Source organism: Miscanthus floridulus, chromosome 18 (assembly GCF_019320115.1).
Source record: "Miscanthus floridulus cultivar M001 chromosome 18, ASM1932011v1, whole genome shotgun sequence".
Lineage (NCBI taxonomy): Eukaryota > Viridiplantae > Streptophyta > Magnoliopsida > Poales > Poaceae > Miscanthus > Miscanthus floridulus.
The window spans coordinates 11581212-11653300 of record NC_089597.1 but is presented as its reverse complement, the minus strand read 5'-3'; the positions used below and the strand labels follow the sequence as shown (position 1 = coordinate 11653300).

At 45.4% G+C, this 72089-nt stretch overlaps 3 protein-coding genes and 1 pseudogene across 6 annotated transcripts; 2 read left to right on the top strand and 2 right to left on the bottom strand.

The window, feature by feature from the left end:
* Nucleotides 1-23578: 23578 nt before the first annotated feature.
* Nucleotides 23579-62910, bottom strand: LOC136522506 (aspartyl protease family protein At5g10770-like). Of its 4 annotated transcripts, XR_010775919.1 has the most exons (13): nt 62891-62910; nt 41554-41744; nt 41158-41450; nt 40855-41045; nt 28758-28848; nt 28544-28591; nt 26635-28101; nt 26330-26543; nt 26042-26240; nt 25781-25954; nt 25321-25707; nt 24986-25240; nt 23579-23791 (listed from the first exon to the last, which is right to left on the bottom strand). XR_010775919.1 is itself a non-coding variant. In XM_066516317.1 (5 exons), exons 1-5 carry the CDS (start codon nt 62902-62904, stop codon nt 39520-39522), a joined length of 1530 nt encoding a protein of 509 aa, XP_066372414.1. In that variant the 5' UTR covers nt 62905-62910; the 3' UTR covers nt 39336-39519. The 4 variants fall into 4 exon arrangements, 3 of the variants coding, with proteins under 3 accessions (XP_066372414.1, XP_066372412.1, XP_066372413.1); XM_066516317.1 differs by lacking the exons at nt 23579-23791; nt 24986-25240; nt 25321-25707; ... (4 more) ...; nt 28544-28591; nt 28758-28848 and adding an exon at nt 39336-40385 and having other exon boundaries at nt 40880-41045; XM_066516315.1 differs by lacking the exons at nt 23579-23791; nt 24986-25240; nt 25321-25707; ... (4 more) ...; nt 28544-28591; nt 28758-28848 and adding an exon at nt 39640-40442.
* LOC136520030 (F-box/FBD/LRR-repeat protein At5g22660-like) lies at nt 29662-30714 on the top strand (annotated as a pseudogene).
* Nucleotides 56563-57628, top strand: LOC136522480 (uncharacterized). Its single transcript, XM_066516294.1, has 2 exons — nt 56563-56639; nt 56728-57628. The coding sequence occupies exon 2, from the start codon at nt 56794-56796 to the stop codon at nt 57445-57447; it is 654 nt and encodes a 217-aa protein (XP_066372391.1). The 5' UTR covers nt 56563-56639; nt 56728-56793; the 3' UTR covers nt 57448-57628.
* LOC136521084 (aspartyl protease family protein At5g10770-like) lies at nt 61087-62605 on the bottom strand. Its single transcript, XM_066514800.1, has 3 exons — nt 62344-62605; nt 61211-62239; nt 61087-61104 (listed from the first exon to the last, which is right to left on the bottom strand). Exons 2-3 carry the CDS (start codon nt 61733-61735, stop codon nt 61087-61089), a joined length of 543 nt encoding a protein of 180 aa, XP_066370897.1. The 5' UTR covers nt 61736-62239; nt 62344-62605.
* Nucleotides 62911-72089: the final 9179 nt, after the last annotated feature.

The following is a 72089-nucleotide window of genomic DNA, read 5'->3' as shown; positions in this document are numbered from 1 at the left end:
TTAGGTAAACTATCTTCTTGGATGCATCCAGGAACACCCATGTAGTACCATCCAAGCAAACCAAGCATGTTGTCTTCCCTTTGATCTGTCTAAACAAAGCAAACAGCACGGGGTAATCATTGGTCGTAACAAATATTATTGCTCTACATATGAAGTCCTCCTTTTGGAACGCATCGTACATCGGCTCCCCATGCCTCCATAGCCTCTCCATTTCTTGCATCACAGTCTCAAGGAACACATCTATATCAATGTCTGGTTGTTTAGGGTCAGAAATAAGAATAGTGAGAAGAAGGTACTTTCTCTTCTGACACAACCACGTTGGGATGTTGTACATGATCAAGATCACTGGCTAAGTGATGTGGTCGCTCATCCTCTCATTGAAGGGATTCATTCCATCGGTGCTCAAGCCAAACCATACATTCCTAAGGTCATCGCTGAATTCTTTGTGCTTCTCATCGATCCTTTGCCACTGACTACAATCAGCCGGGTGTGCAATCGTATCATCATCCACCTTACGCTCATCATCCCACCATGTCATGAGTGCAGCTTCTTTAGGGTTTAGGAAGATACGTCTCAAGCGGTCGTTCACTGACAGGTACCACATTACCAAGGTAGGAATTCTTTTCTGCTTTGCATCGTTGCCTAATGGAGTGTCCTCTGGGGGTTGAGATTCTTGCACCACCTTTTTTATACCGTTCTTATTCCTCTTTTTCCCCATGGAGGCTATGTCCCCACCATAAAGGTCATTGTTCTTGTACCGGCTGGCCCCACACTAGGGACATTTTTCTAGTGACTTGAACGTTTCGCCACGAAAAAGTATACAGTGGTTGGGGCATGCATGGATTTTTTCAACCCCCATTGTCAATGGACTTATGACCTTCGCTTGGTATGTGTTGGCGGAAACTGAGTTTGGTTGTGGCAACACCCGTGACAGGAGACGCAATAGATCATTGAAACTATAGTCTGACCAACCATACTTAGCCTTCTGGATGAGTAGCTCAAGCACAAAACATAGCAATGTCCAATATGTCGGACAGCCCTTTTCAACATTATACAGCCCTTTTCAACACCATACACAGTCTCCTTCGATGCTTTTGTCACCCTTTCCAAATTTTCTAGACCTTTCGGGCTCTTTAGTAAAATCTCTAGTCCAAGGGCTTGAATCATGTCCTCCAAATCATCTTCATCCCTGACACGTGCTCCACCATCATTATTGGCACCACCTTTGTCGTTACCATCCCAACCACCAGCATCACCACCTTGTTCATTGCCAAACTCGGGATCCATTCGTGCATCAAGCTCTGCTGAATATTGGGATAGAGATTCTAGGGTTTTATCATCGTATTCCTCCTCATCATCATCGTTAACAATAACCGTTTCACCATGATAAATCCACACTGTGTAGTCCTCAACAAATCCTCGCATAATCAAATATGATCTGATGATAGTCACATCTGTCCATGCCATATGGTTCTTGCAATCTTTACATGGACAAATAATTATATCCTTATTCTTTATCAACGTCGTTGCATGCTTCTCTACGGCTTCAATAAATTTATCCACCTCTTCACAGAAACTTGCCTTGAACCTTAACGAACCATACATCCAAGAGTTCTTGTACTCCATCTTTTACAACAACAACAAAACAAATATTAAAGGACTACTTATTCATATATATATATATATATAAATGAATCAAATTAATGATTACTTGAGAATAATTGTATATACTTCAGATATATATGAATATAAATCAAATATAATTACATGAAGCATACAAACATACCATGGTAGAGGAAAATTAATTAATGGCCTACTTATCCATAAATAATTAAAATACATATTTGTTGATTACAATAAACAATTTCAAAGACAATAATTAGCAACAATTAATATTTTACCCAATATCTTTCATACAAACCCTAGTCCAATTTCATCAAACATAAATTTACAAAAATGAAATTAATAAAAAAACCAAACCCTAGATCTAGATCTAGATCTACATGCGCATGAAATATCCATAAAACTAACTAATTATTCACTAAAATCAAGAAACATGGATCAAATAAGGGTATGATCTTGTTCCCCTACCTAATTTACCCTAGTACATTCAAAACTTGGGTCTAATTTGCTTCATAAGTAGCTCAAGCATCATAGAAGAGAGAGAAAAGCAAAACTCTAATTACTTACTAACCAACCATTAAAACTTCAAAAAAGTGTGGAATAGCATTTTCTTACCTTCTACAACCTCTCCACCAACGGATTTGGGACCAAAACCTTCCCCCTTAGTAGAGCAATTTTTGGGAGGTGCCCAAGGCCTCCCTACCTTTTTTCACGGGTTGGAGTGAGTGACCCGAGGAGGAAGAAGGGGGCTGCAGCCATTTATACAACGGACATTTGTAGGGGCGGCTGATGATTGAGCCGCCCCTACAAATCGAATAGTAGGGGCGGCTGGTGAGTAAGCCGCCCCTACAAATCTACCCATTTGTAGGGGGCGCTCGTATCACCAGACGCCCCTACTGTTAGATTTGTAGGGGTGATTGGAATCACAGGGCCTGAGCTCACCCACCGTAGGGGCGATTGGTAGTGGAGCCGCCCCTACAGAAAAAAGCCCACGTTGCTAAAAATTGTTTTTGTAGTAGTGAGAAAGGAAAGGAGAAGACGCGTGATGCAGCGGATCCGCATGAGTGCCGGACATTGAAACAAATCACCCTCAACGCGGGTTTCATCAGGTTTCATCACCTGGGTAACCGTGAAACTCTTTTCCTCTCTCCTCATAAATACCCTGCCACATGAGCAGATTTGCTGATGTGTCATGTCATTTAACGAGAATGAAACCCCTATGAAACCCCCATTAAAGCTGGCCTAAGGGCATCTCCAAGAGTTCTCCATATTCCTTCCCCCTCCATGTTTTTTGAAAAAAGAGAAAAACTCATATCCAAGAGTACCCCATATCGCTTCCCTATCTTTGGGCACTTCGCAAATCTTCCTCCTCTGTGCGTAAAAATGCGTGCATGGTAGTCTCGCTCATCCGAACTTCCCCACGGCATCTCCTCCCTCCCGCGACTACTTCCCGCATAAGTTTCCTTCGCCCCATCACTGAGGTTCCGTCAGGGGATCGGATCTACGCTGCCGGCAAGTCGACCCTGCTCGAGATCCTCGTTGGCCTTTCCCCGTGCGCGAGACGCTGCTCTTCCTACTGGTGATATGGAGCTGGGTGAGTGCGTGGCGACTGGGGACGAGGTGCTCTGCGGCGCGAGGGGCCCATGGAAGAGTGCAGTTGACGCAACGTCGGCATCATGGTGGCCTTCATGGCGGCCTACAGGGTGTTGGGCTACACGAAGAGCAGGTCGAACTGCGGTCTGGAGCGCTCGCGTCGTTCACGATGGCGACGGTGAAGGCCTTGCCGGCCTCGTGCTTGCGCGAACAGGGGCGCGCACGCGACGGTACGTGATCATGGCCGCCAGGCGCTGGACGATGCTCTGCCGTGGATCTTTCTGCATAAATTCTCGTGACCTGTGTTATTTGGTTTGGAATTAATCTATCAAGTATTATTTGGTTTGGAATTAATCTCAAGGCCTGTGTTGCATGGTACCGTGTTCCTTCGTCTACTGCTAGCTTGTGTTGAGGGCCGACAGAAAAAGAGTGTGGGGCCACAATTTTGATAGTTTGGAAGTCAAATATGGGGTACTCTTGAAGATGGTCTCTTTTTTCCTCCCCATACTTACTTTGGGAGTTGGCAAACACCTGGTTTGGGGAACAAAATATGGGGAACTCTTGGAGATGCTAAAAACCTACTTTTCGAAGATCTCTTCCTTCTCTTCGAGATCGAACATCAATTGCAACAATTCGATAGATAGCTTATTGGGATAGATGTAGATAAACAACCCCCTAGAAACGTATAGGAGGTTTTCTCCTCATACGGCTCGAGAAAATGATTCGAATTTCTGTACGAACTTTTATGCAACGATTGTGTTCGGTATTTTTAGAAGAATTTTTTACGGAAGAAGAGCAAATTTTTTCTTTGATGTTCACCAAAACCAAAACAATTCACTTTTCTTTCCATGGATCACAGAGCGTATTTGGTATTTGGATATTATCCGTATCAATGACCTGGTGAATCCTCTTACTCTTAATTAATCATTAGACAAAATTAATAAACTAGGAAAGATCGATATCAAGATAAAACTTGCACATTTTCCATTCTGAAATGTTCCATAGTAGGTGAATCACTTTAACTAATAAAAAAATCTAAATATTAGTAGGTAACACGGTGGCTCTATTGGAAATCTGTAGTTAGAGCAATTCGAGAATCGAACCGTAGGAGTGAAAAGTCGAATCGAGCACACCGCAACCACTGAACCATTAGTGCCAGATTTGAATTGGGATGCTACAGAAGAGTTGAACCAAGCTGCATAAAAAATCCCTCCCAAGAAGATAATATACTAGAGCAGCAGCGCGATACATTCATAGCCTATCTAGAGCTGACACGTGAAGAGGAAACAAGAGTAGCAGGCCCCCACAAACCAATGCTCACCTAGGCTATCCGCACTCGTCGACCTCTATTTCCATCTCTAAAAAAGCCTAGTCATCGAGATTCTCTACTCTATACTTATTTCTTTCGTATCCGTGTTATCTTTATCCCATTCTCTATATCAACTACTCCATATTTTATTCATCTCCCTCCCTCTTTCTCTCTCTCCACAACTCTCTCTCTTATTGCTACAGTGGCGCTACAGTGTTTTGCGGGCTGCTCTCTCGCGCGCAGTCTGTGGCGGTCTGCTGTGCAGCCGGTACGCTCCTGGGCCGTTTACAGGCGCGCGGTGTGCACAGCGCGCACGCTACCGGTAGCATACCGGCAGCTTTAGCGCTGTCCGGTGCGGACAGCCTTAGTGCATGGAACGCTCTAACACAAAAATATTTCGGTAGAGTAAAATCGATTTTCACACTGATCGTGCTCTTAGGATTTCTAGAGTGAATCATTTTTTTTGCTAGTACGAGATATATGTATTTAGTTGAAATATAAAGTTAAGCTATATATGCGCTTGTTGTATATATTTATGTGATATCATGAATCTATATTTTAGCTTTCAGTTTTTGATCTAGTTGCTATAGTTGTTTTTATCCATACGATAACTTGAAAATATAATTTTATTGTATCTTTTATTTTTTTTGTTTTTATCTGAAGAATATTCTAGTAACCTCTTCGTTCTTATAATGTTTCAGCATTCACCGTGACACTGAAGATATTGAATTATTCATATTAAAAAATTATATATGTGAGTGTTATTATTATTGTTTTATTGAATATAGAATGCTTAAAATTAAATTAATTTCGTATGAATATACCTCCTGTTTGCTCGGCTTACAAGCCGTATTTTTCAGCCAACGAACAATATTTTTCTCTTATAACAAATCAGTCAACAGTACTTTTAGTCATGGCTTATCAGTCAAACGAACATGACAATAATGTTGCATTTAAAGTACATTTATTGTCATGAAAGACGCACACCTGCTCTCTAGTTCTACTACTAGTACCCTGTTCTCTAGTAGTACTAGTAGAACCCATCTATCAGCGATACCCCTGTACTGGAGAGATGACTTTGGGAGATGCAACGGTACGTTCACGCAGAACTTTTTTTTACAGTAATACGAGTATTCACACAGGACTTGAGTCGAGTACCCGCTGCATCAACAGTACTACTAGTATTATTTTTTGTTTTTGTTTCCTGAACCCGATGGGAGACGCTTCACATGCGTTGTGTGAACTGAAGAATCCAATCGGTCGTTCTGGTCAATCTAGTGCAATAACTCCACATGCGTGGTGTTGTCGATAACTCCGCTTGGCACGGCTCAGCTAGCAATGCTGTTTTTTTAAATAGTTTTATGAGCAACTTTTTAGGTGAAACTGAGCTATTTTAGAAAATTTATTTAGCAAAACAGCTTCACCGAAGCTTCATGCATAGATGAGGGAGAGAAATGAGGGAGAGAGCTAGGATAAACTACTTTTTTTTTAGTTTCATCCTCAATCATGTCTTTGTGAGAGAAAAAGAAAAATAGCTTCACCCATAAAGCTATTTTGTAAATAAATGTTTAGCTTAAAAAAATAGTTCACAACATCTCATTAAGTTTATGAGCTATGCCAAAAGGGCGTTTAATAGTGCCCACGACCTGCACGTTGTTTTCTTTCGAGGACTTGCAACAATCCAAAAAGTTTTGGGTTTATCAATGGCTCAATTCGCTATTCTAATAGCTAGCAGATCTGGATCCGTTGAATTGAGCTGGCACATTCAAATTTTTGGATTATACTGCTGGGTGTGTTGATTTCTTTTCGAGATTTGCGAAAAGCCTGCGTGGTTAGTACTGTATTAACAATTTTTTTAGTTTAGTTTTCTATTCTTCAGCTGCTGGGCAATCTCATTCACATGAATCGATCCCATCTATAACCCCATGTCCAGCCAGGTGCAGAGTCCATTGCAGTCTTGCAGAGCATTAGTATTAGCCATCACCACCACAAAACACGATCGACTGGGCCGCCCGGAGAGTGGAAGCGATCGAGAGATCCAGCAACGCAGCACAACCATGTCGTCGTTCGCTCCTGGTTTGACCAAGACGGCGGTGGAGGCCAGGGACGCTACGGTGGAGGAGAAGAAGCTGAGGGAGAAGGTACGGAGCGACCTGGTGTTCATCTCCAGCGAGTTCGAGATGATGCAGTAGTCCTTTCCCCGTGCTGCCAACAACAACAACAAGAATGACCGAGTAGCGAATGTTTCTCTGGCTCACGTCCTCCACCCTGGGTGAACTGCTGTGCGCCACCGCTGCCCATGAACGTGGCGGTGGCCGACATCAAGCAGCTCAAGGCCAGGGTGGAGGAAGTGAGCCAGAGAAACATTCGCTACTACAACAACCTCATTCTCCACGGCTCCAACAACAATAAGCAGCGGCTGCCTGCAGTCACTATTGTCATGCCTCCTGCAGATCGAGCAGCCGCCGGATGCAACCACCTACCTATCGTCGGCGGCGTTCGACATCCAACGCCATGCGTGGGAGGCCACTGGGATGTGGCACAGCGACAGCCAGCGGTATAGCCTCCAAGAGTTGGTCGTCCCTAAAAATGATGATGACCATGACCTCCAGGTTATCTCCATTTGGGGAAGCAATATAGGAGAAGGAAGTGGTGGTGATCCTCCTGGGACGGCCTCCGTCTTTAGGAGGGTCTATCGTGACCCAAGAACCTGTGAAAAATTCAATATCCGTGCCTGGGTGAAGCTGAAGCATCCCTTCAACCATGATGAATTTGTCAAGAGCTTGCTGGCTCAGTTCTCCATGAGATGAGCAGCAGCTCTCACCGAGCAGAGGTTACGGAAGAAGACAGCCCCATGAAAGCTAAGCTTGCCTTCCATTGCAGCAATTCTAGTGTGGTTCCCAACTTTTTCTGCCCTGCATCACAAGTTGGGTACAACAATTTCTTGTGATCTTCTAGCATCCGCTCGAACTTGATCTTCTCCTTTTCACTTTCACATTCTCTTTGTGCATCACGAATGACCTGACAAAGATCATCAGCCGGCTCATCTTCTGCGGCTACCTCTTCTTCAGCTTCTCCCATTGCAGTATCATTGAAGCACGCACCATCAGGAATAATATCATTGTCGTCCCATTGTTCTTCTTCATCTTCTTCCATTACAACACCGGTTTCTCCGTGCTTTGTCCAACAAATATAGTTTGGCATGAAACCCGACTTGAACAAGTGTGAATGAAGAGTCCTTGAGCAAGGATATTCCACCGTATTCTTACATATGGCACATGGGCAGCACATGAAACCGTCGCGTTTGTTTGTCTCGGCCGCACGTAATAAAGAATGCACGCCGTCAATGAACTCTTGTGAGCGGCGATCAGTATTATACATCCAATGACGGCTCATCTGCATTACATGACATAAATATCATATTAAAACCTAGATCATAATTAATTATTTATACAACATGCGTGCCACCACAAAAGATACAAATTTATGAAAGCATCGCTACAATGTAGACAATCCCAACTACCACTAAAAGAACTAAAGCTAAAATACATTTCAGGAGCACAAGGATTTCGCGACCAATCTCAACTAAAACAGACAGATCCCCCGATTGTGCAACATCTTTGGGCTTCTTCGGCTGGATCACTGCCTCATTAGCCGCCGTATCTGTCTGTTGTGCAAGATATTTTTGCACGAGTTCAACATACTCTTACTCCCAGTAGAAGCCTGAACATCGTCCACTGCCATCCCACTGAAATTAAAACAAAAAATTAGAACTTTAATCACAACCATCATGAAAATAGGTATAAACTAACCATAATCATTAAATACGATAAAATAACTCACATTGCGATCCGGACACTTGTAGAAGATACGATCCTTGTTGGGACCCTCCTTCTTCACTCGGTACTCCATCACAATCTTCGTCTCATCACGACACTTGCCGCATGGAATGAGAGGAAGGCCCGGCCTAAGTCGCTTTGGAAACCCATGAGAGGCCGAGGACCCGGAAGCAGTTGCCATCTACTCTCTATACTCATTTTTTAATACACTATAAATTTCTTCTTTTATAAACAAATAAAATTAACAAACTATAAAATTATCTAGATCTCTAAACAATGATATTTTTAATGGTCATTGTGTTCTCGTCTTTTACTGCGGCAGGTAAGTAATTCATATGATATTTCCGCAAATTAACAGAAGAATGGGAATGTACACACATAACAGACTACTACGACGATATCGGGACGTGTGAATAAATAACCATCCGTACTAGTTGACCTTGCTTACGTGATTATCTCGGCGAGCATTTCTCCACCGGACAGCACCGTACTTGGTCAAGGAAGAGCTCCGATTCTATGAGGAAGGGAACACGGTCTCCCACGACCGTTGTCGCTCTCCCTCGTAGAATCAAAGCTCCTCCTTGATGTCCGTTACCGCTCGACAGAGAACATGCTTGCCAAGCTGAACACGGTCCGCAAGTTCAACTAGTACGGATTTTCTATAATTTTCTAACTATTTTCTAAGTTTTTATTTATATATACTACGTTTAGGTACGGTGATTGACAGACTACTACGACGATATCGGGACATGTGAATAAATAACCATCCGTACTAGTTGACCTTGCTTACGTGATCAGCTCGGCGAGGATTTCTCCACCGGACGGCACCGTACTTGGTCAAGGAAGAGCTCCGATTCTACGAGGAAGGGAACACGGTCTTCCACGACCGTTATTGCTCTCCCTCGTAGAATCAAAGCTCCTCCTTGACGTCCGTTACCGCTCGGCAGAGAACATCCTCGCCGACCTGAACACGGTCCGCAAGTTCAACTAGTAAGGATTTGCTATAATTTTCTAACTATTTTCTAACTTTATATTTATATATACTTTAACCTTCTTTCATGTAAATATGCAAGCTTAAAGTGATTTTGAGCTCAAATTGCTTACAAATGAAAAAAAACCACAATAAAGAACCATAAATATATATAGTGAATAAAATGGCATAAGAAAATGGTAAAAAATGAGAGTATGAGATTGGTAACCTTTACAACTGAAGAATCGACGGAGGAATCGAAGAATGGATGGAGGAACAATGGAGGGAGGGAGGAAGCAAGAACACTACTGCAGTGAGCTTCAAAATGTGCTGAGCTCGGGCTCGGGGAGAAAGGAGGAGACGGCCAATTTATAAAGGGAGAACATTTAGTCCCGGTTGATAGATCCAACCGGGACTAAAGGTAACTTTCCAACCTCGGGCGCAGCCACGGCCCGGGAGTATACCTTTACTCCCGGTTGGAGCCACCAACCGGGAGTAAAAGTATACCTTTAGTCCCGGTTGGTGGCTCCAACCGGGACTAAAGGTCCCTGCCACCTCTGTCTGGCGCAGTAGCCGTTGAGCAGGGACCTTTAGTCCCGGTTGGATCCACCAACCGGGACTAAAGGTATTTCTAGTCCCAGGGGCAAAAAATTCCGGGACTAGAGCCCATTTTGGTCGAGGATCAAAGGTCTGTTCTCTACTAGTGGTTGTATTGGAAGATGTATTCCTGTTGGAAGAGTGGGCTCTGATCAGAATTTACCTGCCGGACTATAAGAATGGTAGTCGGATAGTCTTGTCGACGCCACAATTAAGGATTGCCCTTCCGTGCGCATAGGGGCGCCATGCGAAGTATTGGATCGAGCTTCGACAGTTCCTGGTGATAACCAATTTCTATGCGCCTTCTACAAAACCAAGGTAATTTCAGCCACAAATTCTGAAGCAATATACTCTCTTTTTATTACATGTCGTATTAGTTTTGTCTTGAGTCAAATATTTATATCTTTTTATTCAGCACATGTACTGGTGAGGACAAGACAAATAATCACATCTACAAACCCTATGCCTATTGCCATCTTGCATTTGGATCTGAACATGTATGTGCCAATTCTTTCGAAGGGGAAATCTGGATCTCTTAACTTCCTAAATACTTGTTATTATATTCTCTGTTCCAATAAGCACATGATGTTTTTCGCTATTAGCACGGTCTCCAATACACAATTTTGACCACAGTATTATTTTTTACATTTCCAATTGACAAAACTGATGAAAATATATTCCATGTTCCCCGTCTTAATATATGAGTTTCATCTAGTTAATTTATTTTTTTCATTGGTCAAAGCAAGTTTTGATATGTATGAAATGTCAACGTCCTGTTCGCTTGGCTTATAAGCCGTACTTTTTTCAGCCAACAAACAGTATTTTTCTCTAACAACAAATCAGCCAACCGTACTTTCAGTCATGGCTTATCAGCCAAGCGAACAGGGCACAAGTTTCTATAGGCATGTACAAATATTCATCGATTTTCTAATAAACTTGCTAACATTACCTGTCTATGTGTTGATAATAGATGATTTGGGGGTTATTATGTACTGCAGATTAGCAACATATATATTGTCTCTATATGAATTATTTGGGTTGGACTGTTAGTTGGTAAAAGTATTTATATCCTCAGACCATTTGTCAGTATTATTTGATGGTATTTATAGCCTCTAAAAACTTGTCGGGGCCTATTCGGCTGGTATTAAAGCTGGCTGATAAGTCGGCTGAAGCTGTTTTGTTGTGAAAGAAAAATACTGTAGATCATAGCCGATAAGCCAGCTGATAAGTTCAAGCGAACAGGCCCCGGTCAACATAGCTCTATACCGACACCAATTTCAGTGACTTCGAGGAAGTGTCAGCATAGATCTATACCGACCGATGGTACGTCGCTATATCGACCTATACCCACCGATGATACGCCGCTATTCTAGGGCTGTGAGTGGACAGTGAATTGGTGATTCGTAGAGATGATTGGTACGGGTGACTAGGCCAGACGCCCCTAAAAACCCACCTGCAGCAATCCTTAAAAAAGTCTCCTTGTAGTAGCGTGAGCACATTTTGTAATGTTGTTATGAACGGAAGTAAATACACCTACTTCACCGACTAAATTCGAGCCGAGTTCGAAAAGTTTTACGGTTTTCTTCAAAGCACCCGATTTCAAGTAGGAGCGTTATGTTTTTTTTAAAAAAACTAGGAGCGCTATGTTTGTTTAAGATAAGCACCGTGTTCGGCTGGTTGAGACTGGATTGGTTGGGGCTAGAGTGGGCTGGTCATTTCAGCCCAGACCAGCTGGTATATATACCAGGCTGCCGGTGCTGGTCTCCCTCTCCCTCTCCCATTTGCTCGTGCCACCTAGGGTTCCCCCTTACCAGCCGCCTCCCGCAATCGCCGGCATCGCCCCCTCCCCTCCGATCTCGCCCAGCGGCCGCCCTCCAGCTCGCACCATCCCATCGGAGCTCCCCCATCCGCCGCAGCCACGCTCGGCCCCTCCTATTGGACCTCCCGTAGCCGTCGCCGCCAAGCTCCGAACCTCGCATCGGACCTCTCGCATCCGCCGTAGCCTAGGTCGGCCCCTCCCATCGAAGCTCCCGCATCCTCCGCCTTCGACCTCGCCCACTGCACCTCCCGCATCCGCCGCCTCCAACTCCATCAGTCAGCCTCCGTCGTATCCCCAACCGCGCTCACCCTTCAGATCCACCCATCTCCAAATCCGTCGTCGAAGTCGTGCTCCTGCAACTAGGTCCCCCCGTTTGTCAGTCGCCGCTAGGTTCGTGGCCGCCAAGGTCGTCATCGTCTCCACCGCCACAGCCGGTAAGACTTCCGGATCTGTGTGCATTTCATTTGTGATAGGGCAGAGTCAACTTAGAATCCTCCTTAGATTGGCAAAGATGTTTGAATCAAATGAATTGGACTCACAGGTTGTGTAAGTTTTTATTTAAATACACTACTTGGCCAGGCTTCCTATTTCATTTATAAAATATGAATGGTATTAATCGATATCTTACTAACTTGCTTATGTCCAGTTTTTTTTTCTACATTCGACCCCTATGGCAGAAATCACAGTTCACTTTGTCCACTCTATATATAGGAGATGCAGTAGTATTTTTGAGGCTTAGATTATATGTGTTATGTGATCATGTGAGGTTACAGCATTGTTACTTTCTGTTCAAGAAAGATCATGTATATGATGAAATCAGTACCTATGCAAAAGTTGAAGGTGCATATATTAGATGCAATTGAACAATGTCATGAAAGTAGCATCAAATTAAACTCTTCTAGTGACTCTTGGCTGTTACTTTCTGTTCATGCTTGTACTCTTGGCTGATACCTTCTATAGGATCAAATTAAACTCTTCTAGTGACTTAGGACTATATCGTGCTTGGCACGTGTTTTTACTTGAGGGAAAGTAAATCAAAACTTTAGTATGAGATGTTTATAGTTCTGGTACATTTATTCAGTGCTATGAAGCCGTGCTCTTTTGTTGCGTCTGTAATGCACATGTTCATACATTTCGTAACTTAATTTGTCCTATTCCTTCAATGTAGGAACCTTTGCGCAATACCACCTGCGCACAGCTCCCTACGCTGGCACTGTCATCCTCATCGTCCTGCTCGCCTTCTATAGGTCGGCGGTACTTCCTACGTCCGCGGTCATCCAATCGTCCATTAAAGGTGAGTTCGACTCCACCCCTTTCTCATTGGACTTAGTTATTGTGTGAGCACGTACGTTTTTGCTTGCTAATCAATCCATGGTCCTACTATACCCAACCGATGCATACATTGCTGCCAATCAACAGATGCATGCTCCACGTGCGACCTGGTAAAAAACGCATGCCAAACTGCTGCTCGACATCTGTCAAAATGAGAAGAACCAATACAACTGGTGTAAACAAGGTCCAAGTAAGGAAGGGTGGAGGAATGTGTACCAGGGTTGTAGGGATGCGGGGCTGTCGTACGATGAGAAGCAGATCCGTAACAAATTAACTGACATGAAAAAGAAATTCCTCAACTGGCAAACCCTACAGAACAAAACAGGCCTCGGGCGGGACCCTACCACAGGGGCAGTTGTGACCGAGGACTTGGCACCCAACCACACCGAAGGAGGCAGCCATGAAGCGGTAATGCCTCCTCCCTTTCCTTTGTTATGCACTAATCCTAACATGTGGTCTTATTTGTGCTTTTGAACTAATCCCAACATATGGTTACTATTATGCAGGAACCGAGTGCAAATGCGAAAAGTTTGGAGACCCCCCCCCCCCCCCCCCGCCCACTTCGATGAACTGTGGGGCCTTTTCGGTGATCATCACCAGGAGAGGGGGACACTCAATGCTGCGGGTGGTGTTCAAGATGTAACACGCACTCCCCCTAGGACGCCCTTCGTACCGTTTGGCCATTCCAGTGCCGGAGCCTCCTCCAAAAGGGCCACGACGGACAATGAAATCAACAGCCCAAAGAAAACAAAGAGGTCGAAGGAAGTTGGAGAGTACTTGGCCGACATATCTGACAGCATCAGGGCTAGGAGTGCAAAGCCCACTGAGGCTGAGGTCATGCAAATGCTACGTGACGACGGTGTCTCCCAAAAGTTAGAGTTGTTCCTTATGGCGTGTGACCTTTTCCAGAAGAGGGGGTGCCACGAACAGTACAAGAATATTGATGACAGAGGAGATCGTCTCACTTACATCACCTAGACCTGGAAGAATGGCAGAAATGCCGACAGCAAATAGCGTCCCCGATAAGCAGTCGCGTGTTTGAGTGAAGCCTACCTAGTTTGCTTTTTACAACATTTGTTTTAGTTGTCACTATGTAACGAACCTTCTGTTGGGCACATTTTTTATTTTCATTTGATCTCGTGTATGTCAGACATGGTTTGAGTACCTGTGCTGAATGTTTGATGTGGTTTCAATCTAATCTATGTATGCATTAGTGCGGCTTTATAATGTACAACTGCTGTAACTAACTTGTTCCATTTGCTGGTTTGTAGGTTGTTCCAGCGGCTGGGCATCATCGTGAGAACTGGTCAGTGGTGTTGTAAGGTTAGGATTTCCATTCGTAAAGTGTAAACTTTAGTTTCATAACTTCTTGTCTGCAGGACTATGCAATTAATATGATGATGTTTTGTATCAGGGGACCGATTGCAAAGGGATTGAAGAGGCATGTCGCGCCGTGACAGCGCTAGTGAACATTCAAGTGATTCCAGTGCTAGTTACTGGGAGGACGTGAGATATGCTGCGGCTGTTGGCGGATACACAGCCGCTGTAGCAGCTGATGTCCCGGTACCACCTCCTTGCTTCGGTTGGCAAGAGTTGAACGGCAGTCAGTGAGTACGCAAGGTTCTTTCTCACCCAAAAAGGAGCGGTATTAATTTCCGTATGGAACCAACTGCTTTTTATGAACTGCACAAAATGCTAATTAATAACCATGGCCTGCGAGACTATGGGGACTTTGATACGCAGGAGGCTTTAGGGATGTTTCTTTGGGCACTAGCAAAACAAGTCGGACAGCAGGACGTGGGAGAACGGTTTAAAACGGGTCTTGGGACGGTTAGTGAGAGGTTTGGTCAAGTGTTGGAATGTGTTGCTAACTTTGCAGACGTGATTTGTACGCCTAGGCACGTAGACATGTCAAAAGTGCATGATAGGCCGCACAAGTACACACCTTTCTTTGATGGTGCAATAGACGCTATTGATGGGACACACATCAGGATCAGTGTTGATAGGGTGTTCCATGATGATTACATAAATAGGCACGGTTGGCCTAGCCAAAATGTGGTCGTAGTTTGTGACTTTGATGGGTGGGTTACATTTCTTGGTGTTGGCATGGCGGGGGCAGTGTATGATATGAGGGTCCTTAGGGAAGCTTGGACGAAACCCAGGTTCCCACACCCACCGCCAGGTTAGTTGCATTTGTTGTTTAAAATTGTACTCGATGTTATCATGGTAATGCAGGTTTTTTATGTGCTAATAAGTTGAAGGCATTGTCATGTGCAGGTAGGTACTATCTGGTGGACTTGGGGTATGCAGGTGAACATGGTTACTTGGGGCCACACAAAAGGCACATGTACCATTTGAAAGAGTTTTCTCCTTTGTACTGCATACAGGAGATGCAGTAGTATTTTTGAGGCTTAGATTATATGTGTTATGTGACCATGTGAGGTTACAGCATTGCTACTTTTTGTTCAAGAAATATCATGTATATGATGAAATCAGTACCTAAGCAAAAAGAAGAAGGTGCATATATTTGATGCAATTGAACAATGTCATGAAAGTAGGATAAGTGAACCCAGAATACCTGAAGCCTATATTACAGAAAGAAACTGAATATACTATTTTACAGGTCCTGGTAAATCAAACTTAGTTTCATATATTTTTAGATTATGAAGAAACTTTGAAATGATTGAGCTCTGTTCATGCTTGTACTCTTGGCTGATACCTTCTCTATGATCAAATTAAACTCTTCTAATGACTTAGGTACCATTTGAAAGAGTTTGACGATAGGCCGGCTCAAGGCCCTAACGAGGTATTCAATTTCCACCATGGTAGTTTGCGTAATGTGGTGGAAATATTATTTGGAGTGGTAAATGTGGCACATGTTGAAAGGAGTGCCACACTATCCTAGGCAGAAGCAGGATAACATTATTAAGGCAGGTTTTGCCCTTCATAACTACTTGATAAAAGATGAAGTAACTAAGCCACTCCATCCACTAAGCCCACTATCGCTGCAGTGGCATAATGCAAGTTCAAATGATTCCATGGACAATGTGAGGATGTGGATTACCCATGGACTTTCACATTTGGGCTACAGGTAAGCCAATGGTGCTAGTGGCAAGTTGATGATTATAGTGTAAATGGACAAGAATTTGACAATTGTCTCTTTGCTGTTACAGGTAAGCCCAGTTGAGAGCCCAGCAGTGCCGCCTCCTCAGGGCATTGCTAGAAGGCGTGGAGGTGCTGTGGCTGGTAGTGGTAGAGGTAACAAAACAGTTGTTAAGGGTAGAGGGAGGTCAGCTTCTAAACACATAGGAAAGGGCTCGAGGCTATTGATTTGTAGATTGATCTGCCTTGCAACAACCTCCCTAAACCTGTTGTTGCAGGCGAGGTCCTTATTGGCACAGCCCACAAGGACCTGTGTTTGAGCAAGGCAGCTGACCTTGCTGCCAGCTTAAGAATGGTGGGTGATACGGACAAAATTGCAGTGCTAGATGATGATGCCACAACCTCCCCAATGCCTGAGAGGGTATGGCTTCTCTTTTCCTATGTGTTCCTTTACACGGTGTGCAATTTTGTAGATCGATCGATCGATCAAGTGTTGTTCTTTAACATGTTACAAAGCCTATGTTGTGATGTTTTCTCTTGTTTTGTAAATCGGTCGATCAAGTGTTGTCCTTTGGCAGTTCCATCATGTAGCTTGTGTTATTCAGTGAATTTCATATGTGCCCTATTGTGCTTGTGTTAGATACAATTTTTTTTCTATTGGGAACATGCTTCTCCTGTGATGTATCTGACAAATGGACTGTGTATTGACACCTGGGTGTATGTCTTGTATAAAATATATGCCTTGTAAATGGTTGGTACAATCTACTGTTTATTCGCAACAAATGTGTAGTGAAAGTTGGGTTGTTGACGCCACATTTGAATGGACATGTTGAATTCAAACCAGCCCAGCCCCAACCTACCGAACAGCAGGGATCAGCCCACTCCAGCCCTAACCAGCCCAGTCCTAACCAGCCGAACACGATGAAGATGTGATGTACTTAGGGGATTTTTGTTTCTTTAGTCGCTCCTAAAATTCATATCACATCGAATGTTTAGATATTAATAAAGAGCATTAAATATAGATTAATTACAAAACCAATTATATAGATGGAGGCTAATTTACGAGACAATTTTTTAAGCCTAATTAATCTGTCATTAGTACATGTCTACTGTAGCACCACGTTGTCAAATCATGAACTAATTAGGCTTAAAAGATTCGTCTCGCAAATTAGTCGTAAGTTATGTAATTAGTTTCATAATTAGTCTATATTTAATACTTCATGTATGTATGTAAATATTCGATGTGATAGAAATTTTAGGAGCGCCTCCAGCAAAGACCTCGCTCCCTCCGTCCCTCGGTAGAGGACGTTTTGCCATTCAAAAATTATACCAGAAAGCAAGTCGTTTTAGCTTGTGATGGTGGGTCCCACCCTATGCTACGTACACCACCAGTCCATCCATAGCTCCCTGTCGGCCACTATGAGGAATAAAAGAATAGAAAAAAAACAGACGGTGTGAGCCTGGGAGGAGGCTTATCCTTTCCTCCGTCCATGGCGTGGTGCTCGCGGGTTCTCCCATCCGAGAGAAAGGGCGGTGCCGGTGGGTTCCCCTTCCCTCATACTAGTCCTCAGCCCATGCCTTCCTCAGTCGGTGCCCCTCGTCACTAGCCGTCGCCTCCTCCACCACACCTCCTTCCTCCCATCACCTCCTCCTCTGCCGTCGCCTGGAACAACGGCGCTCTCATCTTCTCCATCAACCCCTTCCTCGTCTACCACACCCCGCCGCGGATGGGGCCATCGAGGAAGGATCTGGCCACGGGCGCTACGGCGAGGAAGGATTCGGCCAATGGTGGGATGCCGCGGAGGTCGCGACGGCTGAGAGCAAGGTCGGCGGCTAGGCCCGTCCTATGGGGGGTGGCAGCCTGTGCGATGGCCATGGGCCCATGAGGCTGGGGCCCATGAGGATACCTATGTGTATACTGTATAGTAGATGCTATCAGCCTATACGCCGGTAAGGCAACAGTGCGTACCAACAGGCCTACATACCAATTATCTTCTTTGATGTATTGTTACCTTTTAAAAAAAAATAAATATATGCTACAAGTTATATACTTTAATCGTCATATTCAAATATTACATTGTCGGGCCCTTAGTGTCTTACTGGCCCAAGGGCCCATGAAATTTGTGGGACGGCCCTGTCGGCGGCGTCCGATGCGTGCCAGCGCAGTCACGTGTCATACGGGGAAAGAGCACCGGAGTTGGAGAAGGCTGGATCTAGACGACGAACAGAAGAGGAGGGCAGGAGGAGAGAGAATAACGCGTGGGAACGAAGGGAGCACCGGAGCAGGGGCTGCAGGTCCTTTGCCATGGTCCTCGGTAGTCGCGTCCGGTCATTGTGAGACGGAGGGAGTAGTTTAACCAAACTAGGAAGCGAGACAAGACAGGAAATACTCGAATTTTTAGATAAAGGATAAAGGAAATACTCCATATACGAAATTTGGTTTTCCGCTTATTGGGCTCTGATGCCCTGTGCAGGTGTGTCTTGGCAGCCTGATCGGGATGGGCCTGCAGGCCGGCCGGGCGGGGGAGGCCCTCCTGCCTGATCGGGATGCGCCTTGCCTGATCAGTGATGGGCCTTTGCGGCATTTTGGGAGGCCCGCCTGCCTGCTTGCTTTCCTTCTCCAAATCTTCCAATCGGCCGAGGCTCGAGAGAGATAGAGGTGGGAGGCTGGGAGCATCGCGCAGACGATTCTTCCGCGTATGACATGGGCTGCACGTCTACAGCAGATTGATTTCCCTTTGGGCCAGTTTTAACGTTTTCTGCTGGTTCAACAAGAAAGCATTGCAATACGAAAGTAATTTGGACGTGTTGCTATGTCATGGTTGCCATATATGATTTCATGAATTAATATATGCAAGCTGTGCCATATTAGGGGTATGTCAAATTTTTGGCATACATGCTGTAAAAAATAGGACTTGCTAAAATTCATGTGCCTGAAATTTTAGCTTTTTTCAGGCGGTTATTGCATATATTTTATGCTAAAATTACAGTTTTTGTTCTTTGCAATTTATGTAGATATAATCTGTAATTTCTTGTTGCGGGAATAAAAATCTAGTTAGACAAAACCATAAATCAGAGAAAATCTGATATTTTTTTGGCACAAAGACAATTAATAATTTACAATTATTTCTATTGTAAGACAAGGACAAAAATTGAATATTTTTATAACATAAAAACAATTGCAAGCGAACGCTAGACCGGTTGGTCTGGCTGTGCGCTTTGCACCCTGTCGCCCAGAGTTCGAACCCCCGAGGGTGGATTTGTTGGCCGGAGGAGGCGTAGTTTATCTGCGCGTTGAAAAAAAATCCCCCCATCTGTCCCATGCCAAAACACAGGTCGACCTACGTGAGAATGTCTTCTTTTTAAGCACAATGTTCGGGAGCTGTCTTACCCGGGTCGAGTTTTATTTTTAACATAAAAACAATTAACAAACCATCACAAACTTTACAATAGATAATCCGTACCGGCCGGCCGCCTAGTACGTGCATACGTAGCTGTGTGTTCTCATACACATACCGTCGTTTCCTTATCCAAACTGGTGGGTGCGTGTGCCGTGCATACATTACCTGTGATCCGGAATACGCTTGCTGCCTCGCTGGGGACGGACCGACGGTGGCGCATGGAGCACGTGTGAAACCGTCGCCTGAATCCCAATCGTTTTCTCAGGCATCTGAAGGGTAGGAATCGTGATTAAAAATTTGCCAAATTTTAATAAATTCGAGTCAAATTTGAAATGCATGTAAATTGGGTCAATTTTTTGTTGTCAAAATAATGTCTATATGATTCCTAAACAGAGGAAAATCAGAAAGAACTACATGAACAAAGTAGCAATTAATTTCATAAATGAATTTGGGCCCGTTCGGTTTAACCCATATCCGACTTGTTCGGCTTGTTTTTTCAGCCGAAATAGTGTTTTTCTCTCACAAAAATTCAGCCAGAACAGTGTTTTTCAGCCAGTTTTATCCAAATTTCAGCATGCCAAACAGGAGACTGGAGAGTAGTGCCTGCCATCCCAAATGTCAGAGTCGTGGCGCGTAACGCGCTCCTACCGTCCTACGCGAACAAAGCCCGTGTCAGACTAGGCACATGTAAATAAGGCCTCGTTTAGTTCTAGATGTAAAGTTTTAGGTGTCATGTCGGGTGTCACGTGAAGATGTCGCTTCAGGTATTCTAATATTAATAAAAAAATAAATTACAGAATCCATCGGTAAATCACGAGACGAATTTATTAAGCCTAATTAACTTGTCAGTAGCGTATGTGTTACTGTAGCACTCTAGCATATCAGCGAGTGATATAAAAAAATCACATTGCATCTACATGTTCCTATACTATCAAATAGGTGAAGATAGGTCCTAATCCCACCCAAGGATGTATAGATGGGATTAGTTTCCATGCTCTACTCCTATCTGAGACAGAATTTCGGCAGCACCTCCTCGCTGTTCTCCAAATACACGTCCTGGAAGGGAGATTGTGTATCCGGAGAACAACAGGGAGATGCTGCCGAAACTCTATCACGGATCGGAGTAGAGCATGGAAACTAACCGCATCTACATATCCTCGGACTGTCCAAAAAATGTGAACAATTCGAAACAGATACGGTTATAGATATGCAAAGATCTGCATATTTCCAACGTAAGAGTCAGTGATTAGTTGTTCCTATTATCTAGCTGGACCTTGTTTACCGTGCTATGCTGTTTCTTGAAACCTTTCCTGAGCAGCTTGCTCAAGGTGCCTAGATGCTCATTTCCTGGTAGTATGCAAGATAAACCCAGTTGTGTGTATCTTGTTATGTGCAGCCTATTGCCTTGCTGGTCCTAAATGAGACAGATATGTGGCCTGGTACTTAATGCCCGTGGATTGTAACTTTGATATGTAAATTGGCGTCGAATGATGTTCTAAGTTCTGGCTTAAAAGTTTGGAGTTTCGTCTGTGTGTATGTAGGTTCCTGTTTTCCAAATAATCTCCCTGACTTCTCTGGTTGCCCTGTTCGATTAATGAAATGAGCATGATTCGGGTGCACATATTGCATACTGATATAATCTGTAATTTCTTGTTGCGGGAATAAAAATCTAGTTAGACAAAACCATAAATCAGAGAAAATCTGATATTTTTTGGCACAAAGACGATTAACAATTTACAATTATTTCTATTGTAAGACAAGGACAAAAATTGAATATTTTTATAACATAAAAACAATAGCAAGCGAACGCTAGACCGGTTGGTCTGGCTGTGCGCTTTGCACCCTGCCGCCCAGAGTTCGAACCCCCCGAGGGTGGATTTGTTGGCCGGAGGAGGCGTAGTTTATCTGCGCTGCGCGTTGAAAAAAATCCCCCCGTCTGTCCTATGCCAAAACACAGGTCGACCTATATGAGAAGGTCTTATTTTTAAGCACAATGCTCGGGAGCCGTCTTACCCCATGGGTCGAGTTTTATTTTTAACATAAAAACAATTAACAAACCATCACAAACTTTACAATAGATAATCCGTACCGGCCGGCCGCCTAGTACGTGCATACGTAGCTGTGTGTTCTCATACGCCCCATTCGCTGGTCTAGCATTTGACTGAAATTAGCTAAAAAATACTATTCCGGTTGAATTGTTGTGAGAGAAAAACACTGTTTTAACTTAAAAAAAAAGAAACCAAACAAACTGAATACCGAACAGGGCCGTACCGTCGTTTCCTTATCGCGTGTGCCGTGCATGCATACCTGTGACCCGGAATACGCTTGCTGCCTCGCTGGGGACGGACCGACGGTGGCGCATGGAGCACGTGTGAAACCGTCGCCTGAATCGCAATCGTTTTCTCAGGCATCTGAAGGGTAGGCATCGTGATTAAAATTTTGCCAAATTTTAATAAATTCGAGTCAAATTTGAAATGCATGTAAATTGGGTCAATTTTTTGTTGTCAAAATAATGTCTATATGATTCCTAAACATAGGAAAATCAGAAAGAACTACATGAACAAAGTAGCAATTAATTTCATAAATGAATTTGGGCCCGTTCGGCTTACCCAATATCTGGCTTGTTCGGCTTGTTTTTTCAGCCGGAACAGTGTTTTTCTTTCACAAAAATTCAGCCAGAACAGTGTTTTTCAGCCAGTTTTAGCCAAGTTTTAGGGGAGACTGGAGAGCCGGAATAGTGTTTTTCTCTCACAAAAATTCAGCCAGAACAGTGTTTTTCAGCCAGTTTTAGCCAAGTTTTAGCCAAGTTTCAGGGGAGACCGGAGAGTAGTGCCTGCCATCCCAAATGTCAGAGTCGTGGCGCGTAATGCGCTCCTACCGTCCTACGCGAACAAAGCCCGTGTCAGACTAGGCACTTGTAAATAAGGCCTCGTTTAGTTCCAGATGTAAAGTTTTGGGTGTCATGTCGGGTGTCACGTGAAGATGTCGCTTCAGGTATTCTAATACTAATAAAAAAATAAATTACAGAATCCATCGGTAAATCACGAGACGAATTTATTAAGCTTAATTAACTCGTCAGCAGCGCACGTGTTACTGTAGCACTTTATTGTCAAATCATGGACTAATTAGGCTTAAAATATTCGTCTCGCAAAGTAGTCGCAATCAGTGCAATTAGTTATTTTTAGTATATATTTAATACTCCATGCATGCGTCTAAATATTCGATGGGATATGATGTAAATTTTTGGGGAAGGAACTAAAAGGCCTAAGTTCTGACGGCCAGCTAACACTACGGGATACAGTAGGGCACTCGGCAAAAGCCTAAAGACACTCGGCAAATGCTTTGCCGGGTGTAACACTCGGCATACAACCCATGGCGTTATTTTATCGGCAAATAGTTTGCCGAGTGTCAATAAACACTCGGCAAAAAGAAACTCTCGTCACAAAAATGATAACGGGATGGCATGGTGACGGCGATTTTGCCGAGTGCCCGACGGAATAACACTCGGTAAAGTTTCTTAAGTTTGCCGAGTGTCAAGCCCAAAACACTCAGCAAAGTTTGTAAACTTTGCCGAGTGTCATCTCCGAAACACTCGGTAAAGTTGCTAAAGTTTGCCGAGTGCAAGACCAAAACACTTGGTAAAGGTTGTAAAGTTTGCCGAGTGTCAAGACCAAAGCACTCAGCAACGTTTACACACTTTGCCGAGTGTCACGCCCAATACACTTGGCAAACAAGCGTGCAACGGGCAGATTTTATGATCACTTTTCCGAGTGTCCATTTGAATACACTCGGCAAAAAAGGTTCCTAGAATAACAGAAATTGATTTCTTTGCCGAGTGTTTTGGCTCGACACTCGGTAAAGCATCTCTTTGCTGAGTGTTACACTCGGCAAAGCGACCAATACCCCATTTTTTACTAATCTGTCACGTATAACGGACCCCTCTCAATTCACAATAAACCATCACAATTCACAATAAAGCTCACAAGCATAATTATATGTCACAGACATAATTGTATTTCACAGGCATAATAAACCATCATCACAATTTACAATAAACCATCATCACAATTCACAGTAAACCATCATCACAAGTCACAACTAAGTCACAATAAGCCACAAAGGCAAATGCAATCACTGCGGAGGCCATTGGTACCACTGCAATAAATCCGGGTCTTGAGACTGATTATTTGATGCCGCCAATTGATTCTGCACAAAAGAGAAGAGATTGCATGTGTGAGACAAGATTGATATTTATATGTGAAGTTCACAAGTTTCCAAATTGATAGTACTGTTGGAAGTCAACTACTAGCTTACTGCTCACGGTTTTGCTGTCATCTTTTTCAGATTATCAGAAATCACTGTGCGCTTGCACAATTAACACATGATGCTCAAATAATCCCCTTTTCTAGATAAAATCAGGAATCACTTCAATTAACACATGATGCTTAATAAAGGCAGAATATTACATTTCGATGCCATTACGAGCAATTAAATTTGACAGTTCACAGGTACTATATCATTTGGAGTGAGCCGCTTGCACAATTAGCATATAATGAATAATAAAATAATTAATGCAGAAGCGAAAGAAATAATCCCCTTTGATGACATCCAGAACTAAGTTACATTGTATAATTAGGGATCACTTTGCCATTTAATACATGGCACGTGATAAAAGCAGAATATCACAGTCCCATACGGTTAGGAGCAATTAAATTACAGTTCTTACGCAGTGTATCATCTAGGAAGTCAATTGTCCAGTTGGAATGCAATGTATTGGAAAGGCAAATGTGAAACTGCAAATTTCCAGTTTCTAATCATATATTTTGATTGTAGTAAAACTGAACCAAGCGATCATGCCAGACACAACCAGTATAGATTCAGAATACAAGCATAGTTTGAAAAAACTAGCTTTGTTAAAGACTCGTACTGTTCCAATAACTGCATATGTATTAAGCAGCAGTACCTGTACCGAATGAAATAACTGCATATGTATTAAAGACTCGTACTGTTCCAAATGAGTGTGGTGATTTGAAAAAGGCTAAGAACCATACTCACATATGCTGTGAATAGAACTGCTCTCATCAGCAGGGCAGCTGTGCACCACCAATGGCGACAACAGCAACTGAATGTGTATAATCTAAACTACTATGGAAGTCAACTAATAGCTTACTGCTAGTACAGTGGACAATTGGACATAGATGGAAAAAATGGAGCACAATTGATTTAGTGAGTTTTTATTTAGTGCAAAAGCAAGTTAACTGAGAGTTGGGAGGTATCAAAAATCTGTAATGTTAATTAGTGAGTTTTTATGTAGTGCAAAAGCAAGGTAACCATCCATCTAATATCTTGGCATAAAAAATAATAATAAATAGATCTAACATAAGGTGTCAAGTGACTCACAGGAGTAGTTGTAGGTGGCTGAGGTGGAGGGAATAGCACCGGTGGTGGTGGCAAAGCTTGACCCATACTCGATGCAAAATTCTGCATGTATTGGAACATTTGGTCCATCCTCAACCAATTTTCTTCCTCTATCCTCTGCATCGTCCGCCGTTGTTCTTCCTCCATGTTCTGCCGCTCGGCCGCCATCTTCGCCTCCATCTCCGCCATCCTAGACTCCATCTCCTCCCGTCGCTTCATTTCTGCTTCCACCCGGACCTATAATATTTCATCTCAATGTTACAATACAAAGCTAAAGTACGTAACAATCAATGAACGATGAATAAATAAGAAATAACCTAGAGAGCCTCCATTTGGTACTGTGTAGCGGTTGGCCGAGGGCGTATCGCCGGGCTCGCGCTCGTGCTCCTTGCTCGGATCTGGGAGAGAGTGGGAGTAGAGGCCGTGTCGATTGTACTGTCGCCAATCCAGTACCGGCCATGCTTGCCTCCTCCCACCCTCATCACGATTTCTCCATCAAGATCCTGGTTGCTCGGATCGAACTATGGCCCATGAACCTGCCTTGCCATCGCTGTGTACTCACTGACGCGGCTGTGGATACTGGGATCGCTGTACGCCTCGGGCGGGTCCTCCGAGTTGAAGTCGATGTTTGCCGTCGCCTTACCCTTTTTGGACAGAACCCATGCCTTGAACTGGGAGCAAGGCTGGCCATCATGTGACGACGACTACGGCAAAATTGCAAAATAATTAGAAATTATGCAGAATTGAGTGTTAAAATAAAGAAATGAATTCGCGTACCCATTTTTCCTTGTATTCGTCGAGGCTCAGGCTGCCTTGATGGTGTGATGCACGTGGAATCAGCAAACGCCGGTCCCGGCAAGCGGTGTGCGTCTCCACCGACCCGGGCTCCAACCACTTGTCCACCATGTATTCCCAGCACTGGGAATGTTGGGCGCACCAGTACGGAGGCACCTACGTGATCAAGTGTATGACATATGAAAAAATGAAATTAAGCGTAATTAATCTCATAAAAAGTAAGTATTAATGTTCTATATGTACCTGCAAGAATTGTTCCCGGGTCAGGTTCATTGTTCTTGCCTCTTCTTTTTTAACCTTCATCCCGTCTGTGTTGAGCATAGTAGTCGATGATGGCTTGGACGCGCGCCTCAGAGTGCATGTCCTTCACGAGCTTCTTGGTGGCTTCTTCAGAGATGGAGGCCGCCTTGGCCTCGTACCCCTCCTGGCATCTATAGAAGTCCTACATATAGACACGATGTATACAGTCATTACTTCAAGAATGTCCAGTGAATGTGATGTATTGAGCAATGTAGTGCGAGGAATACTTACCCATAGCTCGCCCTTCACCCGCTCCGCCTTGTTGGGGAATACCCTGCCGTCACGATCAGCGGCGTCGAGGGCGGCGACGTAGTGGTCCCATGTGTAGGCCGGCTGCAGCTCTTCGCGGAACTGCACTAAGCTAGGGAAGTGTAGCCTGCACAAAAGGCCAAGGATGTCGTTGACCTTGCGGTTGTGATCACCCCCACTGACCTTAATCCAACCCCTACCCAAGTGATTAAGATAAATTATTAGTTTCCATTGTAATTTTCAACATATCAAACGAAAAATTATTGAGAACATCTAAAGTTACTTACTTTTTCCCAGAGGGTCGAACCATCGGGCGTCTCTCAAGAGGTATCGGTCGCCTCGAGAGGGTCGAGGGACCTCGCAACCAGACCTTGGGACCCAGTGCCTCCTCCTCCACCTGCTCCTGCTCCTCCTGTACCTCCTCCTCATCACCAGAGGCGTGCATGGGCATTGGAACCTCCCGTGAACACACCAGCAGCAGAAAATCCCATATGACGGCAAGTCATGCAGGGAGTACTGGTACCAAACATGCGTCTTGAAGTTTGTCTTTGTAGCTCAGTCGTATGTCCATACCCCTTCCTCCCAAGCACGGACCAATCATCAATCAGAGGCTCCATGTACACACTCATATTATTCCCCGGGTGTTCTGAAATTATCAACGACAAGAATATGTTCTGTCGTTGAAAGAGGACGCCAGTGGGGAGATTGAGGGGGATAACGAACATGGGCCAACAGGTGTACGGGGCAACCGCCATTCCATAAGGATTGAACCCATCTGTTGCCAGTGCAACACGTACATTACGAGCCTCTAGAGCTTTCTCACAATAAATCTCATCAAACCTTGTCCAGGCTTCACCATCCGATGGGTGTACCATCTTCTCAGGATTGTATCGACGTCCGTTTTTGTGCCATGTCATCTGTTTCGTGGATTCCTTAGTCATGTAAAGCCGTTGGATCCTCGGTATGATTGGAAGGTACCGTAGGATCTTCACGGGGATTGCGAGCTGCCTCTTCTGACCATCACCAGAGTCTACCTCCAGGAACCTAGACGATTCGCACTTCACACAGTACTTTTCTTCCGCATACTCTTTCCTAAATAAGATGCACCCCTTCGGACAAGTGTGTATCTGCTCGTATGGCATCTTAAGTGCACGAAGGAGTTTCTGTGCCTCATACATGCTCTTTGGCAAGATGTGACCATCCGAGAGCAGGCTGGCAACAACTATGAGCATAACATCGAAGGTGTCTCGACTCAAGCTAAACTAGGACTTCACGGCCATTAGGCGTGCAATGGCATCCAGTTGAGAAACCTTGGAATACCCATGAAGGGGTTTCTATGCCGCAGACAACATGTCGTAATACGCCTTTGCGGCAGCCTCTGGCTCCTCCTCCCTACGTCCTTCATCGAAGTGTGCTTCATGATAGTCATTTAACATGTCTCCTACCCCGGCATCCCTATCATATTCCTCGATGCGTTGTCTCACGACCTCGTCTCCCCCACGATCGGCTTCACCATGGTAGATCCACCTGGTATAGTCTGCCTTAAATCCATTCTTGCAAAGATGTTTACCCATGACCAGCTTGGTTTGCCGACGCGTGTTTGCACATTTGTTGCAGGGACACCAAGTGACACTAGCTCCTTTAACCCTTGCAAATGCCCGTTCCAAGAAAGCATCGGTCTTGTCCATCCATTCTTCGGTCCACGAACTCTGACTAAAGCGGCCCGTGTACATCCACTCATGGTCATCCATCCTCTAGCATATCAGCGAGTAATATAAAAAATCACATTGCATCTACACGTTCCTATACTATCTAATAGGTGAAGATAGGTCCTAATCTCACCCGATGATGTATAGGTGGGGTTAGTTTCCATGCTCTACTCCTATCCGAGACAGAATTTTGGCAGCACCTCCCCGCTGTTTTCCAAATACACGTCCTGGAAGGGAGATTGTGTATTCGGAGAACAACAGGGAGATGCTGCCGAAACTCTATCACGGATCGGAGTAGAGCATGGAAACTAACCGCATGTACACATCCTCGGGCTATCAAAAAAACGTGGACAATTCGAAACAGATACGATTATAGATATGCAAAGATCTGTATATTTCCAACCGTATCTCTTTCGAACGGGGGACGCCTAGCTAGGTTACATGATATACGAACATGATACGGAAAGAAGGGTCTTTTATGCCTCACCTTGCTGTCCTGCAAAGTGACGAGTCGAGGACGTTGCAATAGTCTCTCCTGCAATAAAAGGAACGTAGTAGTGTCAAATCTAAATTTCGGCAGCACCTCCCCTGCACGGGGAGGCTTCCAAAACCTGCAACAAATAAAACGGCACGATGGCCGACAACCACATCCACACCAAACAAACAGCACGATGGCTGACAACCACATGCACATCTTATACCTTGCAAAAACATGGCAACTCGAAGTTGTGGAGCGGCAGGAGGGCAAGGTGGAACCAGGCGGCAGGGCGGGGCAGGGAGCGGCGGCAAAAACTTGCAAGTTGAGACACGCATATATCACAGTCTAGTAAAGACACCAACAATCATAACCACATGCTTTAACATCAGCTGACAGTCAGCGGCAACAATCATGAAAGGAACATGATTTGTCAATAGAATGAACAGAAAATCACATGGTGAAATTCTAAAACAGATATCAGTCATATCACAATGCAATTGAGATAATATGTGCCTCTCAAGTCACTGACCCCAGTGCATGGTAAAAACATCACTATTATTCACAATATTTCATAATATTCATAATTAACGATCTATAGTATGCATGAAATAAGTAGTAGAGGTCTACTAGAAGCACGATAATACAGACAAAAGCATGAATTGGTCGTTCATTTTTATCTACATTAAAGAAGATTCATGCATTCCTCCTCCACATATGCTAGTCTTTTCCTGTATCTCATCTTTGCTTGCCTTTTTTTACCTCTCAATCATCTGTCAGATGATACACCTTGGCACTTACTATGCTTTTCAATTTTGTACAGGTTTTAGTTTTCATGGAATACAAGCTTAAAGCTGAAGACCGATCTTCTGCCACTTAATTACATTAAGAATGCTGCCTTCTTCCTGTGGGATTGTTTTAAGAGTCTTTTACTTGTATGCCATTAAAAAAGATGGTCTAATCGTTTATGTCCCTAAAAAGTTCGATCTATCGTCAGTGTCCAAGCTCGAAAAACTTTTCTCTCTCACGCCATTCTGTCACTAACGGTGTGAAATATGGGTGGCAAAGGACTTGAATGCCCCTGGAACTTTTGTTTCTCATGTGCCACTGCCTGCCGCCTGTTCGATAGAATGTCTCCTTGGAGAAGAGGGAAAAGGGGTAGGAAAGCGCCAATTGAGAGCAGTGACAACAGCATAGAGTCCTTGCCAGACGGTGTCCTTCAACACATCCTCGGTTTCCTTCCCGCGCGAGACGCCGTGCGGTCGTGCGTGCTCGCCCGGCGCTGGCTGGAGCTCTGGATGTTCGCGACGGGCCTGCGCATCACTAGCAATGGATACGAGGACGACATGGAGAAGCTCCGGGAGTTCGTGTGAACCTCTGGTTTCGGCATGCTGTACGGTGCCAAGCTCGAGTCCTCCGGTTGGTAATGCCATCTGGAAATTGGTTTGATCTAAATTACATGCATCTCGTCTCCAGGCACTTAATGCAGCTAGAGCTTTCTGGTGTAGCATTTGAGGAAAATTTCCTTATCTTATCTGACTGTCCAGCACTGGAACAACTAGAGATTGAGAACTATGATTTGACTGTTGTCAACAAGATCTCATCTGAATCCCTCAAATGCCTAAGTCTCACTAATTGTGCATTCAGCGGAAGCTTCCGCACACGTATTCATGCTCCCTCTCTGGTTTCGCTGCTGCTAGATGACAATTGGTCTAAGACTCCAGTGCTTGAGAGCATGCCATCATTAGTGGATGCATCTATCAGAATTGGCGAGAACAATGTAGGCAGCTGTGATAATTGTGACTCAGGGGATTGTAGTAGCTGTCATGGTATCCGATCCGTGCTGCAAAACCCCATTCCAGTTCCAGGAACGGAAAACGGGCAGAGGTCAGATCGTGCGTCTGAAAATGGCGACGGCTTGCTCGCACCGCACGCACTCGCTCCTCCCGACCTCCCGTCAAAGCCACGGCAAAAGTAAAAGGCGCGAAAACATCACCATCCCAGTTGCCCGAACAAGGCTAGGGCCTGAGCCGTGAGCAGTGCCTTTGCCACACCCATTTCGAGCTCCCATCATTCCGCGCGTCGCGGTCGCGTAGATCGGGCCTCATCGCGTCCGGGTCTCCGGGCTAGGCCAGGTGCAAGACGAGGCGAAGTCGACACGTCCGCGTACGCGCTCTGCCCGATCGTCTTGCTAGAGCTCTCCCATTTCCCCCTCCCTCCCACGCCAGCTCGAAAAACCCCAAAGCCACCGACCACCGTCACCGGGCGGCGTAAAAGGGTCAGCTCGCCTCGCGCCTAGGCACCCAGCCATGGCGCTCCCCGCGGCAACGGTACCATTCGTCATGCTCCTCCTCCTCCTCCTCCTCGTCCCGACGGGCTGCTCCGGTACCGGCGGCTCCGACCAGGGAGGAGGAGGCGGCTGCTTTGCTCCGCTGATCGGCTGCGCCCCGCGGGCGTCCGCCACGGCAACGCCACCGCGTTCCGCGCCAGCCTCGCCCCGCTGCTCACCGTGCTCCCCTCCGCCGCGCTGCGCTCCCAGCCGGACCCCGGGCGCGACCGTGCTCACGCCCTCGGCCTCTGCTTCGGGTTCGGCTTCGGCGGCGTCGCCGACGCGTCGGACTGCCACGCGTGCCTCCGGGCCGCCGTCGCGGCAGCCAGCGAGGGCTGCGCCAACGACACCCGCCGCGCGGGCGTATGGAGCCACGGCTGCCTCCTGGCGTACTACGCCGGCGACGTCGCTTCCTCGTACACCGACGGCTTGGAGCAGACGCTCGCCGACCTGACCATGGCCCTTGCTCAGCCCAAGGGGCCATCGCTCTGTGAGTCATCTCTACTACTACCTCGTTCGGTACATAATGTCATGAGCGTACTGCGATTTCGACACTAGAACTCCTGCTCTGATTGATTTTATAAGGTAGCTGACATCTTCAACTGAAAACTGAAATGCCCGCACCGCAGGGAGGAAGGCACAATCCATCATGTCGTTCGTTCTGGCAGCCATTGGAGCGGTCACAGTCGTGGTCCTCGCGTGCTTTCTCGTGGGCTGCTACCTGCTGGCAGGGACCCTCTTCGGGAACATGGCGGAAGCAGGTACCTCCTCCGTCTCTGCGCAATTTCTTTCTTGCACGCGGTGATCGGAAGCAGCAAACATTGCCGCCCAGCAGGCAGTGGCACATGAGAAACAAAAGTTCCAGGGGCATTCAAGTCCTTTGCCACCCATATTTCACATCGTTAGTGACAGAATGGCGTAAGAGAGAAAAGTTTTTTGAGCTTGGACACTGACGATAGATCGAACTTTTTAGGGACATAGATGATTAGACCATCTTTTTTAATGGCATACAAGTAAAAGACTCTTGTTTTAAGTTCCTCCAATTGTTGTACCAAGTCAAGATTATCTACTTGGACCTGATAAGTTTCATCCGGGCAAGCACTTATCTGCCTATTGAGTAAGCATGCTGCCTTTTGTCTCTGGGATTGTTTCCCAGTTCTACCTATGTAATGCCAACGTAAGAGTCAGTGATTAGTTGTTCCTATTATCTAGCTGGACCTTGTTTACCGTGCTATGCTGTTTCTTGCAACCTTTCCTGAGCAGCTTGCTCAAGGTGCCTAGCTGCTCATTTCCTGGTAGTATGCAAGATAAACCCAGTTGTATGTATCTTGTTATGTGCAGCCTATTGCCTTGCTGGTCCTAAATGAGACAGATATGTGGCCTGGTACTTAATGCCCGTGGATTGTAACTTTGATATGTAAATTGGCGTCGAATGATGTTCTAACACTACTGGAGATGCGCTCTTTGCCGAGTGTCTGGGGCACTCGGCAAAGGCCCTATTGCACTTGGCAAAGTCTTTGCCGAGTGCCACACTCGGCAAAGAGCAAACGGCAAAGCCGCATCCGGCGAAGGGTTCTTTGCCGAGTGCCGTTTGTCGGGCACTCGGCAAAGGCTTTGCCGAGTGCCAGGACGGCACTTGGCAAAGAAAATTGGCCTTCAGCCGTTGACGGCGTCTTTGCCGAGTGCCGGGTCAGGAAGGCACTCGGCAAAGCTTTTCCCTTTTTTTTTGAAAAATCCTTTGCCGAGTGCATTCCTGACCCGGCACTCGGCAAAGAATTTTTTTTTTGAAAAATCCTTTGCCGAGTGCCTTCCTGACCCGGCACTCGGCAAAGAAAAAAAATTTTTTTTTTGAAAAATCCTTTGCCGAGTGCCTAGCTAAGATGGCACTCGGCAAAGAAAAAATATTTTTTTTTGGAAAATTCTTTGCCGAGTGCCAAAGTCCTGGCACTCGACAAAGCTGGGAAACACATGGTAGTGTATACAGCTTTGCCGAGTGCCAGGGTACTGGCACTCGGCAAAGAGACCTGATAGCGCATTTTTTTGGCAGCTTTGCCGAGTGCCAGGGTAAAAGGCGCTCAGCAAAGGCTCTTTGCCGAGTGTTACACTCGGCAAAGTGACCAAAAATTTTTGTTTTTTTTGTTTTTTTTGCTTTCGATCACTGCAAACACAACATATAGCATATATATCACATCCATCACATATATACCACATCCAGCACCTTATATGTCACAATCCGTCACACATACCACATGAATCACATCCGTTCACCACATGTCACAGTAATTCCATCCATTATTCGACAGGATTCCACATCATTCAACAAGTAGTTCAAATCCATCACCACATGACAACAACATTGTCTCGGACAGAAATCCGTTGCGAAGAGAACAAGACATGAAACTACAAGCGCTACTCACTGAAGCGGCCCTTGATGTGGCCATCCTGCTTGTTGATAGTCATCTAACATGTGTGCAACCCTGCCATCATCATCAACATGCTCGAGGCGTGGTCTCACCACTTCCTCTCTCATCCGATGGGCTTCACCGTGGTGGATCCACCGGGTATAGTCCGGCATAAAGCCATGCTTCTGAAGATGTATACCCATGTTGTCCTTCTTTTGCCATTTTCTGTTTGCACACATGCTGCAGGGACACTTCATTAGATGCACTCTATTCGCACCCCTACCGAATGCACGGTCCAAGAAAGCCTCGGTCTTCTGCCCCCATTCAGTGCTGAAATCACTCTGACTTCTGTATCCCGTGTACATCCACTCACGATCATCCATCCTCTAAAATAGATATCAACGAGTAACGTAACCATCAACTGTATCTATGTGGTGTTCCTTCTATCTAATAGGTGAGGATATGTCCTAATCCCACCCGCGGATGCGTAGACGAGGTTAGTTTCCATGGTCTACTCCGAGTCGAGACAGAATTTCGGCAGCACCTCCCCGCTGTTCTTCAGATACACGTCCTGGCAGGGAGAGTGTGTATCCGGAGAACAACATGGAGGTGATGCCAAAACTCTGTCTCGGATTAGAGCAGACCATGGAAACTAACCTCGTCTACGCATCCGTGGGCTGTCCAGAAAACGTGGACAATCCAAAACAGATACGGTTATACATATGCAAAGATCTGCATACTTCCAACCGTATCTCTTTCAGACGGGAGACGCCTAACTGGGTTACACCGATCTACGACAACGATAAGGAAGCAAGGTTATTTATACCTAGGGTGGCGGTGGAGTCAGACTAGCGGGGTAGTGGCGAGTCGGTGCAGTGGCGAAGCGAGGCTGTGCAGAAAGGACCGCAACACCGACGAAGACGATCAGGGTCGCCTAGGTACTACGGGTCCCCTCCGACAGGTCCTGCTCTGCAAAACAAGAAACACAACACTATAAGTTGAAAATTTCGGCAGAACCTCCCCTGTACAGGGAGGTTTCCAAAACCTACAAAAAATAACAGCACGAAGGCCGACATTCACAAGGGCACGAAGGCCGACATTCACGACATTCACAACGGCACGAAGGCCGACATTCATAGCACGAAGGCCGACATTCACAAGGGCATGAAGGCCGACATTCACGACATTCACAACAGCACGAAGGCCGACATTCACGGCACGAAGGCCGACATTCACAAGGGCACGAAGGCCGACATTCATGACATTCACAACGGCACGAAGGCCGACATTCACGGCACGAAGGCCGACATTCACAAAGGGACGGTGCATATACCTTGGGCGGTGGTGGGACGTGCACGCGCAGAAGAAGACGCCGAGAACTCCTCCTCCTTCTCCTTCTCTTCCCCTTCCTCCTTCTTCCTCCTTCCTCCTCTCCTTCTTCCTCCTACTTCACCTCTGCCTCCTCCCCTCCAAGAACCGACGGCGAGGGGGGGGGGGGGGGGGGGCTGGGCGCGGCCCCCACGGGGAGGGGAGGTGAAGGCGGCCCTCCCTCTCCTTCTCTGGCGGCAGTGGGCCGCCGGCGTTCAGCGGCGCCGGCAGGGGCGCGGGTGGGGCGTGGAGGGGAGGAGAGGTGGGTGCGCGGGTGGGGCGGGCAGGCCGGAGCGGCGGGGTCGGTGGCCATTGGCGCGGCGCGGGCCCGCAGCAGCGGGCGGTGGGGCTGGGGGCGCAGGGCGGGGACGCGGCGCGGGGATGGGGGCGCGGGGGTCGCCAGCGGTGGCGGGTCTCGCCGGCGGGGGCGGGGCTCGCCGGCGGGGGGGGCGGGCGGGCGGCGGCAGCGGCGGGCCACAGAGATGGGTGCGGGGGGCGCGCGTGTGTGGCCGATGGGGCCTCGGGGTGGGCCGGCCGAAGGAAATTCCTTTCCTTTGCCGAGTGCCCGCGAACTGGCACTCGGCAAAGGATTTTTATTTTTTTTTCAAATATGTTTGCCGAGTGCCGTAGATATGGCGCTCGACAAAGAGTTTTCTTTTTTTTCAAAAAAAAGAAACAACCGTACTTAAAAGAAAAAAACTTACCTCTTTGTCGAGTGCCGCAGATCTGGCACATGGCAAAGCTCAGATTAAAAAAAACCAAAATCGTCCGCGTTTTTTTAAAAACCTTTCACCTTTGCCGAGTGCCCCCCGTTAGGCACTCGGCAAAGAGGCTTTGCCGAGTGTCAGAGTTGGGCACTCGGCAAAGCATATTTTTTTTTTGTTTTTGCCTCCAAACTTTTTCTTCAGCCCTTACACATTAAGTTGAAGTACATCCTCAAATTTGGCACATTTCTCGATCTTTTTGCTATATATCCTTAATTTATTTCATTTAATTGCATTTTTCCGGGAAATGTAAGTTTGAACTGCAAGTGCATCGAATCATGGAATTCGACGAGTGGAAAAATGATATTCGCGTTACTTATTGTATTTTGAGGCCGTTTCCAGGAGCACGCCCGAAGTTTCAAACATCTCACGCACCAAACATGGCGACAAAATTGCGGGTGAAGTGTTTTCTAATTATATAAAATGCAAACGAAGTTCGAAAATCATGAAACTTGGTGACGCGTCTTTACATCACATGTGGAGGCTATGGTAAAAATTTGAGAACATTTCGCGCACGTTGTCACGTAGGATGGTTAGAAACCTAGACACGTGACAACGTGCGCGAAATGTTCTCAAATTTTTACCATAGCCTCCACATATGATGTAAAGACGCGTCACCAAGTTTCATGATTTTCGAACTTCGTTTGCATTTTATATAATTAAAAAACACTTCACCCGCAATTTTGTCGCCATGTTTCGTGCGTGAGATGTTTGAAACTTCGGGCGTGCTCCTGGAAACGGCCTCAAAATACAATAAGTAACGCGAATATCATTTTTCCACTCGTCGAATTCCATGATTCGATGCACCTGCAGTTCAAACTTACATTTCCCGAAAAAATGCAATTAAATGAAATAAATTAAGGATATATAGCAAAAAGATCGAGAAATGTGCCAAATTTGAGGATGTACTTCAACTTAATGTGTAAGGGTTGAAGAAAAAGTTTGGAAGCAAAAAACAAAAAAAAATTATGCTTTGCCGAGTGCTCAACTCTGGCACTCGGCAAAGCCTCTTTGCCGACTGCCTAACGGGGGCACTCGGCAAAGGTGACGGCAAGTACCCCGTCAGCTCTTTGCCGAGGGCCGTCCTTTGCCGAGCGCCCGGTACTCGGCAAAGAGGCTCTTTGCCGAGCGCCGGTCTTCGCCGAGTGCCGGGCACTCGGCAAAGGGATCTTCGCCGAGTTCCTGGCACTCGGCAAAGAGCTCTTTGCCGAGTGCCCGACATTTAGCACTCGGCAAATCCGGCGACACTCGGCAAAGCCAGGCTCTCCCGTAGTGTAAGTTCTGGCTTAAAAGTTTGGAGTTTCGTCTGTGTGTATGTAGGTTCCTGTTTTCCAAATAATCTCCCTGACTTCTCTGGTTGCCCTGTTCGATTAATGAAATGAGCATGATTCGGATGCACATATTGCATACTGATATTATATTATTGCACAAATTGCTTGCACCTTCTTCACTTCTACTGATTTTAAGAAATGATCAAGCAATTTCCTCTCCCAAATTAAGGAAAAAATGAAATAAAGCTGTACAGCTGTTCGAGCCGGTGCTGCCTTTCACGGCGCCCTTTCACCGCAGCGGGGATGTGAGAGAGGGAGCGGTAGCCGGCTAGGTGCCGACGGGACCGAGCTCGAAATCTGGCCATCTACTATAGTTACAGTTGGACACTTGGACTGGATACATCACGAGTTGACATGACCTCGTCAGAGACTGCAACTAACCTCGTCAGAGACTGCTGGGAGAAATGCGGCGGAGAAATGTGGAGGAGGAATGCAGCGGAGGGCCGAGGGGAGAGGAGGTGCAGGTCGTACTAACCTCGTCAGAGACTGCAGGGAGCGGAGGAGCAGCAAGCAAGCACTTGCAGCCTGTTCGGTTGGCTGGTTCGTATCGTTGCTGGTTCGTTTACGTGAGAGAGAAGTACTGTTGACTGGTTCACATGAATAGTGTCCATATGAGGAGGCTGGCCAGCCAGCCCCAGCCGATCACGCTGTTGGTCGTCTTCCTCTTCCCCCCTCCGTCGTCGTCTTCTCTTCCTCACGCGCCCGCCCTGGGCCTCTCTTTTTGTCTGTGCAACGGGCTGCGTTTGCCTTGGGGCCTTTCCCTAGCTTGTCTTCTTCCTTGTCTCGTTGGTAAGGTTTTCATTTTCAGAAATTAAAATTTATCGGGGGTCACAGATAAACAGGATATATCGGAAATATCAGGCCAAATTCAAATAATTAATTTGAATTTAAGTAAATTTAAATAAATTTAAACAAAATTTGTACAAAAAAGATAGATATTTTCTTATCGGCACCTACGGATAAAGAGGATATATCGGAAATATCAGAAGATTTCGGCCGATATTGGAAACCATGCTCGTTGGAGGAGAGGAGAGGGGCGGGCGGCGCCGGGGGCGGGGCAGCGATGCCGCGCCGGTGGCGGGGCGCGGTGGGGCGGGTGTGGCGGCATGCGGTGCGGTGGCGGGGCGCGGTGGGGCGGGGAGGCGTCGGGGCGGCGTGCGGTGTGGTGCGGTGCGGCGTATTGTGTGCGCGAGGGTGAGGGCCGGGGGTGCGGGCCGCCGGGGGCATATGAAGGAGTATGCCGAGTGCCAAGATCTGGGGCACTCGGCATTGTTTTTCTAATTTTCATTACGGTCTGATACTGTGCAGTGGGGCCGGGTCGACGAAGTTGCCGAGTGTCCCCTATATGACACTCGACAAATATTATTTTCACCGAGTGTCAGGTATAAAACACTCGGCAAAAAAAGTTTATATTTCATGCTCCACCGTCCTCCTTCACAGTGTGTTCTACTAAATTTGTTACGATGTAATTTAAAAATACCTTGTCAAATTCACTCAACCATGCATATTTAATTTTTCTACGAATATTAATCCATTATTTCATGCAGTTATAGCTCAAATTTAATTTATATCAATTAAAATTCTATAATTATAGTTAATAAATTAAAATTATCAAACAGATCCAAAAAATTACCAAAAATTGACGTGAACCAATCTATGTTGTCTGTTGTCTATACAAAAACTTTTGAAGTCAAACCCCAATTGGACCGTCACTTTGACTCCAAATCTTACCGGATCCTTCTCAACGCTACAATTTTTCTTCGGAGATGCTTCGGTTTATAAAGGTCGTACGTGACAAATTGTGCAAAATCCTTTCAATTTTTTCCCACAGTCTCCATGTATGATATCATGAAATTTTGACAAATCTCGTGATTTTCAGACTTCGTTTGCTTTTTTTAGAATTTAAAAACCATTCGGCCACACGTTCGTGGTCGTGTTTCCTCAACAAAATGTTCGAAAATTCTTTTCATTTCCCGAGTAAGGCCCCAAAATGGATTCAATATCATGAATATGATTTCTCCACTCAATTTATTCCATTATTTGAATCACTTGCAGTTCAAATTTGACTTAAACCAAAAAATACCTCTAAATACAATTAATTAATTAAATATAGCAAACACATTGAGAAATATGTCAAATTTTAACATGTAGTACCTCATGTTGTATGTGAAGAGTAGAAAAAGTTTGGAGGACAGGAGAGAAAAAAAATTATTATTTTGTCGAGTACCCATAAAAAACACTCGGCAAACACATTGTTTTGCCGAGTGTCAAACAAAAACAGTCGGCAAAAATATCAGTTTGCCGAGTGTCTCTAACGGACACTCGGTAAAGTTATAATGGCAGGGCGGCACACCCAACGGCTGTCACATGGCCGCCGCACGCCCAGCGCACGTGCCTCTACTTTACCGAGTGTCTATGTTTGCCGAGTGTTTCTTTATAGTTTGCCGAGTGTTTTTTATTAGACACTCGGCAAAGTTGGGTTTTGCCGAGTGCTATATATTTGCCGAGTGTTTAATTGAAAACACTTGGCAAAGAATATGTTTATCGAGTGCCCAATAAAATACACTCGGCAAACTCTCAGGCACTCGACAATTATACTGTTTTCCGGTAGTGAACTAAACAAGGTATCATACATAGAATTTATCCAACGTAAAATACATAAACTAGTAGCAAATACATTCTGAAATATAATGCCGAATGCCAAATCGGTAGTTATTGGTAGCACAAAGCTAGCGGGACATGCACGGTACGCCGCCGGCAGCCTGCCCGCACTGCAGCACGTAGCTGAGCTCGATCAGCACGCGCCGCGGCGGAAGCCCACGGACCGGCCGCCGACGTCGTAGAGCACCTCGATGGTCTGCTGCTGCACGTTGCCGATGATCCCCGGAGCGCGGTCGTCGCCGTTGGGCGCGAAGGCGAGGCAGTCGTCGAGCAGGATCCCCGAGGGGTCCAGCTCCACGGCGGCGTTCCGGTCGAACACCAGCGCGACCCTCGGCACCCTGACGACCATGACGCCGGTGAAGTCGTAGCAGGTGTCGAGGCTCCCTTTAGGCGGCGCCAGGCGGTATGCGCCCATCCTGCTCCGGAACGCGGCGCGCAGCGCCTGGTACGCCGTCGGCGGCAGGCGCGTGATGGCCGTGCAGGAGTCCATCACGGAGCCGGCGGCGAAGACTGTCGCCGGCACGTTGAGCCGCTGCCCCGCGACGGTGATGCCGCGGAGGAGGACCCGGTACAGCGTGGGCGCCTGGGTGAACCTCAGCATCGGCGTCGCCACGAACGTCCTCGTCCTGGAAGACGGCGGCTTGCCGAGGACGAAGAACCCGGCGTCGCTGGGCGTCGGCGGGACGCAGTACGAGAAGGCGTTGCCGTGGGTGGCCGCCGTCTGGGACACCAGCGACTCCGGGCCGCCGCCGAGCGACATGGTCCCGGATGAGCTGGTGCTGGCCTGGCTCAGGCCTTGTTCGGCCTGGCTGCAGCCGAACTGGAAGCTGCGGACGGCGGTGGTGCGGGTGATGGTGAGCAGGTCGGAGCTGTACGTGCCCAGCGTCGACGACCCGTCGGGGTAGGTGACGCGGTACTGGCACTGTCCGTTGATGCAGCCGTTGCCGTAGGGGCCGAGACGCGCGCACGCCGGCGAGCCGCACGGGAAGGGGGCGTAGGCAAGGTTTACAATTTCGGCGAAATATCGCCGAAATTTCCGAAATATCGCCTTTTTCGCTGAGGTCCGAAATTTTTTTGTATCGGTCAAAATTTTTCGGTTAAACTCACCTTTCACTCTAAAATTACACCAAACCACACTAAAATGACCCTCCATATCATGTAGTCTTATCAAAGCCCTAAATTTCTTCAAATTTATTTAATTTTCTCACTCACACATTGGACGGCACTAGTATATGCAGCTCGTCCACCGTCAGCACACTGTATTACCGCGGCTCTACTTCTGTGATATATTATGTTATTTCGTCGATGTTATGTAAATTTATGATGGATGATAGATTATAGAGTTTTTCTAGTGAAATGATGCCAAATTTGTTTAAAACTTAATTTAAATTTATTTAAATTTGAACCGATATTTCCGAAATTTCTGAAATTTCGTATTTATCGCTGGGGACCGAAATTTTTTTCTTACCGGTATTGTAAACCCTGGGCGTAGGTGGGCGACCTGGTTGGGTCGAAGAATCTGCTGCCGCCCGTCGGCGGCGGGTGGCATTGCACCCACGGCACGTCGCTGGCGGTGTCCACCATCATCGTCTGTACCGTCCCCGGCATGCTCCGCCTCCTCCTGCCGCCGCCGCCGGTGGCCATCGTATCAATCCTAGACTGCAGGAAAAAGGAGATGGATCGATCGATCGCGCGCTTACTTAATAATTAGACAGAAAAGAAAACTGAATAATCTTGGTGACAAAGAAAAAAATAGTTTCGTTCGTAGTACCGTGGAAATGCTACTTGCTGAGCCGACGTTGACGTCGACTACGGGCCCGTGTTCCATAGCGGTTGTGGTGCTTTTCGCCGGGCGCTTCTTGACCTTCTCATCGTCTGCGGCATTGTCGTCATCACCAGCAGACAGCAGCGTCATCTGGATGTTTTGCACGCGGAGCTCGTCCTGCCGTAGCAGCTCGGCCAATGACGGCCCCTTGCGGCGGTGCGACGACGGCGGCGAGCAGGGGCCATGGGAGAGACTCAATCGTAGCCACGTGGCGTTCTGGTGACCATGAGGTGGAGACACTGCAACAACCAACATCATTCAGTTCGTTCAGTAGTATCACTAGCTTCAGATCAATTTTTTCAGCTGTGCGTGTGCGTGTTTTCGATGGGATCGTGCACGTACCCCTGTGTCCGGTGCAAGCAGCTTTGGGCTTCAGCGAGCTGATCGCCACAAAGGTGTACTCGTGTTCCGCGTCTACTGCTGCACGGACGACAGGGACACTAGTAGTAGGAGAAGAAGAACAGGACAAGCTGTGGCTGAGCACAAGGAACAGAAGCAAGACGACAGCATCCGCCATGGCTAGCCGTGCCAAGTAAGATCAGGGTATGTGTCGTGCAGTGTATCTTGCTCTCTAAGTGTCTCTAGATACTTCACTGGCTTGCGGTGCAACTCGGACACTCGGTTATATAGGCAGCAAGGAATTGAGGCCACACGTGTACACAGATCGAACCACCACCACGCACACACGGATGTTGAGTAGGTAGCAGCTTCACCATGATCGAATGAATAATAATGTGCGCACGTTTAGTTAGGTTGTGATTGGTAACCTTTACAACTGAAGAATCGACGGAGGAATCGAAGAATGGATGGAGGAACAATGGAGGGAGGGAGGAAGCAAGAACACTACTGCAGTGAGCTTCAAAATGTGCTGAGCTCGGGCTCGGGGAGGAAGGAGGAGACGGCCGATTTATAAAGGGAGAACATTTAGTCCCGGTTGATAGATCCAACCGGGACTAAAGGTAACTTTCCAACCCCGGGCGCAGCTACGGCCCGGGAGTATACCTTTACTCCCGGTTGGAGCCACCAACCGGGAGTAAAAGTATACCTTTAGTCCCAGTTGGTGGCTCCAACCGGGACTAAAGGTCCCTGCCACCTCTGTCTGGCGCAGTAGCCGTTGGGCAGGGACCTTTAGTCCCGGTTGGATCCACCAACCGGGACTAAAGGTATTTCTAGTCCCGGGGGCAAAAAATTCCGGGACTAGAGCCCATTTTAGCCGAGGATCAAAGGTCTGTTCTCTACTAGTGTGTGTTTCACGACTAGAGGGTTGGGTATCCTGCCTGTTTGCTTAGTCGTATTTGACTTATAAGCTATGAGTTATCAGTCAACAAATATTATTTTTATCTCACATCAAACCAGCCAACAGTACTTTCAGTCATGGCTTATAAGCCAAACGAGCCCAAACGAACAGAGCGTTACGTACGTGATATCAATCCCTCTCATTGCATGAAGGCAACTTACGTACAGGATATAATCTTTAATTTGATTTCCATGCCAATTACTTCTGACTGTATTAGAGCATCTCCGAAAGTACCATATTTCCCTTCCCAATCCTTAGTTTTAGCAAGATAAGAAAAAATCCCTCTCCAATAACTCATAATTCATGCTCCTAAAATTTACGTACTTGGAAAATCCTCCCCCGTCGTGTGTAACTTTGCGCGTAGTTGCGGTCGCGTGGATACAGCTTTCCCGTGCCTATTGGTCGGTCAAACTAATGGTGAAAGGGTGTGGGAAAGAATAAAGAGTAGGAATGATTCTCGATGTAAATGTATAAGAGAGAAAGAATATATAAATATGGTTACAATAATATAGAAATAGTATAGGATTCCTGATGTAAAATTGTCTTCTATATTTTAGGAGTGGATTATTGAAAACTCTTGGAGATGACCTTCTTTTTTTCTCCCAATATATTTTTAAGAGTTACAAAACCACATTTTTTTTGAGAGAAAAAATAGGATACTGAATGCAAAACCTTAATTTTAAGAGAAAAAGTTGTGTTCTAGATACCCACATCCACAACGAGATGCCTATATAGGCTATATATAATGACTTCGACAATATCATCATCAAGACCTGTATTCGGCTTGGTCATTGGAGTTTTCAATAAGAGGAGGGTGTGTGCATATATATGTGAGTGCTTACGTCTCTATACTGTTTCAAAATTAAAAAAGAATAAGAGAGTATTTAGATCCAGTGACTAAAATTTAGGAGGTGTCACATGAGGGTATTGTATGGGGTGTTCGATACTAATAAAAAAATAAATTACAAAATCCGTCAGCACTCCACGAGATGAATTATTTAAGATTAATTAATCCGTCATTAGCACATGTTAACTGTAGCACCACATACTCAAATCATAGACTAATTAGGCTTAAAAGATTGATCTCGTAAATTAGTCGTAAACTGTGCAATTAATTTCGTAATTAGTCTATATTTAATACATTATACATGTGTCTAAATATCAATAGGACAATAACTAAAGGAGGAGTAACCATGCACCCCTCGTATCCGATATAGAGCGTTAAACAAAATGAAGTTGCATAGTACGTTAGTTCTCATTGAACTCGCCTGCCACAGCCCAGAATTTAAAATACACAGGTGCCAGGGTAGATAGATTACATAATAACAACAAAATACACAGGACTCTACCGCGCTTGATTCTGAAACAAGAAACACACTTTGGTTCCCTCATGGTCTGGGCGGCGTAATCATGGAGAATCATTCATTGACTGCCCAGGTTATCCGTGCAGAGCACCCCCCAAACCATAGTTGATATCCGTGCAGAGCACCCCCCAAACCATAGTTGACACTATTCGTATGAAAACAAATATAACCGTCCATATCCGATCCGTTTTCATCCCTACTACACACCAGCATGTTTTTGTTTTTTGCTAATAATTTCTGCCAACAGGTGGTGTTTCGTTTCTTCCACAGATGGGATTGAGTAGTTAGTACTAGTAAAACTGTGAGCAAGGCTGGGATGATGGGAAGCTAGCTCACACAAACAAGACACACAGCCCCGCCGGCCAGCCTCCCTCTCCCACCCAGACGGGGAGCCGGTGAGGCCATGGCCGGCAGATGTGGAGGAGGAATTAATGCGGCGGAGGCCCGAGGGGAGAGGAGGTGCAGGTCGTACTAACCTCGTCAGAGACTGCAGGGAGCGGAGGAGCAGCAAGCAAGCACTCGGTCGTCTTCCTCTTCCATCGATCCCTCCTACCCTCCGCCGTCGTCGTCTTCCCTTCCTCACGCGCCCGCCCCGGCCCTGCACTGCCCTCTTTTTCTCTGTGCAACGGGTTGCGTTTGCCTTGGGGCCTTTCCCTAGTTTGTCTTCTGGAGGAGAGGAGAGGAGAGGAGCGTCGTGGAGAGGGGAAAAGGTCGTGGATCCGAGTCCTAGCTACCTAGTAGCCTAGTACTACTGTGTAATAGGGCTTTGAAATTGGATGCACTGCAATAACGATGGAGGGAGGAGGGCGGAGGTGGTGATTGGTGAAGCGGCCAGGCCCGTGCACCGCTGCACACTTCATACATACACAAGGCCAAACAACGCAAATGCTGCCAATTGCCAATCGTATCCTATCCAACATAGTTGACACTATTCGTATGAAAACAAATATAACCGTCCATATCCGATCCGTTTTCATCCCTACTACACACCAGCATGTTTTTGTTTTTTGCTAATAATTTCTTTCTAATGTGTGCCATCAATAACAGGACGCCTCTCCAACGTGCTCATTGGCCGCGCGGGACGACCAGGACGACGACGACGACTTTGTTGAGAGCTGCTGGCGCGCGCGGTTTTAATGTACCGACACTTGGCAGGTGAGGTGCCATGCAAATGAATGATGTGATATTTTAAATTTGTTTTAAAGTACGTGTCAGCACCAATCAACAAAGCTAATCACTCATCATTGGTCAATTGTTGTGTATCAATGAGCAGGTACAGGTAGGTGCTGATCAACTGATAGACTGATAGAGCCACATTGCTCAAGTGGAGTCAGTAGAGTGCTGATCAACTGTAAAGGTGATGAATATAAAAGTTGTTGAACACGTCACTATCTATAACTTTTACTTTGGTTATCTTTTTATTTGATAAAATTTGAACAGTTTAAATTTTGAATTTTAGAAAATGACAGCTTGAAACCTGATTTTCAACCACTAAATGATTTTATTTGTAAAAGTGATGAATATAAAAGTTGTATAACTCATCAAGATCTCCTACTTTTATTTTGGCTATTTCTTCATTTCATAAAGTGTTAAGTGATTTCATAAAGTTTTAGTAGTAATAGAGTGGATGTTGAAATAGATTCATTTGGATGTTGCAAATGGTAGTCTCACACACATACATAAATATATAGTCTTACACATATACATAAATATATAGTCTCACACGCATGTATAAATGAAGTCTTACAAACACACACTTACACAAACACTCCACGTTCAACAGCTATCTAGCCTGCTGTAACGACTTTTCCCTTGACACCTTTTCGTTCCCTTGAACAGTTCAACATTTGAATTTTAAAATATGAGAACTTCAAACAGAATTTTGGGATGCTAAATGATTTTAACTGAAAAAGTTGTCAACTACAAAGCTGAAGAAATCATTAATATCTATAAATTTTGTATTGGTCATTTCTCCATCCAACATTGTTTGAATGGTTCACAAAAATGGATGCGCCATTTCATGGAACCCGGACTACAACTCCTATGTTTCATAGAACCATGCATATATAATTATTGTCGATGGACAATGAAAAAAGAACCATGCATATATAATTATTGTAGATGGACAATGAAAAAGGATCATCCAATTTAGAGTTTGTATGATTGTAATAAAAAATTTTGAAGCTTCATCCACAGATTAAAAGTTAGAAATCTTGTTTATTGATTTATCTAGTATTTTATTATATTTTACTCTGGAAATTCTGTAATGTTGATTGTTTATAAATATGGGCTGGTCACAGCAATTGAACAAAAACTAGTCGTGGTCTAATGGTACGGTGCTTAGAGGCCTAGAGTGAGGTACCAGGTTCCATTCCTAGTTGCTGTAGTTTTTTTTGTTAAAAAAGCTGTTGGTGGGGTCCTGAATCCCCTACGTGATGGGCTGAATCCGCTGGGCGCTGAGTGGGAAGTCAATTTGCTGTTATAGTTGCTTTATAAATCTATGGATGGATATTTGATTACCAAAACCATCATAGCGCAGTGGTGAGCCTGTTGCCTTTGATCAATTGCTGTTATAGTTGCTGTTACGAAAAATGGCCCTATAGTGGAGAGCGCCTAGCAGCAACTTGTTTTTTGGGTAATTTCCGCGCTTACGCTTGACCCTTTGCAAATAGGCTGGCACTCAGGATTCGCATGATTGCCCCTCAAAAAAAAGGATTCGCATGCTTGCTGGGCCTCTCAGGACGCGCACCTCGCTGGGCTCTCAGGCTGTGCAGTCGCGCACGCGACTACGCGAGAGAGCGTCAGGCGCCGGGAGGATACAGCGAGTGTCGGGTGTTCAGGGCGGTGTGTGTGTTTAAATTTGTTTTCTTTTTATTTTATTTTCTTTCTTTATATATATATATATATATATATATATATATATATATATATGTCACATGACTGCATGTTTTGTTTGTGTTTTTTTATGTAGTGATTAGGCTATATAAAATAAAACGCCACGTTAACAACGTGGGCTGTGAAACATAGATAACATGAGATGAAATATATTGGGAAAACAATGAAAATAAAAATGTATATGGACCAACCCGACCACACAGCTGTTGAACATGCCAACATGGAGAACAACATGTAAACAAATCAATATTTTATTTTTTTGACACACAAACTCTATCATAGATTGATGGAATTTGTAAATTAGCCTTTGTGACACAGAAAATGCCTCTGTGACGTCGCAAATATCGTCATTGGATGGAATTGAACTAGCTGTATGATGTTTTTTGTGACATATAACCTTTTATTGTGACCAAGTCGAATTGCCTAAAACATGATGTCATAAACCGAATGATATAATGACATTATCACCTGTTGTCATACCAAATACATCAAAAAGCCACACATCTCTTGTAGTGAACCTTGAACATTTTTCTTGTGAAGCGACAAACATTTGTCATGACATTGCAAAACAAATTATCTTTAACAAGAAATAACTTTTTGTCATGAAATGGAGCATTCTTATCCCAAATCTAGACCAAATTTCTAATCAACCTAGAGCAATTTTCCCATGGAGTCCGCGCATTATATTTTTCTCTTAAATCTAAAACAATTATCTCGTCAAGCTAGAACAATCATCTATAGGGCCATTTTTCGTGTGAATCTAGAACAATTTGTCCATGAACCTAGTACATCATCCCTCTAAATAAAAGAAAATATCCTATCTTCGTGATGTCATGCAAATATATGAGAGGGGGTCTTGTCTTAATGCTCTTAGGTCACTCCCAATGCAGAAACCACCATAGTTTCTATGGACATTAATTGTACTGCCACCTAAGCGTTTTACTGATGTGGCAAGGTAGTTATTGAAAAGATAGAGTAAAAATCATAGAAATCGGGTCTAAATTAGAAACAATGTCTATACGAGAACTAAGACATAAAGGGATGCGATTGATAAATAATGGAGAGAGAATGTATGTGATTGGATAAAAAAACTATTCTGTAGAAACTAGCCATTGAGACCATGGTTTCTATATATAGTGTCTATAGAAATTAATAGGTATAGAAACTACATGTAGTTTCAAGAATTGAGACCACCCTTATTGTAGAAAGCATATGTTGTCTTGCTCCCTTAACCCCATGGGTCCATGTGCGTGCGTTAGTTGACAGTGGCTTCACCACTCTTATTGTAGAAAAAACATATGTTGTCGTGCTCTTATTGGAGGGAGGAAGCCAACATCCATGTGCGTAGTTGATAATTAGTATTTGCTCCACATTGGTAAAAGAAGTCGTTTTAAATAAGATTTAGGTCAAAACATTAGGAATATAAATCATAAATAACTTTTAAATTGTTGAGTTTGAAAAAGTGAAAACCACATAAATAGATTTATCTTAAAAAAATATTTTCATAAAAATATACATATATCATTTTTTAATAAATATTTTTATAAAAATAAAAAAGTCAAAATTGTGCTTTGAAGAATGTATCGCCGTTCAAAACGACTTATTTTACCGACATGGAGGAATCAATAGCTTTTCGTGGCCGCCTATGAAGCCACTGTCCTCTGTGGCATGGAGATCTGGAGCCGTTATGTTAGGCGAAGGAAAAATTCAACCACGTCTCTAAAGGGCCATAGAAAGTCTGGAAGTCATGAAAAGTAGCCAAAGCTACTTTTTACAGTGAATAAAGTAGTGGGGTCCCTTGTTAAGATGTAAAGTGTTGTCCAGCGACAAGAAATCTACAATTTTTTCCCAAGAAATCTATAGTTTTAGGGGTGTTTGGTTCCACCTCATAAACTTTAGTCTTTGTCCCATCCAATATTTGACACATATATGGAGTATTAAATATATACTATTTATGAAACTAAATACACAGATTGAGACCATTTTGCGAGACGAATTTTTTAAACCTAATTAGTCCATGATCTAACAATGTGGTGCTACAGTACATGTGCTAATAACGTATTAATTAGGTTTAATAAATTCGTCTCGCGGATTACTGACAGATTCTGTAATTTATTTTTTTATTAGTATCCGAACATCCCATGCAACACTCGTATATGACACCTTGTAAACTTTAGTCACTCAACCAGGTGGCATTATCACTTAGGCTAAAATAACTTTTTTTTCCTTGGTGCTGAGCCTGCGCTCACAAAGGACGCGAGGACACCACGTATGATATACGTTAGGGCAGTTCCAATAAAAAAAAAACTAGTAATTTCTATAACATAGGATACCGCACCAAAAAATACTGCTTTTCAACTCATGGTTTCTATGAGTAATAATTATTTTTTCTTTCTTTCTCCCAACTCTATTTTCTTCCTTCAATGGGAGTGCGGCACGAGCCCCCTAGAAACTGGTGGTTTCTTTCCAATGGCGATTTCATGATTTCTTGGTGCATTGGGTCAAGAGAAGACCTGATTTCTTTATGAGGAAACAATTTCTAGGATTTTTGCTCTCTTTCTTTATTAATTACGTTGCCATATTAGTATTTTACCTACATGACAAGTCATTTAATGAGGATAGAAACTATCATCAATACACCGTTGGGACTGCCCTCGCATCACTGAAAGCAAGTGACGTGTACTATCCGTGATGACATCAGAAAAACCGTACGGGAGCTGCAGACTGAAATGAATTCGTGCCCATGCATGCATGCTGTGGCAATATCCTTAAATGATGCCCAACGAAAAGGATCTGTATACACTGTTCCTCCTCATGCCTGTGCTTTGGGCTCCGGGTGTGGCTCAATGGGAACACTACACACTAGCATGTTTTTGTTTTTTGCTAATAATTTCTTTCTAATGTGTGCCATCAATAACAGGACGTCTCTCGAACGTGCTCATTAGCCGCGCGGGACGACCAGGACGACGACGACGACGACTTGTTGAGAGCTGCTGGCGCGCGCGGTTTTAATGTACCGACACTTGGCAGGTGAGGTGCCATGCAAATGAATGATGTGATATTTTAAATTTGTTTTAAAGTACGTGTCAGCACCAATCAACAAAGCTAATCACTCATCATTGGTCAATTGTTGTATATCAATGAGCAGGTACAGGTAGGTGCTGATCAACTGATAGACTGATAGAGCCACACTGCTCAAGTGGAGTCACTAGAGTGCTGATCAGCTGTAAAGGTGATGAATATAAAAGTTGTTGAACACGTCACTATATATAACTTTTATTTTGGTTATCTTTTTATTTGATAAAATTTGAACAGTTTAAATTTTGAATTTTAGAAAATGACAGCTTCAAACCTGATTTTCAACCACTAAATGATTTTAGCTGTAAAGGTGATGAATATAAAAGCTGTATAACTCATCAAGATCTCCTACTTTTATTTTGGCCATTTCTTCATTTCATAAAGTGTTAAGTGATTTCATAAAGTTTTAGTAGTAATAGAGTGGATGTTGAAATAGATTCATTTAGATGTTGCAAATGGTAGTCTCACACACATACATAAATATATAGTCTTACACACATATATAAATATATAGTCTCACACGCATGTATAAATGGAGTCTTACAAACACACACTTACACAAACACTCCACGTTCAACAGCTATCTAGCCTGCTGTAACGACTTTTTCCTTGACACCTTTTCGTTCCCTTGAACAGTTCAACATTTGAATTTTAAAATATGAGAACTTCAAACAGAATTTTGGGATGCTAAATGATTTTAAATGGAAAAGTTGTCAACTACAAAGCTGAAGAAATCATTAATATCTATAAATTTTGTATTGGTCATTTCTCCATCCAACATTGTTTGAATGGTTCACAAAAATGGATGCGCCATTTCATGGAACCCGGACTACAACTCCTATGTTTCATAGAACCATGCATATATAATTATTGTAGATGGACAATGGAAAAAGAACCATGCATATATAATTATTGTAGATGGACAATGAAAAAGGATCATCCAATTTAGAGTTTGTATGATTGTAATAAACAATTTTGAAGCTTCATCCACAGATTAAAAGTTAGATGTACCGACACTTGGCCGGTGAGATGCCATGCAATAAATGAATGATGAGGGTCTGCAAATACCCTGCCATCCGTACGACGACGCTGACCCCACTGACGGTCAACTCCTTTGGCTGTGTACTCGTTTCGTGAGAAGTTAATTTACCGAAGGAGACAATTTAGCACATTTAAACATCGTGGGTATTTGGTTTGAACCGAAAATTCGGTTCCGTTTCTTTGGTTATAGAATATTTCAGTTTTCAAGAATATGGAACCGACCGGTTCATTCCAAAAAAGAGAACCGATAAATTCGGTGTTGGTTTTCTACTTCTGTTTTCGGTTTTCAACTGAAGAAACCGAGTTGCGAGGCGTCGCTGTGTCTGCACCTCCGGCGTGCCTTGCTTGCTCCGCCGCCAGATCTTGCTACAGATGCGTCGCCGCCGGACCCTAGCTCCCTGCGCGCGTCGCCAGAGCCTGCTCCCTGCTCGCCACCGCACCAAGGGGATCCCTACTCGCGGCGTCACGCGAAGAGCTGCGCCCTGCGCTGTGAATTTGCTGGTCCTGTTGGGTTAGGGTTAGGGTGCGGATGCGGATGAGAGTCAGACTGTTGGGCCGTGTGGGACTGGGGCCTGGACGCCTGATGGGCTGCTCTCTTCGCGACGCTAGAGAGAGGTCCGGTGGCTTCAGTTTCAATGGTTCTTCGGTTCAGGTAGAGCACAAAACCAAAACAGATACTACTAGAGAACAGACTTTAGAACGATGTCCCAATTTGGCATTAGCCTCGACATTTTTTGCCCACCCGGGACTCCTTTAGTCCCGGTTTGGGTGATGCCCCGGGAATAAAGATTAATCTTTAGTCCCGGTTTGGCCTCATAACCGGGACTATCCCGGCTTATAGACCAGCTCATTTCTTCCTCCCCGAGCCCGAGCCATTCCATTCAAACTCACTGCCTCTGTTCTTCAGCTTGCTGTTGTTCTTGCTCTCTCCCCCTCCATTGGTATTGCTCTTCGATTTTGGAGGTAACAAACTTAATCCCCTTATGTTTTATCAATAGCTTATCTCATTTTGCGATATAGATGCATGTGTAACTTTATATGTTGGACTTTATTATGATTTTATATGTCATTTTTAGCTCAAAATCACATGATGATTTACATATATGTTTGGATAAACAAAAGTTAAATTAGTTCATCAAAATCACGCCTCGCTCGTCCTCGCTGGAGCACGCGCCATCCTCGTCCCTGGCGGCTTACGTGATCTTAGAATTAATTTTTCCATGAAATGAAAAACTTAGAAAATAGTTAGAAAATTATAGAAAATCTGTACTAGTTGAACTTGTGGACCGTGTTCAGCTCAGCGAGCATGTTCTCTACCGAGCGGTAACGGACGTCAAGGAGGAGCTTTGATTTTACGAGGGAGAGCGGCAACGGTCGTGGAAGACCGTGTTTCCTTCCTCGTAGAATCGGAGTTCTTCCTTGGCCAAGTACGGTGCCGTCCGGTGGAGAAATGCTCGCCGAGATGATCACGTAAGCAAGGTCAACTAGTACGTATGGTTATTTATTGAAAGATGTTTTTGAGCTATGTGATTTCTATGTCATTTTTAGCTCAAAATCACATGATGATTTACAATAGTAAAATCACTTGATAGTTTGGTATTTTACTATTATACATAGTACATATTTCATGGTTTAGTTAGATAAATAAATAATTTTAGTTTTGTTTAAATATATTATTTTAGAAAATGTGAAATTTACACTACTTTGCAAAAATAAGTATAGAAAGTAGATGACAACTGGTACCGGATCCTCGGCCTCTCGTTCGGTTGCGAAACGACTGAGGCCAGAACTCCCTCTCATTATCTGCGGCAAGTGTAAGCAGAAGATTGTGATGGAGTATCGAGTCAAGAGACAGGGACCCAACAAGGGTTCTTGTTTTCAACAAGTGCCCGGATCGCGATGTGAGTTTCTTACGCATTTGATTATTATGGCTAATTGACCTGCTTTTCTTAAATATTTTTGACTAAATATTTTTTGGCTTTAATTTCAGTGGGAGGGCAATGGATGCAATGGTTGGTACTGGGAGGAAGATTATGCTACATACGTGCAGAATTCGGGTGCGCTTGAGGTAGCGGCTGCTAATGATGAGGCAGTGAGCCAGTAGGAGAAGCTTATTGATATTCAACAGAAGAATGATTTATCTGTTTTAGTTGCGTACGGTCACGAAATAATTATGTTACTGAAGTGCATTGTAGTTTTAGTTTGTTTAGTGATAGTTGGGATACCTACAGAAGCCGCCAGAGAAAGAAGGATGAGAAGGCAGACCGAATCCGTGTATTGGAGCAATTTGTTAATGAGTCACGATAAGCATAGCTTGAATCACGTGAACAAGAAAAATCTCTTGAGGCAAGAATGCAGGAGGAGATCAAGAGGCAAGTGCAGCTAGCAATGAGTCAAATGCAATCGCAATCAACGCCGGGAGTCACCATTAGCCCCGTTGGTCAGATGAAAAGCAGTTGTGCTTCCACGGAGCTGCCAGTTATTCAAGGTGACGTTGGGTTGCGCTTCCCTATTGATGACATTACCGAGCCTCTAACAACATGTGAGTTGCACATTTCAGATGGTAATAATGCATCAATCATGGTGGCTGTCGGGGTTGTATCTCCAATAGACCGAACGAAGACACCAAGAATCCATGGGTCAGTTATTCAACCTGGATATGCTAGCGTCTCGGTCGATAGAGTGCTCAAAGGTTACAGCAATGTTCCTCTTGACATTGAAGGCGGTGATGGGGAGAAGACACTAGAAGAAGCAGAGAAGACATTTATTCAATGGCACAAACGCTTCATCATCATTCCTGGGGCGCCACCGCTTCCCCTACCTCACCCTAGGTACGAATGAAAGTGAATGAAATATTATTTTCTATTAATTTTATATTGGCTTCAAAATTAATTGACCCACAACTTGTTTTTGTAGCAGGGTCTCCCCCCAGCCTAGCCCAATCATTCATTCCCCATCTCATCACAGCGTCGTGGGGGGCGAGACGACTTCATCCCCACGGCGATCTCCAACTCCTACACCGGCCCCATCGCCTCCACAACGATCTCCAACTCCTACACCGGCCCCACCGCCTCCACAACGATCTCCAACGCCTCCACGCCGGACTCCAACACCGGCCTCATCGCCTCCACGCCGGTCTCCAACACCGCCCCCACCCCCTCCACAGCGACGCACTACAAAGACGTCTAAGGTCCCTGTAGCAAAGAAGACCCCAAAAAAAGAGTTATTTCTCAAGAAATACTTCCTGAAAAGACTGATGAGCAAATAGCAGCTGAAGAAGACAAAAAAGTGAAAGATTTTTTTTATAGATATCCAAAAGCAGAGACAAGCGAAGCTTAAGGAGAAGTCGTACTTTTACATACCACGAGATCAGCTGAGGCAGAAGGTCGAAGCTCACAAGAAAAAGATGCTTGAAGTTCATAAGCCTCCGCCACTATCAGACTATGACCGCTCCCTCGTGAAGTCACATGATGCACATAAGAAAAAGAAAAGAGCATCAGGGAAGGATGCCCCACAGCTCGGACAACAGAAGCAACCAATGCAAAATCTTGTTGTTGCTAATGAATATGGTTCCAACATAGAAGTCTATCGACCAGACAACTCTGGACAAGTGTCGGTTCAAGACCTTAATGCTTTTTTTGAACAAACTGGTTTAACCTTGGATCAATTGACGGGCAAAGCTCCAATCCAGAACCTGGAAGTTGATACCTGGAAGACTTATAAATTTGGCAAAAGTCTGTATAACCCTGCGGCTCTGAATGAATTGGGTACGCAAATGTATTTGCTCAACAAGTGGTACATGCAGGCGTGTGGCAGGGGTGAGCAGTGGATCTTTGTCAGATTTAGAGACCATCATTACTTCCGCGGCGATGACATCTTACATATTAGTTTCGAAGAATTGCATCAACTATACCACTTGGACGCTCTGGACAAATCAATCATTAGCTCCTTTTGTTTGTAAGTGATTCTTACTTTTATTTAATAAACTCACTTCCATGCGTACGTGTATATAATTATCCTCACATGTAACTTAAATTTATATACAGATTCCAGATGTCAGAGCTCTAAAGAATACAAGACACCAGTGTTGGCTTCATTGATCCTTATATCGTATTCAAAACCGATATTATTGTCAAGGAGCACTGGGTATCTGAAGCACAGACGAATATCACGAAGTTCTTCGTGAAGCAGTACGACAAGACAACAATACTTTTCCCGTACAACTTTGAGTAAGTGTTAATAATAATGTAGTCTACACATTTTATGTAATATCAATACAACTTATATGCATGTAAGTGTGTGTATAAACCAATGCAGGTTTCACTGGATACTCATTGTCATTGAGTTAAACTCAAGTCGGTTAGTAATCTTGGACTCATTGAGAAAAGAGCGGGCACTATACCAAGATATGATAGACATTATCTAGAGGTAATTTTGATCTCTCGCGCACAACTATTATTGAATAGACTTTGCCATAATTTATTAACGATCGTACATTATTGGTCGCACAGGGTTTGGAAAGAGTTTATTCGGCAACACCGCAAGGATTGCAAGGCACCACTTAATGTAGTTGAAATACCAGTAAGTTGTACTATATATACTTCCCCACGTGTTTAATTACTATATCGTACTTCAATTTACGTGTGAGATGATGAGAATAATCTTCTTCTTGTACAGTGGTGTTTGCGGTAGCAACCAGGTAATAACTTATGTGGATACTACGTTTGTGAATTTATCACCACACACATAAGAAGAACTCCTAAAGATGTCCTCAGAGTACGTATATATCAATTTTTTATTTATTTTTAAATGAATATATATATATATATATATATATATATATATATATATATATATATATATATATATATATATGTATTAATACTTTTCCTTTTATTTCAAATGCAAGACTGAATGGTTGAAACGAAGGGTCATGCAAAAAGACAATCTGAAAGCAGTTCAAGAGTCAATAGCAGGATATCTTCTAGAAAAAGTGCTAAATTCCAACGGCGAGTTCTACTTTGATCCTAAGGAACGAATGATGTAAATTAAATGTTTATTGATATCGTTATTTTCAAGAACAAGATTATGAAAGTGTTGTATATATACATATATATCTATAATATGTATAGTTTCATACTTTATTCGAATATAATAATGCTCGAGATGAGAATTAGATGTAATTATATGCGTGCGTGTATTTATATTAGCAGCGTAGAATACGTACACAAAAACATATTATATATTAAACAAATATGTGTAACTGAACTGAAAACAAATTAAACAAAAAAAAGAAAAAGAAAAGGAACCTTTAGTTCCGGTTGGGGTTACCAACCGGGACTAAAGGGTGCGGCCACGTTTGCTCGGCTGGAGACCAACCGGGACTAAAGGTCCCTCTTTAGTCCCGGCTCGATGACCAGGACTGAAGGTTCCACCTTTAGTCCTGGGATCGTTGTCCCGGCGCGGTAACCGGGACTAAAGGCCGTTACCGCCCGGGAGAACAAGTCCATCATGTAGTAGTGAGAAGCCAAACACTGAAGTTCTAGAACTCAAGAACCGAAACCGAAAACTGAAAAAATCAATATTGCGGTTTGATTCGGTTCTCGATGAAAAAGTGACTAGCCTGATCTAAACAGAGCCGTGCCCTTATATAAGCTGAAATGGAACAAATAGCTCGAGCTTATCTTTTTTGGCTCACATCATAGACACCTAACTAAAACATAGGAAAAATGATATTTTAAATTTGTTTCAAAGTACGTGTCAGCACCAATCAACAAGCTAATCACTCATCATTGGTCGATTGTTGTATATCAATTGATTCTGTTGCGTATTCATGAGCAGGTGCAGGTAGGTGCTGATCAACTGATAGACTGATAGAGCCACATTGCTGAAGTGGAGTCAGTAGACATGAGAGCGGACGGGGACGACGACGGCAAGACCTCGGCGTTCCGGTGCCTGGACGCGGCGCGGTACACGGTGGCGGCCATGGTGACCGTGCTCATCGTCGCCGTCGTCGTCACCTCCCTGAAGGTGGTGCTCCGTCCGGAGTCCCTGCGCCTCTCCGTCGTCGACGGCGTGGTGTACTCCACTCCGCTGCCGGCGAGCGAGGCGGTGACCCTGCAGCTCAACCTCCGGGCCGAGGACCCCAGCGGCCGCGCCCGGATGTACTTCCTCAACGTCACCGCGTACCTCTTCGACGGCGCGACGCCGGCGTCGACGCCGACGCCCGACGAGGACTGCATCATCTTCTTCAACCCGACCGACGAGGCCGTGCGGCAGGAGATGGCGGTGGACTTGATGACGAGCGTGGAGGCGACGAACGACCCTGGCGTCATGAACCAGACCTACTTCGAGCTGCTGTATGCGGATGGCCGCGTCATCGGCGACATGACGCTACGGGTGGACGGCAGCCTCGTGACGGAGGTGAGCTCCGGGTTCAACATGACCCGTCTGCAGGTCACCTACTACTGCCGGCCGCTCCTCGTCGGCGGGAGCAAGGGTGGCAAGGTCTCCATGGGCAGGAAGGACGTGCTCTGCACGGATAACCTGGGCAGTCAATGATTGATTCTCCATGGTTACGCCGCCCACTTGCAGGATAGTTAGTCCATGAGGGAACCAAAGTGTGTTTCTTGTTTCAGAATCAAGCGCGGTAGAGTCCTGTGTATTTTGTTGTTATTATGTAATCTATCTACCCTGGCACCTGTGTTGTGATGTTTTATAATATATTTTGGGATGTTCAAGTACTATTGTTTCACAAATATAAATGGGATATTTCACGATTATCTTTGAGTAGCCATGAGATATTTATGGTATATTTTAAATTATTTAAATAGTATCGTCATGTGATGTTCTTTTTAATTTTCCTTTATTATGTGGGGTTTTTTCTTTTATCTTATGCTTTGTTCAATCTTTTATTATTTTTTCTATTTATGCTCTTTATTATTTATATATTTCTGAACTTTCAAAGTTTTTGTTATTCATTTTTTCTATTTTTATAGATATTATGTTATTGATTTATCTATTTCTATATATTTCATAACTTTCGTTGTTTTTTAACGATATTATAATACTATACCAATCGCATGAACATATAATTTGTTCTATTAGATCTGGAGTGTTGTTCTTCTGAACCGAGAACATTTTTCTTATGAAGAGGAACATTATTTTTTGAACCTAGAACATACTCTCTGCTCAATAAAAGAAAATGTTCTATCTTCGTGTGATAAGTGTTCGTTAACAAAATTTTATCCAAGTATATCCATGCGGGTCTTGTTTCAAAGGGTTTATTGTAAAGAAACATGATGGTGTAATCAGAATTTAATTTGGAAGCTTGGTTTAGCAGTTATAGGTTTTTTTAGTTTTATTAAAACTATGACATCAGTAACACGCAGATTGGTACTATGTCACCAGCAACATGCAGATTGGTACTTTATCCTACGGCTCGCTTTGAGGGGTGGTCGAGCGTGGCTGTGTGCCACCCTGGTCGGCGCATATGAGGCCCCCCGTGTAGCCGCGAGAGAGTATAAGAGCCCTTCATTTGCCTATTTGATTCTTCGGCTCTCGAGAGGCTTTGTGTAGATGAGACAGCAAAAGTTTATCTATATCTTAGAGATATTTTACGGTGCTTACAAATAATGAGAGTTGTTCATTTGATGAGATCTAATGGTTTAAAATTTAGAGGAACCAATTAGGAGGAACTTAAAATGTAGACCCAACGTAAAAAAAAGTGTAGATGAGAGAGGCATCCCAACCACGGCGGGGCCACCGCCTCGGTCATCGACGATGACGAGAGTAGAAGAAACAACGGGCACCGTCCGGGGAAGGAAACATGATGAACAAACGACCGGTGTGGCGGCAGCGCCTTGATCTGGGACGCGGAGGGGCCGAGTGGGGGTTGTTCCCCATGCAGACATGAAGGGCTCCCTGGCAACATTGACGCCATCACCATGGGCAACCACGAGGACAGGGGTTGCAACATCAGTAGACACACCATGGAGGATGGAACATGATGAACAATGGGTGGGCCCACTAGAGGTAGGTGTGTGAGGAGGTTCCTGCAAAGGTGGACTGCGCGATCAGGGCCGCTGATGGCGGCTCCGATAGAGGCAGCAGCAGGGGAAACCATAGGGTCGCCCCCACGTCGCCCAACACAACCCCATCCCTCCGACCAACAAACTAGCCTCACTAACCCATGAATTGTTAGATCCACGTGAGGAGAAGTTGATCGGATCTGAAGTTTGCTTGTTGGATTGGAGAGGGAAGAGGTTGGATTCGGGTGTTGGCGGATGAGTGTCAAGTTGCCATGGCTGGCTGTTGCCCCGGGACGCCTCTCCTCGTGCTTGGTTTGTGGAGTATGTTTCCTTCTTTTTATATAACTAGCAAACGTGTCCGTACCGTTGCAACGGAACCTAATACATATTGGAATTGGACTCCATATCATCGCTAGACGCGAGTTGTTTTAACTCATATGAGCATGACTCATGAGTCTAGGTCACTTATGAGATACGGAGGGCGTGACCCAATACGTCTTGGAATCAGACTCCATACCGATCATCGCTAGATGCGAATTGTTCTAACTCGTATGAGTACGGGTCATATGAGTTTAGGTCACATATGAGACACGGAGGGTATAAGTGTAGTTTGGGAAGTAAAAAAAGTGAAACCGAAGAAACTCTCCTCTGTCTGGTAGTTAGAGAGAGGTGGATAAAAAAATAGGATAAAATTTTGGCTCTTTAAAATTATATTATTAGGTACGTCTCAAAGTCGAACTCCATACCATGGCCTACACACACGCTGCTAGAAAGGTGATCTCATATTAAATTTGGATCAGATCGTGCTAGTTTTGGATTGCAAATGTGATGTTGTGTTAGATTTCAAAAATGGTATCTTGTTGAATTGCAAATGTGATCACGTAGAAAACTCATCAGTGGAAAAAAAATCAGAAAACAAAAAACAAATCAAAAATCATGAAAACTGTGCTATTGGAAAAATAATCCAAAAATAAAAAGAATTGGAAACCACCGTGGAGTCACGGAAAACAGTTTCATTATTGGAAAAAATGGAGAGAAAAAAGAATCAAAAACCACCGTGAATTAGTGGCTGCAGGAGGAAAACTATTCAGAAATGGAAAACTAATCAAAAACAGAAAACTAATTGGAAACTACTGCATCCGACTTCCATCTTCCATCCACACAAATAGTTAGGAAGAGGTGAAAAAAAATAGAGAGAAATTTTGCCTCTTTAATATTTAATATTAGGTATAGATATAGAAATGCAAGTGCCAACGAAAGGAGAAAAAGGGAAAAGGGAAGAGGAGGAAGGGTAGGGAGGCTAGCTAATTTGTTAGATTTAGATGTTTGAATTTGATATTTTTGCCACTAGACATATCACTACTGCTCCCTCCGTCCCAAATTATAAGTTATTCTAACTTTTTTGAAGAGGCAAAGCATTTTAAGTTTGACCAAATTTATATAATAAAATAATAATATTTATGATATCAAATAAGCCTCATTAGATTCTTCATTAATTATATTTTTATAGTATACTTATTTAATGTCATAAATCTTTATAATTCTTTATTAATTCATGAACATGTTGGTATGTGAACTGGACATGTTAGATATGTTTTTTTCTCGATTATGCAAAAGGTTTGCTCGTTTTTGTATTAAGGTAGAGAAATTGTTCGATACAACACGCATTAACGGCGCCCTAGGGGGTCAATAAAGTTTTACATGGACGCTCAGATCTTCCTAGTGTACTGTTAGATATGTTGGTAAGTGACTAAGTGATCTGAGCATGCATGTATGTCATGGTGGTCGTATATACTTTCATGAATTAATATATGCAAGTTGTGCCATGTTACGAATTATGTAGGTCAAAATTTTGGCATACTTGCTATAAAAAATTTGCCAAATTTTATTAAGTTCCGGTCAGATTTAAAATGCATGTAACTAGGTTAAATTATGTTGCCAAAACTGTCAAGGGAAAATAGCAAAGAACTAGAAAAGTTAGAATAAATCTACATGAACAAAGTAGCAATTAATTTCATACATGAATCGACGCTAGTGACGCGAGAGTCGTGCCTGCCATCCCAAATCTCAGAGCCGTGGCGCATGACGCGCTCCCACACGAACAAAGCACGTGTCAGCGGAGCCAACCAGCGAAAACTGAACTGAACAAACTAGCATGCATGCCTAGAGTTTATTCAACACAAAGGCCCTGTTCGATTGGAGAATTTGGAGGAATCTGAATGAATTTGGATGAATCTGGAGAAATTTTTGAGAGAAAAACACTGTTCCGGATAAAGGTTTAAGTGCACGCGAACTGGGCCAAATACAAACTGCCGGCAGTACGTAGTTGAGCTCAGCACGCCGCCTCCGACGTCGTAGAGCACCTCGATGGTCTGCTGCTGCACGTTGCCGATGATCCCAGGAGCGCCGTCGCCGCCGTTGGGCGCGAAGGCGAGGCAGTCGTCGAGCAGGATCCCCGAGGGGTCCAGCTCAACGGCGGCGTTCCGGTCGAACACCAGCGCGACCCTCGGCACCCTGACGACGAGGACGCCGGCGAAGTCGTAGCAGGTGTCCAGGCTCCCTTTCGGGGACGCCAGCCGATACGCGCCCATCCTGCTCCGGAACGCGGCGCGCAGCGCCTGGTACGCCGTCGGCGGCAGGTGGGCGATGGCCGTGCGGGAGTCCATCACGGAGCCGGCGGCGAAGACCGTCGCGGGCACATTGAGCCGCTGCCCCTCGACGGTGATGCCGCGGAGGAGGACGCGGTACAACGTGGGCGCCTGGCTGAACCTGAGCATCGGCGTCGCCACGAACGTCCTCGTCCTGGAAGACGGCGGCATTCCGAGGATGAAGAACCCGGCGTCGCTCGGCGTCGTTGGGAAGCAGTACGAGAAGGCGATGCCGTGGGTGGCCGCCGTCTGGGACACCAGCTACTCCGGGCCTGAGCCAGGGCTTTTGGTGCCCTGGCTCAGGCCCTGCTCGGCCTGGGTGCAGCCGAACTGGAAGCTGCGGACGGCGGTGGCGGGGGTGATGGTGAGCAGGTCGGAACTGTACGTGCCCAGCGTCGACGACCCGTCGGGGTAGGTGACGCGGTACTGGCACTGTCCGTTGATGCAGCCGTTGCCGTAGGGGCCGAGACGCGCGCACGCCGGCGAGCCGCACGGGAAGGCGGCGTAGGTGGGCGACCAGGTTGGGTCGAAGAATCTGATGCCGCCCGTCAGCATCGGGTGGCATTGCACCCACGGCACGTCGCTGGAGGTGTCCACCATCATCGTCTGCATCGTCCCCGGCATGCTCCGCCTCCTCCTGCCGCCGCCGCCGGTGGCCATCGGATGAATCCTAGACTGCAGGAAAAGGGAGATGGATCGATCGATCGCTTACTTAATTAGACAGAAAAGAAAACTGAATAATCTTGGTGACAAAGAAAAAATAGTTTCGTTCGTAGTACCGTGGAAATGCTGTTCGCTGAGCCGACGTTGACGTCGACTACGGGCCCGTGTTCCATAGCGGTTGTGGTGCTTTTCGCCGGGCGCTTCTTGACCTTCTCATCGTCGGCGGCATTGTCATCATCGTCACCAGCAGACAGCACCGTCATCTGGATGTTTTGGACCCGGAGGTCGTCCTGCCGTAGCAGCTCGCCCAAAGACGGCGGCTTCTGCTTGCGGCGGTGCGACGATGACGACGGCGGCGAGCAGGGGGCCATGAGAGAGAGACTAAGCCGTAGCCACGTGGCGTTCTGGTCACCATTTGGTACGGTGGAGACACTGCAACAACCCAACATCATTCAGTAGTATCGCTTCAGATCAATTCTTTTAAGCTATTTGTGCGTGTTTTCGGATCATACGAACCCCTGTGTCCGGAACAAGCAGCTTTCGGCTTCAGCGAGCGGATCGCCACACACGTGTACTCGTGTTGTTCCGTACTTCCGTGTCTGCTGCTGCACGGGGAGGGACACTAGCAGGAGAGAAGCTGAGGCTGAGCATAAGTAAGAGAAGCAAGACGACAGCATCCGCCATGGCTAAGCTTTTACGGGCACAGGGAGTACTATTAATGGTGATTATAGTCTACTAATTTGATGCACACATGCATGTTTCTGAATTTTATGTGAATTTTGGGATTTATTTTTTTCCCTAGTGACTCGATCGTGAGTAATAACATGGTGGCTCTATTGGGAATAATCTCTAGTTAGGATTTCTAGGATTATTCTTTTTTTTTCCTAGTATGAGATACTATTTGTATTTAGTTGAAATATAAAGTTAAGTTATATAAGCTCTTATTGCACCTATTTATGTGATATCATGAATCAATATTTTAGCTTTCAGTTTTTGATCTAGTTGCTACAGTTTTTTTTTGTCCATAAGCTAACTTGAAATTATAATTCTATTGTATGTTTTATTCAAAATTTATTTTTATTTTATTAGAAGAATATTCTAGTAACCTCTTAGTTCTTATAATGGTAAAACAAGTCATCTCAGCATTTACCATGACACTCAAGATGTTGAATTATTTATATTAAAAAATTATATGAGTGTTAGCATTTTTTTATTGAATATAAAATGCTTAAAATTAAATTAATTTCGTATGATATAATGTTGCATTTAAAATGTTTAAATATTTTTAAGACAATGGCTTACAAAATTTATCGTCATGGACGATGCACACCTGCTCTAGTTCTATTAGTACCATGTTCTCTAGTACTAGTGGGACCCATCTATCAACGATACTCTACGATTGGAGAGAAGACTTTGGGAGATGCAATGGTACGTTTGCACAGAAGATTTTTTTTTCTCTTTTTTCCTACAGTACCACCAGTACCCGGTGCCTCTACAGTGCATCTATACTGGATGTGCACGTTGTTTTCTTTCGATCGAGGACTAGCTTTGCAACAATCCAAAAAATTTTGGGTTTAACAATGGCTCAATTCGCTATTCTAATAGCTAGTAGATCCGTTGAATTGAGCTGGCACATTCAAATTTTTGGAGTATACTGCGAGGTGTATTGGTTTCTTTTCGAGATTTGCGATAAGCCTGCGTGGTAAGTATTAACAATGTTTTAGTTTAGTTTTCTACTCTGCAGCTTCTGAGCAATCTCATTCACATGAATCGACCCCATCTATACCCCCATGTCCAGCCAGGTGCAGAGTCCATTGCAGTCTTGCAGAGCATTATTAGCCATCACCACAAAACACAACTGGGCCGGGCGGAGAGTGGAACCGATCGAGAGAGCAACGCAACGCAACCATGTCGTCGTTCGCTCTTGGTTTGACCAAGACGGCGGTGGAGGGGACGCTGAGCTTGGTCAAGTCGACGGTGGAAGAGGAGAAGAAGCTGAGGGAGAAGGTGCAGACTGACCTGGTGTTCATCTCCGGCGAGTTCGAGATGATGCAGTCCTTTCTCCGCGCCGCCAACAACTACAACAAGAATGACCAAGTGGCGTTGACCTGTGTGAGGCAGCTCCGCAACCTGGCCTTCGACGTCGAGGACTGCGTCCAGTACGTCGTCCACCTTGACCTTGACGACGACAAGTCCTCACGCTGGGGGTGGCTGTGACGCTTGTGGTACACGGTAAACTGCTGTGCGCCACCGCTGCCCCTGGACGTGGCGGTGTCCGACATCAAGCAGCTCAAGGCCAGGGTGGACTGGTGGAGGACGTGAGCCAGAGAAACATTCGCTACAACAACCTCCTCATCCTCCACGGCTCCGACAACAATAAGCAGCAGCAGTCTGCAGTCACTGTTGTCATACCTCCGGCAGAGCAGCCGCCGGGATGCCACCACCTACCCATCCTCGGCGGCGTTCGACATCCTACGCGATGCGTGGGAGGCTACTGGGATGTGGCACAAGCACAACAACATGCAGTATAGCCTCCAAGAGTTGATCGTCCCTGAATATGATGATGTCCATGACCTCCAGGTTATCTCTATTTGGGGAAGCAATATAAGAGAAGGAAGTGGTGGTGATCCTGGAACGGCCTCCGTCTTTAGGAGGGTCTATCGTGACCCAAGAACTAACCTATGAAAAATTCAAAATCCGTGCGTGGATGAAGCTGATGCATCCCTTCAACCATGATGAGTTTGTCAAGAGCTTGCTGGCTCAATTCTCCATGAGCAGCTCTCACCAAGCACAGGTTACGGAAGAAGACAACCTCACGAAAGCTAAGCTCATGCAGCAAATGAGAGAGCAAAGGTATCTCGTTGTAGTGGAAGATGTATTCATGTTGGAAGAGTGGGCTCTAATCAGAATTTACCTGCCGGACTATAAGAATGGTAGTTGGATAGTCTTGTCGACGCCACAATTAAGGATTGCCCTTCCGTGCATAGGGGCGCCATGCGAAGTATTGGATCGAGCTTTGACAGTTCCTGGTGATAACCAATTTCTATGCGCCTTCTACAAAACCAAGGTAATTTAAGCCACAAATTCTGAAGCAATATGCTCCCTTTTTATTACATGTCGTATTAGTTTTGTCTTAAGTCAAATATTTATATCTTTTTATTCAGCACATGTATTGGTGAGGAAAAGACAAATAATCACATCTACAAACCCTATGCCTATTGCCATCTTGCATTTATATGATGGCCCTTTGTAAGACACTATACCTAGAGTTGAGGAGCTAACAAGATAGTAGCTAGAATTATTATATTTTACAGCATTGAAATACTAGAATTGTATTCTTTCCTAGGCGAATGTACCCATATACTTTGACCATTAATTCAAGATTGGATCTGAACATGTAGCACTCGTACAATAATATCATGTCCTCATCCTAATTTGTTCAGGCTTCAATAGGTGGATGTAGATCTAGTCATCTAGGCACATGTATGTGCCAATTCTTTCAAAAGGGAAATCTGGATCTCTTAACTTCCTAAATACTTGTTATTATATTCTCTATTCCAATAAGCACATGATGTTTTTCGCCATTAGCACGGTCTCCAATACACAATTTTGACCACAGTATTACATTTCCAATTGACAAAACTGATGAAAATATATTCCATGTTCCCCGTCTAAATATATGAGTTTCATCTTGTTAATTTATTTTTTTCATTGGTCAAAGCAAGTTTTGATATGTGTGAGATGTCAAGTTTCTATAGGCATGTACAAATATTCATCAATTTTCTAATAAACTTGCTAACATTATATGTCTGTGTGTTGATAATAGATGATTTGGGGGTTATTATGTACTGTAGATTAGCAACATATATATTGTCTCTATATAAATTATTTGGGTTGGACTGTTAGTCGCTAAAAGTATTTATATCATCAGTATTATTTGTCGGTATTTATAGCCTCTAAAAACTTGTCGGTCAGCATAGCTATATACCGACACCAATTTCAGTGACTTCGAGGAAGTGTCAGCATAGATCTATACCGACTGATGATACGTCGCTATATCGACCTATACCCACCGATAGTACATCACTATTCTAGGGCTATGAGTGGACAGTGAATTGGTGATTCGTAGAGATGGATTGGTATGGGCGACGGGGCCAGACGCCCCTAAAAAAGCCACCTGCAGCGATCCTTAAAAAAGTCTTCTTGTAGTAGCGTGAGCACATTTTGTAATGTTGTTATGAACGGAAGTAAATACACCTACTTTACCGACTAAATTCGAGCCGAGTTCGAAAAGTTTTACGGTTTTCTTCAAAGCACCCAATTTCAAGTAGGAGCGTTATATTGTTTTTTTAAACTAGGAGCGCTATGTTTGTTTAAGATAAGATGTGATGTACGTACTCCCTCCGTCCCTCGGTAGAGGACGTTTTGCCATTCAAAAATTGTACCAGAAAGCAAGTCGTTTTAGCTTGTGATGGTGGGTCCCACCCTATGCTACGTACACCACCAGTCCATCCGTAGCTCCCTGTCGGCCACTATCTCTATCTCTATATCCCCTACAACTAAAAAGAACAAAGCGTGGATAGTTTTTTGTGCGACATTCGTCGCCTCATCCTACCGCGCGCCCCTGCGATCCTGCTCGGCACCGGCAGGTGGGATGGCCCTTGCGATGCCGCACCAAACCGATGGAAGGGAAGGGAAGAAATCGGAATCTCGGGCGCCCAATCTCCTCCCCAAGTCCCGCACACTTCCAATCTCTTGAACCTTCCTTCTCAATCCGTCCCGCGATATCTCCTCCCCTTCGGTCGATGACCGGCAGCACTTGCCCTCGCCCACGCCATGGCACCCGCGCCGTCGTCGCCCTCGCCATCATGCCCGCACCGTCGTCGTCCTCGCCGTCGTACCCGCACCGTCGCCCTCGCCGTGGTACCCACGCCGTCGCCCTCACCAAACGGACGAGCCCTCGGAGGCACCGCCATCGGGAGAAGCTAGCCAAGCCTGAAGCGCATCGCAGTTCTCCACCCTCGCCGTCGCACCGGCGCACCCGCACCGTCACCCTCACCGTCGTGATCCAGGTAGGGCTCGTCGTGATACTCGGGTCCTTTCCCAATGGCGCTCGGCCCCTTATCCCCGGCCATCAGTGACTCGCGCGGCCCACTCCGGTCAGCGGTTATCGGACCCTTTCGTTCTGGTTGCACACCTCACCATAAATCCGCATCCTCTGGGTCTCATCCATGGATTCCTGTCTCAACGCTGAAGAATAAGGCCGTCTCCTCCAAGCACGTGCCACATGCAACAACAACTCGATGGGGAGGGCATGTTGTGGTTCCGGCGCTGCTGCTACATGCACAAGGTGAACTGTTTCAGACTTGTTCTTTTACTGCATGACAAAACTTACACCATATTTCCACCTGCATGATCTCATATGTACGTTAGTCAAACTTGGACGACAAAATTAAATCTATGTGCTATTACAAATTGCTTCTAGTTTATTAGAGAAAATTTATCCAGTGAGGTATGGAGGTATTTTGTTCACTTTCCACACTGTTTTTGTTTAGAGATGCGAATGTTCAGATATATATTATTTGTTTTCATGCTTTTACTTTTAAAATAAGAAATATTTTCTTAAAAAACTCTTGTACTTAGAATCTTAAGATGCACCATGATAATGTTTTAATAGGACTACATAGGTGGATAATGGTTATGCGTCCTATGGGATTTGGCAAATAACATAATCATAATTCATAAGAATCATCCATGTGGAATTGAATAAGATGGAGTATATAAAAAAACGGAGCAAATTGAAATAAGTAAGAGCACTGAAGTGAACCAGCTGCACAATTTTTGAAAGTAGAACAAAGAAAACCAGAGTTGATTGTCGGCCCATCTTGCTTCCTGCCAATCTTCAGTTGTACCTTGAAGACTGACGATACATGCTGATGTTTCTGACCATTCTTCTCCTATGATGCAGGCAATGGTCGAGATTAACTTCCTCTCCAAGATAATTACCGTTCACCTTCATTAGATCTGAACTTGGTTTTTGCAGATCTAGCAGGAAGGCTATGGTCCTGAAAAGGAGAGAACGTAGCCCGTTGGTAGCCTGATATTAGTATATGGTATACCATTTTCTCATTACCTTCACTATTTCAGCTTGTAGTTTGCTGTTTGGGTAGGAAAAAGACTTGCAACATTTATCCCACATCAATTCTATCTGAAGATATAGAGTGTTGTCTGAAGGAGCTGTAATCAAGGTGTGTGCTGATGGACAGTGGTCCATGTATCTTCACAGGGTACATATTGTCCAAATTTTAGGTATGGAAGAACATGGAAATTGGAGGTGGTAATGGTAAATTGACCGGAGCCGTCATCGGCACCGTTGAGCTCTGGAACCCCGGTACACCAAGTACTATGCTATACCTAATGGAGCCGGCTGGTCGGAGTGCGAGTGGAAGCCGCTGTCGAAGGTGGTCGGCGACTGCGTCTAGCGCTGGTTCCGGGACGCGTACAAGGAGGCGCGCAAAGGTGACATTGCCAACCAGGTGCTTGTAGCTTAGATGTTCTTCTCGGGTTATGGAACCCCCAAGAACGAGTACAAGGTATAGCAACGCACCTTGTTCAAAATTAGATATCTTTTGATTCAGGTTCCTTATTTAGTCATATGTGCTAGGTACATGGGGATTCGATTCAGCTTCCTTGTTTACTTTAATTTATTATAGTTTCTGCTTTTCATAGTGATGATTTTCCTGTTTGGAAGATCAAACAGTAAATGGTGACTTTCATGTCACTTTTAGGCATTTAGCAAGAACTTTTGTGGATACATATTACAGAATGATGAAACTCAACAATCTCCGTTGGGTTCATAAACCTGGGGTCCCTTATGGACCGGCTTCCCAACAAAGGCTCGGCCTAGCAGACAACGTTGCGAACCACGCGCAACCCCTGGGCCGGCCCAAATACCTAAGCGATAGGCAGGAAGGGTGATCTAATCTCCGACCGGAAGGCCTGGCCGAGGAGGAATGGCACCCGCTTCCGACTCCAGCCTGCCTCTTCGACCGGAAGCCCTCACTAAGGAGGAACAGCGCTCGCTTCCGACTCTGGCCCGCCTCTCCGACCGGAAGGTATGGCCAAACACCACTTCTGCTCTGACCCACGTCTCCGACCGGGGAGCATACGTACACTCTCCCTCTCTCACTTGTAAGGCCATCCCCTTCATCTATAAAAGGGGATGCACTCTCTCCCAATGGGAGGTCGATTAGTTCACTTACATCGATTCAACACACCACAACAGAACCACCAGGTTCAAACCTTGAGCACACACTCGAGCACTTAGCACATAGCGGACCTCCCGTCACTCTCGGCCCTTAAGACCAGAGTCCGACCGGACTTCTTATACACCCCATCTTTCTCCTTCTAGCTTGTAACCCCACTGCAAACTTCGAGCACCTGGGCTCAGGAATAAAGTCACTGACTGACTCAAACTGGACGTAGGGCATGTTGCCTGAACCAGTATAAACCTTGTGTCATTGAGTGCTAGGCCACATTCGATCACAACGTACGACAAAACTACAAATATTTACGTGTTGGTCACTTTCTGCACCGATAGTTGGCGCCGTCCGTCGGGAAGACGATGTACGTTCACACTTTTGGTCATCGGATGGTCCACTTTTCCGCTACCGTCGCCATGGTGGGCTCAAGCGAAATGACTCGCTTTGGCTCGTTGGAGTTTCCTGCACTCCCACCTGTTGGGATGTGGGTTCCTCCCGTCTTTAAGCCATCCTAGGCCTTCCTCTTCGGAAGCTTGGACTTCGTCGCCAATCGGCTCGGCGTACTACACCTCCGCGAGGAGGCACTTGTTCCGGCGCTCGTCAGAGGGGTGCCCTCCTTTGGCTCCTGGACACACGACGACTTCAACGACGAGGTGCCTGTGCTTCATTTTGAGCAAGCGCTCTGCTCAAACTCCGCTGTAAGTAATGTACATACTGTTATTTACTCGCTATTTGCTATCTTCCACCGATTATCCGGAGAGACCGTGTTGCCCGCACCGTAGCCACCGTACGACTGGTTCCCCTACGGCCTCGTGTCCCCCGTGGACGCGTATGCCTGGGGGCTCCAAAGATTGCTAACGCCGCCTCCGCTCACATCCGAATTTGTGGGGATGGCGAGCTATGCTCCCACCTATTTCTACGAACTCATACATAACGAGGTTGAGAGTGACGGCTCCAGCATCGGTGATGTGGCACCTAGCCGCCATCCGTCCCTAGAGTGTGCTATGGCGGACGCTCCGAGACAGCCACCGGTGGTAGCAGAGTCCTTGTAGACTCACACCCTTTCGGACCCTCGTGCGGGGGCCCTTGTGCTCGCACAAAAGCACGGCAAGGAGCTACGACAACGACGGTAGAACCAGCCGCCACCTGCGCCAGCACACTTGGCACACCACGCTGCGCCCCATGCGCGTAACCCGGCGAGCGGCGCCTGGGGTCGCGCCCGCTAGGTCCGGCTCAACATCATGGACGGAGGGAACGATCCCCCACAGTTTGCTCAGGCCGGCCAGAACATCACCGCTGCGGCGATGCTTTTGCGTGGCATCCCCGAGCCTACCGACCCCTAGGAGCGGGCGGTCCACTGGAACCTCCGGTCGCTCGTGGAGACAGCCACCGTTCAACAGGTGGAGAGCTCCGCATCATGACACCGACACACGGCCTCTCTCCCCACCAGGGGGTGGGGACACACTAGATGAATCGCTCAATCCCCTCACCACTATAGCCACCGAGCATGGCACAGGTGGCCATAGCCGCGCCATGGCCTGACCTAGCGCCCGCTCCACACCGACCCTCTATGCGCGAATAGCTTGGACCGAACTAAGACGCTCGTAGCATCATCAACAACCAACGTCGGGCCCGGCATGATGATGATGTCCATCGGGCGGCAATAAGGATGGGCAACACAGACCCTGGCCAGACCATTGACGGGAGCGGCAAAATGCACCATAGGCATGGTCGCCGGCCGGACGACTGGAGTCCTAGCCCGGATGGCCCGGGACCCCAGGCCTTTGGGCGACGCATCTAGAGAGTGCCGTTCCCACAGCGCTTCCGACCGCCCACCTACATTGCCAAGCACACCGGGGAGACGAACCCCAGTATATGGCTCGAAGATTTCCAGCTCGCCTGCCGAGCTAGAGGAGTGGATGATGACAATTTCATCATTCAGTACCTCCCCATTTACGTGGGGGAACATGTTCGAGCGTGGCTCGAATTCCTCTCGCATGACAGCATCCGCGATTGGGCGGAGCTCAAGAGGGTCTTCGTCGAGAACTTCCAGAGGATGTATGTTCGCCCTAGGAACTCCTGGGACCTCAAGAGCTGCCAGCAGAAGCCTAGTGAGCCCCTATGGGATTACATCCATAGGTTCTCCAAAAGATGCAACTCCCTCCCTGATATCATCGACGCGGACGTCATCAGCGCATTCCTCTCCGAGACAACCTGTGAGTCCCTGATCCACAAGCTTGGTTGCTTAAAGCCCCGTACCACCCGCGACCTGCTCGATGTCATCATGAACCATGCCTCTGGCGAGGAGGCGGTCGGAGCGGTCTTCAATGGAGGCTAGGACAAAGGCAAGGCCAAGCGCGAGGATCAGGACAAGGGCCCCTACACGCGGAGGGGCAAAAAGGACAAGAAAGATCGTCGCCGACCGGCCAACTCCGCATTGGCCGCCACGGCTGATCACATGGACAAGCAGCCCCAGCAGGGCCTCTCGGACTACTTCAACGAGCTCATGGAGAGCTCATGCACCAACCACGCCTACCCCATCAAGCACCTCTACAAGGACTATGAGCTCCTCAAGCGCTTTCTGCGATAGGACGGTGTGC

Coding starts and splice junctions, on each gene's coding strand:
- LOC136522480 (XM_066516294.1), top strand. CDS start 56,794: ATGAGAGCGGACGGGGACGACGACGGCAAGACCTCGGCGTTCCGGTGC.
- LOC136521084 (XM_066514800.1), bottom strand. CDS start 61,735: ATGCCGCCGTCTTCCAGGACGAGGACGTTCGTGGCGACGCCGATGCTC.
- LOC136522506 (XM_066516317.1), bottom strand. Junction 41,046..41,157: donor CAGCAAGTAGCATTTCCACG/GTACTACGAACG, acceptor TTTTTCCTGCAG/TCTAGGATTGATACGATGGC. Junction 40,386..40,879: donor CGACCCAACCAGGTCGCCCA/CCTACGCCCAGG, acceptor TTGTAAACCTTG/CCTACGCCCCCTTCCCGTGC.